Genomic DNA, 72,089 nt, shown 5'->3' on the forward strand with positions numbered 1-72,089 from the left:
CGTCGGATTGAGAAAGCTGTAGTTTGCGTTTTGTGATGTATAAATGAGCAATGCTGCGTCACAGTAAACCAGCGGTCGGGAACCTATGGCTCGCGAGCCATATATGGCTCTTCCGGTGACGGCATATGGCTCCCAGACAATTTTGAGTTGAAAAAAATAAAATAAAAAAATCAGTTTGGAACTGATTTTAAAATACTTGTGATATTGCTTAATAATACTGTGTCATTTTAAAGTAAACAGAAATTAGTTTTGAAGATAAAATTTCTCGGGTCACGGGGCCTCAACGCCTGCATGAAGCTCAACCTCACCACGTACGAACCAGACTACAAGGTCATCAGCAAAACCATGCAGCACAAGAAGTCGCATTAAAAGTAAGACATATTTAATTTATTACACGTTAAAAATACTGTAAGGCTCTCAATGCAATACATTTAGAAATATTTGCCTTTTATGGCTCTCCCAGTCAAAAAGGTTCCCCGACCCCTGCAGTAACGGCACTTCACGTACATACTAAATGGCATGAAAACGTTATGGTCTATCAACGTACGGGTGTTCTGGGCCAATGTCTGCCAGCAGCATTTGTCTAATGTAGGCATGTATGTTGAACTTCTTTCGCACCGTACGTACCCAACCGCGTTGAGCAGGCAACCCCTGGAGCGTTTCGACTTCTCTGAGTCTCATCAGCAGGTTGCGGGCCTGTTGAGTTGCCTGATGATTTAGGAAAGGCCAGTCCATCAACACTGTGGGCAGTATAGCAAAGATGGTGTAAAAAATATGCGCTGTCGTGAAGGAATGTGGATAATAGATCATAGTCCGTGGAGCGACCTAAATCAAATAAAATGTAGTTTTCAAAAACCCATCGGCCTACTGCACCAATGTTTAAAACCTTCTCAGCAACAACATTAATGCACATTCTGCTGATGCTCGTGGAACCATTGGCAATGTTAAATTTTAATTGTATAGTTATTATTCTATTCTCCACTGCAAAACAGCATTCGAACTTGACCTGGGCCTTCCCTAAGTCAACTCAGCCTCCAATGAGTCTCTTCACGTGGTGGTGTGGGCTTCACCAGCACTGATCATTTAAAGGCGCCCAGCCATACGTGGTGGTGGTGGCTGCCACTCCTCCTCGTGTGTCTTATAATCTGACATTTAAAATGTGCTCGCCAACACCACATATTTCAGCAGCAATCCCAGGCGTAACGTCGCATCGGTGTGCATGCGTTGTGCCAAGTGTCCCTACTATCTGTATGGGAATTCCGTGAAATTCGTATTTAATAACGTACAGGGCATTGGCAATCTATCGATGCATGGATAAAGGACTCCCCGCGCTCTGTCGTTCGTGGGTGGCTATTTCACCACTCGGCTCAGTACCCACTGATGGACAGGACAAGATTCTCACTCGCCACTGAGGTTAGCCGTGGACGAAAATCGAATTCAGTTCGCAGAATGCAAGGCTCAGTTTGGCGACCACCGTACCTAACCACCAAGAGACGTGTAACCGTCTACGGATAATGTATTAACCGATTAACATCCATTCTTGTTATCCCTAGGCCAATGGCACGAACGTGACGGATCAAACATACTGCCAGTGAGAGGGACGTTACGATGGAGACTGGAATTGACTGACTATTCAATCGAATCGTGACTCGGTTTGGTTACGAACAATCTGGTCCGGGAACGGCTGAATGGTGACTCATTACTCGGCTTACTCTTGACAGTGCGGAGTAAAGGTACTCAGAGGCGTAGCTAGGGGGGGGGGCAGGGGGGTACACGTGTCCCCGGGCGCCAAGGTAAAGGGGCGCCAAAATGAGGCTTACAACGTCACATTATAACTTATTGCGGCGGACGCGGCAGCCTGAAACTACTGCACACATCTACACCTCAACCTAAAAGTTTATATATCCCGCCACACACAGCCTACTACCTCGCCTGGTCTACGTAACGTCGTGGGTTCGATCCCGACCCTGACGCCTGGTGTATATTTGGAGTTGGCGTGTTCTCCCCGTGGTCGCGTGGATTTTTTTATCCGGGTGCTCCGATTTTCTCCTCCACATTTAGAAACGTGTCTAGAGTGTTTGGCTGCAATACATTTCCACGTGGTAAGCCACTTCGTTGAGCTATCATTTGTGGACAGGTCGCTTCTGAAAAAGACATGTATATAGCTCGGTCGATCCTTAACTGGTAGAACAAAAAATGTTTTATAGTATTTTCATTTAAAGCTTTCGGGACTACAGGGATTCATATTCTTGGCTCTTTCGGTAAAGTCACGTAGAAGGGAAACAATAAAATAAAAATATATATAGAACATAAAAATATGTTATTGTTCAAATATAAAAATATAAAAATATTTTATTGTTTTATATTTTTATTAATTAATTGTTTCCCTTCTACGTGACTTTACCGATAGCACCAAGAATCTGTGTTATAGTAGTATGCTATTTTTTTGTAACAATAATCATTAGTAAGGGCATTAATGATATTCGTCAGCTCGCGGATTGCAAACAATGGAGTCTCTTTACTTCTGGGGTTATCAGCGCGATGATCTCTCTGCTCAGATCATTGCAAGCTTTGAACCTCGCGACATGAGTTCGATTCACCGGCCGCGGCTAGCGTGAGTCAGCGAGTGATGCCTGAAGCGGTAGCAGCTCGTTTTCTCCCCTCACCGTCACGAAATCCGCACTGAACTGGCACAAGTGTCTACATTAATTTCAAAATGTACCGTACACATACTCCAATCAAACGAAGCAGACGCGTCCATCAACAAGTAATTCCATTTTATTGGACGAAAAAAATACCGTGGGCGCGAGTATTTTATTTTGCACGCAAATATCAGCAAAAAATATATACAATCACTTAGTTAATGCATTTGCATTATCAATACGGAATCGTTTAGAAACCAAACCATGTGCTCTGCCAAGTAGCTTTCAGCAGTGAGACGTATACACACACATACTGGGCCCTTTGAAAATCAAGTGTCTCCGTATTTATCATCAGCATCAGCCAAGTAGTCCATCTTGATATATACACATATATATACATATAGATAATGCCATTGAAGGTGGTAGCTATGCACGCCTATAATCCAGCAATATGAAGATATGGTTGGAGGATCACGAAAAGATGGAGACGTCCACTTGGAGGACAGCGAGGCACCCATATGGTGGGCAGTGTGGTAAGTAGGTCGCCGCTGGCTTATCTGTTGGGTGATGTTTGCAACACCGTTCTTTGTCATGCTACAGTACTAATCTGGTCTCGCGTCCGATACCAAAGGACACAAACAATCGGCAAATAACGGAAAACTAACAAGTCTCCCACAGCAGGCTCCTCTCGACAAAATGAGACTTGAGTTATCGGTGTCGCCGAGTCCTGTAAACGAGCAAATGTTCGCGGTGGCCCAGAAGTTGACACGCGCATCACAACGACACGTGCTGCCCGCTTGGAATGCCCCGGGCGGCCGAGGACACGTGATGGGGACTCAGGTATCCCATGTAGGCGCAGTCAAAGTGCTGCCCCGAGCTGAGGAAGCCCTGCTGCCCAGGCGACAGGAAGCCCTGCTGCCCGGGCGAGTTGAGATAAGGCTGTTGGCCGGCCTGGAGGAAGGGCAGCGGTGCGGCCGCCTGCCAGGGGTACGGCTCTGCCCTCCGAGCTCCGTGCAGGGGCGACGGTCTGCCCGCCGACTCGGGCACTCCTCCTCCGCCGCCCATGCCGGATCCCGCGCCCCCGCACGTCCCCGGACCGGCGAAGGCGGGCAGCTCGGGGCAGCGGGCCGAAGGTTGCCCTGGCGCCAGCGGGTGGCCCGCGGGGCAGGAGCGGCGAGCCTTGGCCTGGAGGAAGGCGAGGACGCGGAGGTAGCGCGAGTCCTTCATCTCGAGGCGCTCGATCGCCGTGAGGTAGTGCACCAGGTTCTTGAGGCACTCCTGGTAGCCGGCCTGGTAGTAGTTGGAGAATTCGCGCAGGAGATCGGCAGCTGCGTGGGGGGGGGGGGGGGGCGAAACGAGGGGAAACACGGTTTTATGTCATGGTCATCCTCATGGTGAACTTCTTTCGCGCGCCGTACGTAGACAACCGTGCCAATCGGAGGTCGCTGGTTGAAAAGGAAACCCCTGGTATGAATTGTCTCTTACCTGATAACAAAAGTCACCTATCGTAGTCCGTCCAGAATTATCAACATCACAATTGAACCCCAGGTCCAGGGCCATCCGGAGGGGGGTGTGGGGCCCCCCAAAGCGCGAGGCCCGGGTCAGTCACCCCAATTCTTTGTACCCTAGGGACGGCTCTGCCAAGGTCTCGCTATGAAAAAATGGCCTGCTGGTCTAGATCGCCTTTTATTTGATGTTTACAGCCACGTGACTTAGATATCTGCTGTTGTCGGTCTATTCATCGTAATCATCATGATTTCATCTTAAGTCTCCCTTTAAAAACAAGCTCATTTGTTTCTAACCAGATTTTGTCGTGTATTCTATCTCTATATAACCGCCACCAGTTCCATCAGCATTATCATCGACAGCTATGATGAGACTGGCCCCACCGATTTAAATCGGTGCTTTGCCTCGTGCGATCTCGCCTCTGACGCCTAGGAAACACAAACATTAATCTTCAGACCCGAGTTTATCCTTTCTTCCGTATTAACGTCGGCAAATAATGTCGTGTGTGTTTACTTTTGTCGCACTTATGAATGAGACACCCTTCAGCTCACTTCACACTCCACCGTGCCTCCACAGCTCCTTCCCAGCTCAACGCGAACGACGAAGATGTGTCTTCTTGGTTCTTTCGGTAAAGTCAGATAATTCTCACGACGTTTCAGCCACAACGCAAGCAGGCGTCCTCAGGTGGAGAACAGGTCTGTCGGGGAGACAGAGACTCTGTCTGTGGCCTGTTCTCGACCTGTTCTCCACCGTCTTCTCGACAGACCTGTTCTCCACCTGAGGACGGCTGCTTGCGTTGTGGCCGAAACGTCGTGAGAATTATTTTATTATGTTTTATCTTTATTATTTTATTATTTCCATTCTACGTGACTTTACTGAAAGAACCAAGAAGATGAATCCCTGCAGTCACGAAAGCTTTAAATCGAAATTTAACTCTGTGGCCTTTCGAGCAAACGTGCTATGAAGAAGGGTCATTGTACGAAACGTCGCCTATTATATAATTTGGCCCACGGCGTTATTGACGAATGCGCCGAGTGCCCCCGTGGGTGAATGGGCCATGTGTTGCCTGCACAGAGCACGTCGCATTTGCCTGCAGCCTCCCGTCACGCTGCCGCTCCCGACCTCCACCCGGGGTCAAAAGGTCAATTCTCTACAATGTGCCATGAACAGCGTAGCGTTATAGAGCGGCGAGAGCAAAGAGTGCTCACAATTGGAAATAATTAGGTAATTACGTTACCATCCCGTGTAATAACGTTACCGCATTGTAAGTTAGCGCTTGAACACGATCCTCTCGTGTCGGTAGTAATTAGCCTATGGTACCTACGAACAATTCCTCGGAATGTGTACAGCAGGGGAGCATAGAAGTATAGTACAACAATGCTTTTCGCTACACTGCCCTCTGATGCTCACCACAGCCTATGTCTACACTGTTATGCGTCGTGGTTATCCATTCAATCGCTATCCAGGCTGAGATCTGCTTAGATTTCGAGATATGGCCAGATCTGGAGCATTCTGGGTGGTGTTGTAATGAATGGGCTTATCTGCCAGGCAAGGGTGCTGTCTGCTGGCAATGCACGTTAAAGACCCAGTGAATTTTCGCGGGTGTCGTGTTCTAGTTGACCAATACCACTGACCCATTCCTACACGTGTTCATATGACAATCCTCCACGATCAAATGTGGAATAACATGACGGGATTCTAGAGAGGAATTTCCTTGGCTGGGTCAGGAAATTGACCGTGTTCAATTTGATATGCATGATAGCAGTAACAATTCATCGATTCATAATAGAGGTTTTTGGGTTAGATCGGGTAAATATAAATGTGTCGTTAAATCCGCCACCACCCGACACAGCCAATTACGTGTTAAACTAATTAATCGATCATCAACGGAGTTCACTGGGATCGTGAATCTGTGTGAAACACGTGGTATCGTGAAGCACGTGGTATCGTGAAGCACGTGGTATCGTGGAGATGACTGTCGAGACACACCAGATTACACGTGTGCGCTTCCTGGATTTCCTTTACTTAAACAATCATCGAATTCGTTCAACCCGAAACGAAAAATAATAATAAAAAGACGAATTCATCACTTGGTATACGCTTTGTTTATACTTACTTTTAAAGGGTTTTTTGTTCAACTCCTTTAAGAAAAAAAAATGTATCGCAACTTTGTTTTTTGAGATCCGAATATTAATTGTATGCAATTAAGAAACACACGTGACCCTTCCAGCCACTGGAGGCGCTGCCATACGTACACAACAATATTCAAGGGGCAATAACAAATAAGTATAACCCGTAAAAACAAAGTTTTTCACTATAAATCCTTTATATGCGTGGCGGCTAGAGTCCTCTCGTCCTCTGGCTTGAGATGGCTGCCACCTATGGGTCAGATGATTGTCTGCCAGTATTAAGCAATTGGTAATTAAATATTTAATTTGTTTCCCCTAAACAGTGTAAAATTTAGGATTTTTTTTTCACGAACATTAATTGTCTCGCACAACAAGTCTGTGTGCAAAATGTCAGCTCGATTGGATCACGGGAAGTGGGTTAAAAAACGACCGAAAGATTTGCACGGTCGTAAGCAAGCAAGCAAGCACGCAAGCAAGTGAACTTAATATAAAGGATTTAAAAATAACAAAAATATGATCCTGAATCGAAATCATGACCGGGAATCGTGACCATTGATCGAATCGCGGGCGGGGGGGTGGGGGGGGGGTCGTGGTCGATGCGGTGGGTGGTTAGTGAATGCATGCAGAGTTCCAACAGTAACAGGATCTGTATCAGTTCCCCAGTCAATCTCATCAGCAAGGATTCTGCTGGGAAGGGGATGCATTGGGGGGCGGGAGGGTGCGGGGAGTTAGGGGGGGTAGCGTAGTGGTTAGGGCGCTGCGCTACGAACCCAGCGACACGAGTTCGATTTCCGTACATGGCTAACCCGATTGTCTGAAACGGTCAATAGGCCTCCCCTAGGTTGACTCAGCCTCGAATGAGTAACACGGTGTGATGTGTAAACATCGCGACTGGGGAGACGAAGTCGGGACGGGCGTGGCGGTGACCACCCCACCCCCCCCGTGTGCCGTGCCGGCCTTCATCGGTGCTACTCGCTAACAGCACTTGCCCCGACAGTCTGTTGAGGCTATATGGGACCGGGGATAGGGTCTTTGTCTTTGTGTGAGAGGGAGGAGGAGGGGGGAGGAGGAGGGGGGGGGAGGAGGAGGGGGGAGGAGGAGGGGGGAGGAGGAAGAGGGGGGAGGAGGAAGATGGGGGAGGAGGAGGAGGGGGGAGGAGGGGGGAGGAGGAGGAGGAGGAGGAGGGGGGAGGAGGAAGAGGGGGGAGGAGGAGGGAGGAGGAGGAAGATGGGGGGAGGAGGAGTAAGAGGGGGAAGGAGGAGGAGGAGGAGGAGGAGGGGGGAGGAGGAGGGGAGAGATGGAAGAGGGGGGAAGAGGGAGGAGGAGGAGGAGGAGGAGGGGGAGGAGGAGGAGGGGGGAGGAGGAAGAGGGGGGAGGAGGAAGAGGGGGAAGGAGGAAGAGGGGGGGAGGAGGAGGGAGGAGGAGGAAGATGGGGGGAGGAGGAGTAAGAGGGGGAAGGAGGAGGAGGAGGAGGAGGGGGGAGGAGGAGGGAGGAGGAGGAAGATGGGGGGAGGAGGAAGAGGGGGAAGGAGGAAGAGGGGGGGAGGAGGAGGGAGGAGGAGGAGGAGGGGGGAGGAGGAGGGGGGAGGAGGAAGAGGGGGGAGGAGGAAGAGGGGGAGGAGGAAGAGGGGGGAGGAGGAAGAGGGGGGAGGAGGAGGGGGGGGAGGAGGAAGAGGGGGGAGGAGGAGGAAGAGGGGAGAGATGGAAGAGGGGGGAGGAGGAGGAGGAGGGGGGAGGAGGAGGAGGGGGGGGGAGGAGGAGGGGGGGGCTTACTCTTCTCTTTGCCGCGCAGGAGATCGGACGAGTGCAGAGCCCGCAGGTACTGGACGGTCATCTCCAAGATCTCCGCCTTCTCCAGCTTCCCGCTGCTCTGCGCGCCACAAAAACACACACAAAGATCCCCCGTGTAGCCTTAACAGACTGGAGGGGCAAGTGCTCTTAGCGAGCACCTATGATGGCCGGCGCGGCACACGAGGGGGTGGGTGGCCAGCACCACTCCCGGCCGCCTTTGTCTCCACAGTGGCGATGTTTACACACCGCACCAGGTACTCATTTGAGGCTGAGTCGACCTAGGGGAGGCCCGGGACCGGTTTTGATAATCGTCACCGGTGTTGGCCGTGAGCGGGAGTCGAACCCGGGTTACCAGGTTCGTAGTGCAGCGCGCTATCCGCTACACTACCCCTCCCCACGACACACACACACATACAGACACACACACAGACACACATACACATACAGACACACACACAGACACACATACAGACACACACACACACAGACACACACACAGACACACACACAGACACACACACAGACACACATACACATACAGACGCACGGCCAGGATGACGCTCATCCTTCATCATCCTCCTCCCTCCCTCTCTCCTGCTCGAGCGCAGTGGTTTCTCTCAAACTGATTTGCCCCCGCGGACTCACTCAGCCGATGCAAACATTTGCGCGGACCACCCAGCTCCCCCAACCCCTGGTGACAAAACGCAATCACTTATCTCTCTAAAAATAACCAATGACTGTATACAAAATGATTTATATTATCGGAACATAAAACGAAATTAACGCAGCTGTACGTTTTTCTTTAGGGGGTGCATTTCGATCTTAGGGTCAGGGAACTTTAACCAGGGCACTTTATCGAACTTCATTTTTTGCACATTCAATATCACGAGCAAAATATTAATTCATGTCCGAAACAAAAGGCGTAATAAACGTTGCCATGATTTGTCCGCATCAACCTTGCGCGTCCATCACAGCCGCGCGAACCACCGAGGGAGGGAGGGGAGGGGAAGAAGGAAGGGAGGGGAGGGCGGGAGGGAGGGGAGGGAGGGGAGGGAGGGGAGGGAGGGGAGGGAGGGGAGGGAGGGGAGGGAGGGAGGACCGTCGGACACTTTTGCGCAGCATCAACGCACTTCGCGTCCTCGTCCACGTCTCAGAAAGCCAATGGTCCAGGGGGACATCTACACGAGTGGCTCTCCAACGTTTCCGCTCTAATTTGTCGCCACGCGTGGGGCGGTGCGGCCGGCTGGGAGAGACGGCGAGAATCGTTGCGGGGGGAGGGCGGTGGTGGGTTGTGGGTTGTGGGCCTGCGGGTGGCGCGTTCATTTCGTGCAGCGAAAGCGTTGAGAGTCAAAAAGAAAAACCCGAAACCGTTGCAAGCGCTTCGCGGTTCTAATCCAGAGGCCGCACTGATCATCACTGATGATCATCGCTGATCATCACCGATGATCATCGCCGATCATCACCGATGATCATCGCTGATCATCACCGATGATCATCGCTGATCATCACCGATTATCATCACTGATCATCACCGATTATCATCACTGATTATCACTGATTATAATCAATGATTATCATCACTGATCATCACTGATTATCATCACTGATTAATTACCATTATTGATTATCACTGAGACTCGTGGGCAGCGTTCACTGCGCGTGAATGAGATGTCCAGCGGGTGCGCGTGTTGCGGGAGTTATCGGCAGGGGGACCCTCCTGCCACCATGGGGCTCGTACACGTGCGGTCCACACGATTATTGCTGCGGGTGTAATCAATCAGCTTAACCATCATACTACTCACGCGCCGTCCGGTTCGCAGTGGCGTCATTCGCAAGAGTCGGTCATCGCTGTGCCGGCGTCAGGGTCCAAATTGCCAACATTCTAAAATAAGCCGCGAATGACTCAGTTGAGATAGAGACGTAGCAATCATCGCCCCGACCGGCAGAGTAAATGCCCATTCGCTTGTTGTGCGTTAGATCGTTGTCCATCCCCCGCACCTCCGATTAGCACGGTTGAGCTGCGTACGGTGCGATAGAAGTTCAACATGCCGTACATAATCGCAGACCATGTGCCGAGTGACATTGAGAGCTGCCACTCGGGGTGCAAATTCATCGCAAACAAATCGGTCTCATCGTTACCATCGCTGCTAACGCCATAGTCAAGCCGCATTCCCAAGGACTCAAGCCAGTTTGGAGTGTGACATGTCTCCCACATTAGCAAGCACTGGATTGACGTCCCTGCTGAAGAAAGAGAAAAGGCCGTGGGTTGCCTTCAGCGCATTAAGTGCCGCTAACCGCTCGCGTTGCGGGTGTGCCATGGATGTTGGGGTTATAATCGGACCACCGAGGGCCTTCATCCAGCAGCGGATAGGCTATGCCTGCGTAAAACTATCCAGTGTCGCATTATGATCCCTCGACGGAGCAGTGGATCCGTGAGATTGATCGTAAACGTGAAAGCAAGGTGGTTCGTCTTGTCAGCAGTCCACGCACTGCTGCCAACGAGACTCAGAAAGCAAAAACCCCATCGCGACATTTGTTGGATGAACAAATTGTCCGAAACACAATGCACGACACACAGCAGATGCCAGTGAATTTCTCTGAAGTCCTTTCGAATATCTGTCGACCGCATACGCGTCTTGGCACACGTGCATTTGTGAGCCATTGTTTAATGTTGTTGTGAGCCGTGGCTCCGAATCGAACTCAGGGGCGCCGGGTACATAGCGCAGAATAGCCCCCCCGTCACCCCCCCCCCCCCATTAGCGTGATCAATGAGACAATTGCCCCACGAGCGAATTGTCTCATTGCAATCATTGCGCATTTAAATACATACTCGATAAACGCATGGAGGTGTAATGAAACCTATTGAATAATTGACCGTTTAATTAATCGGGCAATTAATTAGTCCCCATTTTCGCTCGTCAATTGTTAATTTGCGCTGAGATTCAGCGCGCTCTGGAGGAAAGGGTTGGCGGGTCACGGAGATATTTGTGAAACGCCCAAACCCGGTAGAGAGCCAGGGCAGCAAGTGAGTTCGTGAACCCGTGTGTGCGGACCTTGTCGTGTGTTTACAGTGCCGGATGAAGCTAGTGTGGGGCCTGTAGTATATGTTATAAAGGGGGCCTAAATAAATAAATATGATTAAAACACGTACATTTTTTACCTGCATAGTAAAATAATTGTATTTTTTCATTTGCTATACAGCCAGATAATACGACAAATCGCTAACCTTAAACACCCAGTCGTTCATAAAAGTTGAAGGCGGTATAGTACTATAGTAATAGAGCAAGTGCAGAATCACTGAACCAGAATTGATAGCTTGAAAGCATTTAGCGCGGGGCCATTGCAAGTGCGGGGCCTGTAGCATCTTCTACTTTTGCTACCGATATAATCCGACACTGCGTGTGTATTAAACATTTATAAGCAAGCAATGTCCTGATTCATAACATATACGGTACGTGTAGATCCACCGCTCTGTGCGCCTTGCTATCCAATATTTACCAGCAGCGTTTGTTTTAACGGGCAAGCGCTGACACTCGACCTTTTGAAATCCTTTATATTAAGTTCACTTGCTTGCTTGCTTACGACCTTGCAAATTTTTCGGTCGTTTTTTAACCCACTTCCCGTGATCCAATCGAGCTGACATTTTGCACACAGACTCGTTGTGCGTGACAATGTATTTTCGTGAAAAGTTTTTCCCAAAATTTTACACCTTTTAGGATTTTTTTTTATATTTAATTACCAATTGCTTAATGGTGGCAGACAATCATCTGACCCATTGGTGGCAGCCATCTCAAGCCAGAGGACGAGAGGACTCTAGCCGCCCGTTCCAAAGACCAATGTGGGCTGGGTTGTGGCCCATTGAACACGCATATAAAGGATTTATAGTGAAAAACTTTGTTTTTACGGGTTAATTTTTTGAGACTCATCAGCGGCGTTTATTGCGCGCCGTCGATCGAGGGCACTCCCCGAACGCCGCGGGGCCCATCCCAGCGCAGCAACGCGTCCTTCCTTGCGGACTTGCGTGCGGAAAACGGAAAATGCATTCGGTTTTTTTTGTGCGCTCGCGAGGTTCCATTCCCGTTCTCTGCCACGGTGTCTCAAGCCCTTGCGAGGCGACACTCAACGCCCCGCGCGAGCGCCGTTGACCGGAGGCGTTTTTCGAAGGCCCCCCCACCACACCCCTACCCCAACCTCGCCAGAAATTCAAACATCCCATGCATGGCCGCAGGGAACTCACCCGGGCCAACGGAGCATGTGAGATTCGCTGCAGCTCGTCCTGATAAACGTACGGATTACTCGTTGGTTCTTTGGGTAAAGTAACGTAGAAAGAAAATAAATTAAATAATAGAGTACGACGTTTCGATTGCAACACAAGCAACCGTCATCAGGTAGAACTCAATTTGAGAGAGAGACAAAACACAGACACGGAGACACATAGACAGACACACAAGCAGAGAGAGAGACAACACAACATCTTCTTTCTACGTGACTTTACCGAAAGAACCAGAGTAATTCCTGCGGTCACGAAAGCTTCAAACGTACGGATGTTTAACTTCTTTTGCACCGTGCGCAGACAACCTTGCCAATGGAAGGTGCTAAACGATCTAATATATAGCGGGTAGACCTCTCACCAGATCCCCCATGGAATACACCCCCCATGCTACCCCCAGGATTCTCCGCCAGTCCTCGGAAGCGAAAGCACGCAGCGTTGAGTCTGGACCCTTGCATGCTGCCCGCTCGCTCTAGGCCGCTGCGTTGCTGGTCAGTAGAGGGCAGTGCAGCCGATGTCTGCCGACGTTCTGCGCGATTTCCACGGTCCAAAGTCGGGGATAACGCCGAGCGAGCAGCGTGGTGGACTTTGATCAATCAACCCACCGCGGAGGCCATCGCCTGTAACTACGACGGATCGTTGCAGATGCTGCGGCTCAAACGGCTGCCACGCGGACAATCAGGAGGAATTCGCTTTCCACAGCGGGAGCCTTCGACGCCGTGCGCGGGACAGAGCTCGCACGCACGACACCGGCGTCGACGTCTGTCTGCGTTACAAACACGGGGGAGCGTTTGCCCGACGAAATGAATCACGGATCGTACGTGTTCTTAACGTCATCATTATCGGCCGCGATCAATCGGCTGCTGGATGAAGACCTCCCGTCAAGCCGAAAGGGCCCGATGCGATTACGCGCGTCCCACATGTCGCGTGGCAACCGCGAGTTATTGGCATTGATTGCAATTAAGCCAAAAATAAACACCGCTTCCATATTTTACCGCTCGATATTTTCCGGAACGCTGCCAAGGCCGGCTTGGAGTAGCGTCTGTCTCCGCAAGGCACCACTGCCGTGTAGAGAAAAAGGTACGCATCTCCGTAATAATGATCCTAGATTATTGTACGGTACCATATACAGTATACTTCCTGTGCAATCCTGTGAACAGGTTTATTTATCTTCTTGGTTCTTTCGGTAAAGTCACGTAGAAGGGAAGTAATAAAATAATAAAAATAAAACATGATAAAATAATTCTCACGACGTTTCGGCCACAACGCAAGCAGCCGTCCTCAGGTGAAGACTAGGTCTGTCGGGGAGACAGCGTCTGAATAAAACACGCTGTCTCCCCGACAGACCTGGTCTTCACCTGAGGACGGCTGCTTGCGTTGTGGCCGAACTGTCGTGAGAATTATTTTATTATGTTTTATTTTTATTATTTTATTACTTCCATTCTACGTGACTTTACCCAAAGAACCAAGAAGATGAATCCCTGCAGTCACGAAAGCTTTAAATCGAAATTTAGGTTTATTTATGAAAAATATTCTGACAAGGCTATATGGACGTGTCGTATCAACGCAGTGTCCGGTCAACGCAGTGGAGCCGATTGTCCCTCGACGCCCCCCCCCTGCTGTTCACCCGGCCCCGCCCCTCACCTGCTTGGCGAGAGCCATGGGGACGGTGTTCCCCAACTCGTTGAGGCAGTGGTTGATCCGGTCCCGACGTCGCTTCTCGATCACTTTGTGCGACACGGTCCCACCCTGGAACGGGAGATGGAGAGAGAGGACACGAGGCGTGTGTGTTTGTGTGTCTGTGTGTCTGTGTGTGTGTCTGTGTGTGTGTGTATGTGTGTCTGTGTGTGTGTCTGTGTCTGTGTGTCCCGTTGTGGGGAGCGGTGGTGTAGCGGTTCGCGCTACGCTGCTGTGCTACGAACCTGGCGACCCGGGTTCGATTCCCGCTCACGGCAAACAACCGGTGACGATTATCTGAACCTGTCCTGGGCCTCCCCTAGGTCGACTCGGCCTCATATGAGCACCTGGTGCGGCGTGTAAACATCGCCACTGGGGAGACAAAGGCGGCCGAGCGTGGTTCTGGCCACCCATCCCCTAATAGGTGCTCGTTGACAGCATTTTCCCCACCAGTTTATTAAGGTTATACGGAGGGTTTAGGGGAGGAAGTCTTTGTTTTGTAGACTGTATATACAATGCATTGTCTCTCTCGATTTCAAAATCAAGGTGTTATTATGGCCAAATCCACTGGTGCCAATCGCCTACGCGTGCCACCTCCCGTACCAACGCAGCTGCTGCGCGTGCACTTAAGCCGAACTTCTTTAGCGCCGTACGTGGCCAACCGTGCGAATCGGAGGTGCGGGCATTCAACTCCCGACATCCACAGCGAAGAGCACCCCACCGCCGTCTGATCTAAGGGCTTCTTCCCCTCGGTCCCCAAAGAATCGCGGAGTTCATCTCTCTGTGTGTGTGTTTTTTAAGATATCGTCATCAGCAGCCGCGGTCTATCATCCACTGCTAGACGGAGGCCTCCCCAAACTCGTCGCCAGCCACGTGACAATTCGTCCATGGCACCTGCACGCGCGCTGATTTATTTGGATATAAACCGCGCTCCACTGAATATGCTCCGGATTTCGCTGGTGGACCGAGGGAGTTGGTGCCCCACGAATAGACGCAGCCGTGGCGAGGGAGGGGGGGGGGGTTCGTGGGTTTGTTCCGGACGCGCAATTATCTTCCACGTGCGTCAACTCGGCATGAGATGGACCCGGCCAGAAATGTAAGCCCCGGGCTGGGTACGTAAATGTCACGTACGCGCAATCAACGCCGCGTGTGCACGTACAAGCGTTTTGCTCAAACCACTGCTGGAAGAAGGCCTGATCTGCGCCGTACAAGTCGAGTTGACCATACTTCACCACCCTGGTCCCCCCGGGTTTGTGACGGCGGGAAGCAAAGACGCGCGCGTGTGTGTGTGAGCATAGAAGCGTGAGCATCGAAGTTCAGTGCTACGATAGATGTATTCTGCTAACAACGCACCTGCCCTACAGCCCATACAATCTGCTATGCATGGCGGTCACCCATCCAAGCACTAGTCAGGCTCAACCCGGCTTAGCTTCGAATACGCATGGGGGGGAGGGGTGGGATTCCCGCGGAGCTGGCCATAGGCAATTAATAGGCTGTAGGGTCCAGATTCAGATAATTAGCCAAACGACTTACACCGAGAATTCCACATTGTTGATCGAGGAGGCAACTGCGTGAAATGGTAACGCGTGAATCGCAAACACGTGAATGTGTGTGTGTGTATGGTGTGTGTATGTTGAACTTATTTCGCACCGTACGTAGCGCAATATAGCGTGTATCGCAGTTTCCTAGGTCTTCTTATATGTATACAGTATACAAAGCGAACGCCTGACACGCAGGTCGCCCATATGAAGTATAATCGACGGGGGGGGAACGGTCACTAATCTGGTGAGCAAAAAGATAAGCGAGCAGTGTTTGTGCGGCATTGCCTCGACAAGAATACTCATTCGACAATACGCGATGTCGCTTACAAGAATGGATTTTGTTTTTACCCAGGAGGGTGTCGCGCAGTATCATGATTATTATTATTATTTTCATCTTTGTTTTTTTTTTGTTCACGAGGTATCTTGCATTGGCGATGTTTGGCCAAAATTCCCACTCCTGAGTTAATATTTTGCTCGCGGGAGGCAATTGGAGTTGCCCGCAGTAAAACCGATCGCGAGCACGAAGTGATGACAAAACGCTGAGCGCGGAGGGATTTCAGAATTCACCGCCGTCCTACCGCACCGCCGTTTCGAAAGCTCAAGCCCACAACACCGGGGCAGTATCCCGATCCAGGCTTTGATTTTGATTGAACACCGCCCTGGCTTGCTAGACGGATCAGAGCGTTCAGGACGCTTTGCTGGAAGTCAACGAATACCGGTGCCACACGCACAAAATCTCTGCCCATATCAACGAAACTATTTCTCTTTACCAGGTAAGGTCCACTGAGCTATCTGGATGATACATAAACGAAGTGGCTCATCACGTGGATATTTATTGTGTGCCAGATACTCTAAACGGACGTTAATTTTAAATGCGGAGGAAAAAAACCGGAGGACCGGGAGAAAAATCTACGCGACCACGGGAGAGAGAGAGAGACATGCAAACTCCAAATATACAACATGCGGTTTGGGTTTGGATTGAGCCCACGACATCCTGTATACCAAGCGATGTAGTTAACATTTCGCCACCGTGACGCCACAGGAGTGCAGCAACCCTAACAACCTGCAGCAAGAGCAACAGCAACAAAAACAAGGGAAATCAAAATCTGCTGGTGGTGGTGGTGGTGCGTGGTGGTGGTAGTGTGTGGTGGTGGTGCGTAGTGGTGGTGGTGGTGTTGCGTGGTGGTGATGGTGGTGCGTGGTGGTGGTGCGTTTTGGTGGTGGCGGTGGTGTTGGTGGTGGCAGTGGTGGTGTTGGTGGTACGTGGTGCGTGTTGGTGGTGGCGGTGGTGTTGGTGGTGGCGGTGGTGTTGGTGGTGCGTGCTGGCGGTGGTGGTGGTACGTGGTGCGTGGCAGTGGTGTTGGTGGTGCGTGGTGGTGATGGTCCGTGTTGGGTGGTGGTGCGTGGTGGTGTTGGTGGTGCTGGTGGTGCGTGTGCACTTGCGGCACGTGGGTTGCGGTGGTGGCGGGAGGGATGTAGGGAGGGAGGGAGTGGGGGGCAAAGGCTCTCACCCCGCACTCGTGGCGCGCGTGAGCGCTGAGCCTCATCGCCACACCGCGAGAGTCGTCCTCTCGCCTCTTTACCTTGCGCAGTTTTTTGCTGCCCGACATGACGGTCCCTCCTCGTGGCCTGGAGGAGACGAGGGGTTGTGGGGGGGGGGTCGACCGTGGCTCGGCAAGGGTCCCCGTCTCTCGGAGTGGCGACACCTCGCCCACGGGGATGGCCTCTTATTTATAACGGGGCCGCCTCGGCATTGCCCCGAGTCCGGCCTCACCCCCAAATCATGTCAAGGATTACGTCTCCTGAATGGCCATGTTTATGCATCGGAGGTGTTGTTTTGGGAAGAGGGGGGTGGGTGGTTGAGAGCGGGGGGGGGGGGGGGTGTCGAGGGAGGCGTTGGTGCGCTCACGTGGGGACCATTGGTATGCTAATGTGGAACAGGGCGCGAAATGTGAACCGCACACGCGCAGTGCGGGGGGGCACGGAGCGAAGTTCCTCACCACCCCCCCCCCTCTTCGCCCCCCCCGGATGATTCTCCCTTTCCCCGAGAGCACCCGAACCCAACCCCACGCCGCTGCCCGCCTCGTTCACCGCTTTCTTAACCAACCGTCCACCGCGCCCCATTGGCGCGTGAGGATCGACCCCCAGTGAGCTCCGGCCTTGCCCCGTCTCACGCTTCCCTGCTCCCCCCCCCCTTCATCCACCCCCCCCCCCCCCACGCAACCCCCCCCCCCCCCACTAGCGTTGTTAGGGTGATTGCCGGCCGCGCGGGCTGCGATGGCGGGGTGCTGCGTGAGCTGAGCGCGCCCGTTTGTTCCCGAGGGCCCCGCTGACCCGTCGGGATCGGCACGGTGGCGAGGCGGGAGCGTAGAGGAGAAGGAGGAGGAGGTGGTGGTGGTGGTGGGGTGGATGGGGAGGAGGGAGAGGAGAGAGGAAGGGGGGGGGGGTGACCCGCCTTTGTCTCTCCCAGCCATTATTTATCGGAGACCGGGCAGGTGTGGAGCAAGCCTGGCACACGAGCGGGCCCGCTCCCCGTCGCCCCCAGCCGCCTTTGGCACTCGCGCGGGCGAGGCTCCGCCAGCGAGGCCACCGGCTCAATTTTGCGCCTATTATTCTAGAAGAAATGTCCATTGAAAGCGCTGAATGGCTTGGTACACTGAAATTTTAATCATGGGGCGATGGGCTGGGGCAGATAAAATGAAGAAAAAAAAAGGGAGCGGGGGGGCCAAACCCAGCTGGTGGGGGCGGCATTAACGCTGCGTCACCTGCGGAAGAGGGAACGCGGAGCCCTCGAGTCTTTCAGCGCACGCGAGACCCGGGGCCTCGCCTCGCGCCAATAGAAAACGCCACGCTGCTGCAAGGCTAGAGTTTGATGAGAGAGTTAAACAGAAAGAAAAGATAAATCGGCCCTTCTTCTCAATACGACTCGCTTTAAGCCTCTCTTTGGAAAGTTTAAGCGTTTTGGTCACAGCCCTCCGCTTTAAATTGCGCAAAAGGGGCGCACAGGAGCCTGGTTATTACACTGATCCAAAACGATTTTCAAACTTTTGTTTTAGAGTCCAGGGGGCTTAAATCCAATTTTTATAAACGTCCCTCAACTTCTCCGCACATTAGGCAAGCCCGTGGCTGAGCGTTGCTTTGTTTAGTTAGATGAGAAGAGGCGAACCGCGCCGTGCCGCGCGGCGAGACGACTCCATTTTTACGCAATAACTTCTCGCCGTGCCCGTTCGGTTAAACACGCGATCGCCACCGTTTCTACGTGCAAATTATCGAACATTCGCAAACCGGGAACCTTTATGCTCGAGTGATTCCTGCGTACTAGGTTTTTTTTGTTTGTTTCGTCTTGTTACAAACGAAATCGCGCGTGTTTTATCCTCGCAATCGCAGCGGCTCGATGTCACCAAAAACCACCACGTGGCTTCAGTCGCGCCGCTCAGCGCTCCCGCGGAGTCCCGTCACGCGCCTTCCTCTGCACCGTATGGCTCCCGGGCGGCTGTGGCCGGGCGAGCAGATGGCCCCAGCGTGCCTTCAGACAAGACGCGGGGGCCTCCCCCCCCTGTTCAAGCCCCTGATCCACCGTTGGAAACCGTCGCGCTGGAGCGCAGCGCGCAACCACGGCATGCGGCAGGCGGGCGGGCGGGCGGCGTCTGCCCGCGTGGCGCAAAGGCTGATCCGCCGTTGACTCGTTCACTCAGCCCGGGAGGCCTCCATCCATCTCCCCGTGAGAGAGCGTAGCTCCAAATTAAGTTAGAGCGCAGCCGGGCGCACGGGATAGAGGAGGCGAACTCAGGTTCACTGTGAGCCGCGGCTCTGGGGTTCCCGTTGTGCGCGTGCGTCCGTGCCGTGTCCACGCACGCGACTCTGATAAATATTGATTTGATCGGTTGCGCGCATCGCTGTCCGATGGGAACGTTTTCCTCGAATGGCCCGGTTCCCCGTGATTTTTCGTAACAAAAAATGACAAAACATCGTCCGTGTAAGAATTGCCCAGATCATTTGAACGCGTCTGAATTTAAATACCGTGTGCATGTGAGGATGAATGGGTAGAGCGGTGGTGCAGCGGTTAGCGCGCTGCTCTGTGAACAACCGATCCTGGCCTCTCCCCTGAATTGACCAGCGAGGTGAAGTATGGTCCCATGCCCGACGTAACCCAGGTGCCGTGGTCGCGTGTGGGGGCTTCACCCATCGTTTGCTTGATTGTGGCAGGGAATTAATGTCTTTATTACGACAGTTAACGCGCGCAGTCCGTTAGTTTAGAAACCCAGGGTCGTGAACTTTGTACGCGTTTTGTTTTCCGATTCTCAGCGATGAGCACGACAATGACTTCAGAAATGGCACGACTCAACGTTAAATATCCACACAGTATATATATACTGTATATAGATGCCCTTGAGTGTAAACGACGTGGAAATGTTTCGTCGAAATTAAACGGAATGAACTCTGCGAGCGGGCCAGGAGGCATACCAAGGTGTGCGGGTGACGATGACGTGAAGCGGCGCTCCTGCTGCGTCGCGCATGCCGCCTGGCTGTTCATCGCGAGGCGGTTAACGAGCGCCAACTACAGCCGGCTGGAATCACCCTTCCCCGCAACTGTTGCACTACTAGGTGGACACATTGTACATCAGTGCGTAGGCAGTGCACTGCTTAGCACGCTCGAGCTGCGATCCGCCGGTCGCGAGTTCGATCTCTCGGCGGGGCAGTTGAAACAATGCGAAGGTTCCTGACGTGTGCGCTCCCCCCCCACCACACCCCAACTTTGTTCACACAGGTCAGGGGTGGGCAACCTGCGGCTCCGAGGGGCGCATGCGGCTGTTTAAGGACCGCTGCTTTCGTGGCGTTTTTTTTATTAAGGGACCACCACCGTCTCGTATTCACCACTGAGTGCATTGTTGAAATATTCAGTTTTTTGTCACCGAATTCCAATTTTTTAAAAATGTTTCTTCTTGTTAGTTGGGTTGCCGAGCCCTGACCCAGGAGTATACACGGGTACACCAGTTAGTGGCGTGTGTTGGGGTAGAGGGTGGGTACAGACACCTCTTCCAAAACGTTCAGCCGGCGTGGAAGAGTCGACCCCATGTGCAGCGGTTGACTGCCTGAGATGACCAACAAAGATCACCCATGGAGGCCTCAACAGGCTGTTGGGGCAAGTCTTGTTAGTGAGCACCTATAAAGGCCAGCACCATGCCCGGCCGCCTTTGTCTTCCTTAGTGACAATGTTTACGCACCGTACCAGGTACTCATTTGAGGCTGAGTTAACTTAGGGGAAGCTCAGGACCGGCTCAAATAATCGTCAATGGCGTTGGTGGCCGTGAGCGGGAATCGAACTCGCGTCGCCAGGTTCGTAGCGCAGCGCTAACCGCTCGACACGACCGCTCGCCACGCTGAGATGACACACGCGCACAAACAAAGACAAAGATTCCCCGTATTAGCCTGAACAGACTGTTGGGGAAAGTGCTGTTAGCCAGCACCTATGACGGCGGGCACGGCACACGAGGGGGTGGGTGACCAACACCACGCACGGCCGCCTTTGTCTCCCCAGTGGCAATATTTTACACACCGCCTCAGGTACTCACTTGAGGCTGAGTCGACCTAAGGGGAGGCTCATGACCGGTTCAGATAATCGTCACTCGTGTTGACTGTGAGCGGGAATCGAACTCGGGTCGCCAGGTTCATAGCGCAGCGCAGCGCTAACCGCTCTACAACTACTGCTCCGCACACTCGCACAAACGGACACACGCACACACACAGGCACACACACACGCAGGCACGCACACACACACGCAGGCACACGCACGCACACACACACGGAGGCACGCGCATACACACGCAGGCACACGCACGCACACACACACGCACGCACACACACACGCACGCACACACACACGCACGCACACACACACGCACGCACACACACACGCAGGCACACGCACGCACACACACACGCACGCACACACACACGCACGCACACACACACGCAAGCACACACGCACACACGCACGCACACACACACACGCGCACACACACACGCACACACGCACGCACACACACACACACACACACGCACACACACGCACACACACACGCACACACACACACAGACACACGCACGCACCGCGACCTGCTGCAGTCGCCAGACTCTCGAGGCGGGCTCCGTGGCGCTCTGGAGGAGAGATTTGCGACTCCACGCGGGGCCGCGGCAGCTGCTGGAGCGGCACGTGAGCGCGGCGCGCGCGCACGTGAGCGAGCGAGCGAGCGCCCCTCGCACGCAACCCCCGCATCCACGACCTCGTCGCTCGTGCAACACCCCTCTATTTGTCAGCCTTATTTATTTATTTACGTTTCGCTTTTGTGTGCGTGTCGTGTGTGCGCATGGTTCTCTCTCTGTGTGTCGTGTGTGCGCATGCATGGATGTGTGCGCGCGCGCGTGCTGTGCGTGCGCGCGCGCGTGCTGTGCATGCGCCGAGCGGATGGGCGCGCGTGAACGCGCACGTGCGCGCGTGAACGTGCGTCCGAAGCGTGGACCCTGAGCGAGCATCAGCATCACCATCGTCATCAACAGCGACACGATTCTCATCGTGATTATCAGCCACCCTTTTCATCATCACGCTCGTATGTTATCGTCTTACTCGTTGTGTTTTATCCGTGTTCTCGCATGCCCACTCATCAATGGATTTGAACCAAGCATCCCAATAGTGAGTGTTATACAACTCATCGCCAACCCACTTGCTGTACTACTTAGCACATCCCAGCCACCTTCGCGGCCAAACAAGCGAATTTTTTTTGAGTTGTGCAAATCCGTGCGTAATCCGCCAGGCCACCACGCCTGGCTCAACGAGACCATCGTCTCTATAATCTCTCACCTGGTTATAAAGTTATTCACGATGTGATGCTTTACCCAGAAAAGCCTCGCTAAGTCTGATTTTTTTTAAATTCAGAAGGGTCCCTGCTACATTGGGGGGCGGGGGTGCGTTTGAACGATTCCGTGAGCGAGTGGTTGACTTCGTGGAGGAGGAAACCAGAGCCTCGAGAGAGAAGACTCCGCAGCGTGCGAGGGGGTGACACTCATTGCCTCACTCTCCCTCGCTGACAACAACTGGCAAGCCGTCGGTGGTCACCCATCCAAGCACCAACCAGATTCATCCCTGGATAACTTTCAAGATCTGACGAGATAGGACCAATTTAGATCTACGTGTGTGTGTGTATATATGCAGGGTGCTTCAAAATGTATTTGTACACTTCGGAGAATTTGCTACAACACCACAATGAATGTGCCTCCGGGCTCTGCAGACCACGTGGAGACGATTTCAGGCACGCGTTGACAATGATGGCGAACAAGTGGCAGACTCTTTGACTTTTTAAAGCTATTAACATTACATTTGTTATCACGTCGCAGTGTCTTATTATCCGTTCTTTTTCCATTAAAAACGATCGTCCCATGTATGTGTTAAAATTGTTTTGAAGCACCCAGTATATGTCTTTGTAGTGCACGCTTTGCTACGAACCCGGCTACCCGAGGTCGATCCCCGCTCACAGCCAATTCCAGTGACGATTATCTGAACCGGTCATCGGCCTCCCCTAGGTCGACTCAACCTCAAGTGAGTACCTGGTGCGGTATGTAAACATCGCCATTCGGAAGACAAAGGCGGCCGGGCGTGGTGCTGGCCACCCACCCCCTCGTGTTCCGTCCCGGCCTTCGCTAACAGCACTTGCCCCAACAGTCTGTTAAGGCTATACGGGGGATATTTATCTTTGTCTCTTCACCTAACGAACCTCGATGCACGTGACCGAGTGACCCCCCCCCACCACCCCCTACTCATCCACGCCCTGCCTCCTGTGAGCACTGCAGCTCATTAACAAATCAAGGACCACGAGCCGACGTGGTTAGCTGGTTGGATGAGCTAATTAGCCCTCTCTAGCTCAATGCATTACATACAACCGTGGGGTTTTCAGTGCACAATTAACGACTGGTGACAATTAGCAAGGACCAACCGTGACTTCAGCCCCCTCCCCCACGAGTCCCGCATCTGCTCCAATCCATAGCGTGCATAGGCAAATGCCAGCTGAATGTTTATATCAGGAGTTGGTGGGCCACGTGCGTAAGTCACCCAGACCCCCTTTGGCTGTATGTGGAGAGGGCCAGGAGCTGTATGTATGTTGGAATTCTTTCGCACCCTACCTAGCCAAACGTGATAACACTGGTCAACACACTTTTTCTGGCATAAGGTATTCCAACGGGTTTAAGGTAGTTTTGGGGTGCTGATTCCACATCTGGCATCAGTTTTTGTCTATCACATCAGGTTTTTGAGGTATCAAATATTGCATTTTCAATAAAAACTGCAGAAGAAAAATATTAAATAAATGTGGATATCTACATAAAATGATATTATAAACACACTATCCTAAAAATAAAGCACCATATTTTAACACTAAAGCAACAACTTGCAATCATAAGTGACAGAGTTAATTTCGGGTAAAATCAATGAAAATGGGGTATGCCGATAGCATAAAATGAGATGTGATAGAACAAATCTGAGATCAGATTTGGAATCTGCACCCTGAAATTAGTCGAAAACAGCTGCAAAAGTCCAGGCCAGAAAAAAATGTTTTTTTTTTGTTGACCAGTGTAATCGGAGGTGATGGATGTAGAGCAAAGCGGGCACGTGAATCCGCCTGTGCAGACTTTTGTTATCTCCTCGAATGGGTGGTGGGCTTTCTCGGGGTGATCCACTTCCCCCCACGTGGAGCCAACAAAAAAATCATTCACGGAATCGGTCAAATGAGCCAATGCACCACGATTTCGAATTAAACAAAAAGACTTGGGACTCAGTGAGTCTTTTCCTTTTCTCAATATAATCCTGGACGAAGGTCCCCTCCATACCGTGGCAGTCATGGGGGTTGTTTGACCATACTTCACCACAACGGTCAGTGTGAGTTTGTTGACGAGTTGTAAAGGCGAGGAGCTGTTCAGGAGCTGTTCCATGGGTAAATAAAACTCTTTGTTCTCACAAAGTGGAATGGTCCAAATTAACAAATTCAGGGCCATCCTGAAACTTTACTCAAACGTCGAGGCTTGGCAAGGCTTTCGGGGATTACATGAAGATGTTCGTAAGTTTCAAGCGTCTTATTATTGCATTGACAGCGACGTCTGCCTGGTCTGTCTGGTTCCCCATGCCTGCCCTTACCGCATACGCGTATCGTTTCAGCCACCCCCTCCCTCCCATGCCCCCCAATGGTTTGGGAAACACAATCCAGACTCGGCCAGGCTGAATTTTAATGACACATTGTATAACCACCGTGAGGCAGAGGAGAATACACCTTCAGTGGAGTCAGACAGGACCGCTCCATTCACGGGGCTGGCAAACGGGATTATGAGTCGAGAGGCCCACGGATATACTGTACGCTTCAAAAAAAATACTTAACATTGTTATGCAATTTATTTGCGTGCGCGTGTCTGTGTGTCTGTGTCTTGTCTGTGCGGGGCCCGCCAACACCAGTGACGATTATCTGAACTTGTAATTGGCCTCCCCGAGGTCGACTCAGCCTCAAACGAGTACCTGGTGTGGTGTGTGAACATCACCACTGGGGAGACAAAGGCGGCCGGGCGTGGTGTTGGCCTCCCCCTCGTCTGCCTTGCCGGTCTTCATAGGTGCTCGCTAACAGCACTTGCCCCCAATAGTCTGTGCAGGCTACACGGGGGATCTTTGTCATTGTAAGGGGCTGGCTGCATTCCATGTCTGCTCTGGTGTTCCAGGTGGTGCAGGTAACTAACTCCAGCCCTGCAGAATGCCGAATATTGAACTGACGTTGACAAAAATCGCACGGAATGCGCCCGATCTCCTACGATTAAAGTAGCGCTGAGCCCAGATAGCGCTTGGATTGGCGACCAGAACGCACGTACTATGGGTTGCGGGTTCAAGGTGTGGACATGGACGTGGGGAGTTTGACAAATGCCACTGCTTTCCTCTAAGTACGCCTACGGAGGTCCATCCTCCACACCTCCTCCACACCTTTTACTCAACGCGTGCTGAAAAGCGGCACGTACGCACCTACGTACGTTGAACTTCTTTCGCACCCTACGTATCCAACCGTGCTAATATCGGAGGTGCGGCTCGATGGATCATCGTCAAGGAACCCCCCCTCCTCACCACACACACACACGGACTCGCGGGGAATAGGGTGGGGGGGTAACCACATGAGAACAAAGAGCTGGAAAATAAGGGGCCTCATTAATCCCCTGGATTAACAAAAAGGTCCGTGCGTGTACCGTGCGCACACAGCGATGGGAAGGAGAATTGACCACCGTGGCTATTCACTCACCAACCACCCCACCACCCACCCCCTCCCCCTCGACTGACTGACAGCTGCACTTTGTGGCGAAGATGAGTGCGGGCCGCGCGCCAGCCACACAGATCACCGCAACTCAATACAGGGGGGGGGCGGGGGGCCGCCCGATCTTCCTCTTCCATGCCACAACCTTTGTCATCTTGCACCACCACGCTCATTAGGACACCCAAAACCCGTGCCCCGTTGTCTTTGAAAATCTCTCGGAGTGCGCAAGACGCCCCGGGCTGGGAGGGCGACAACTATGTGCCGCTCATCCGTAAACAGCACTCGGGAGAGGAGTTTATCTCGTCGCTGACGAGTTGACCGCGTTCAAGAGAGAGAGAACTTCTCGCAGAATCTGCGCTCCGGTCAGCACGGCGGTGGAGAGAGAGAGAGAGACGAGAGCGAGGAGAGACAGAGAGAAAGAGGCTCTTTCATGTAGGCGAGCGTCGCGAGAAGATGTGGCGTGCGTGGCATGAGGGTTCAGGCGGACGACGCTCAAGGAGACACCACATGGAGGAGGCTGTGGGCATCTCCGTGGCGATGCTGGCGCTGATCGTGGCTCACGGCGCGCTGGGCTGCAGCCCGCAAAGAGCAGGTGGGGTACCCACCACTGCCACCGCCACCGCTACCATCACCACCACCACCGCTGCACGCCACCACAATATCATCAACTGCATTGGCCTCCTCGTGCGTAATAAGGCGAGAGGGGGGAGGGGGCTCATCCTTCCAGCTGTTGGTGATGCTGTGAGCAGCTCGCTAACAGCACTTGCTCCAAAAGTCTGTTTACTGCTATACGGGGGAGGTAGGGGGGGGGGGTCTTTGTGGGCAGCGGTAGTATAGTGTTGAGCGCACTGCGCTACGAACCCAGCGACCCGAGTTCCATTCCAGTTCGCGTCCAATAACCAATTGCGAATATTTGAACCGGTCCTGGCCCTCCGCTAGAACGACTTAGCCTTAAATTAGGAGCTGGTGCGGTGTGTAAACATTAGACAAAGGCGGCCGAGGGAGGTGTCGATTAAGAAAGGACCGTACACATTGCATGACGCCAGTAACATCATCAGCAGCAGCAGCCATGATCAATCCACCGCTGGATGAAAGCCTCCCCAAACCATCGCCACGTCCTGCGCTACGATACAATCCAGTCGAATAATTTACAAATTCCTGATTTCATCGCTCCATCTCCGCAGTTCGCGGTGGAGGGGTTCAGTCGCCGGCGTGCGTTGAGCGAATTCCTGTTACCACGCGCGCACTTTGATGCCCACTGCCCTCATCACGGCCCGCACAAAATAATGCAGGGGGGGGGAGGAGGTTCCCCGGCGTAAATGATCGCAATGTGAATTGAGACGATTTCCTTTGAATGCGTTCGCTCATTTGGGGGCTTCTCGCTGAGAGCCCCAAGGCGAAGTCCCCTCTCCCCCCCCTCCCCCCCCCCGCGTGAGAGGGTCGCTGCGTGCCCGTGCGTCAATTGCGCGCGCACCCAACCATCAGCATGGACGCAAACCCCGTTCTGGGGTTGCCACCTGCTCCGTAATGAACATTTATGTACAGATGTGTGTGTGTATGTGTGTGTGTACGTGTGTGTGTGTATGTGTGTGTATGTGTGTGTAGGTGTGTGTATGTGTGTGTATGTGTGTACGTGTGTGTGTATGTGTGTGTAGGTGTGTGTATGTGTGTGTATGTGTGTATGTGTGTGCACGTGTGTATATGTGTGTGTATGTGTGTGTACGTGTGTGTGTATGTGTGTATGTATGTGTGTATGTATGTGTGTGTGTATGTGCACATGGCCTGGCACAAGCGTCGTGGTGACGTCACCGCCACTTAGTGGCGAATGGCGGTTGTTGTTGTTGTATGTGTGTACGTGTGTATGTGTGTGTGTATGTGTGTATGTGTGTGTATGTGTATGCGTGTGTACGTGTGTGTACCTGTGTACGTGTGTGTACGCCGTGCCGGCCCTCATAGATGCTCGCTAACAGCACTTGCCCCAACAGTCTGTTACAGGCTACACGGGGGATCTTTGTCTTGTGTGCTTTAACAAACCCCCCTTTTGTCAATCCACTGCTGAATGAAGGAGCTGACGTACGCCGTGCAGGTCGTGGGGATTGTTTGAAGCATACTTCACCACGATGGTTGTCTTGTGGGTGGTTGGTGAAAACGTGGATGTGCATGCACGTGAGCGAGTGTGCGGATGCGGGGAGCGGTGGCGTAGTGGTTAGCGCTACGCTGCGCGACGAACCCCGGCCACCCGAGTTCGATTCCCGCTCACGGCCACCAACACCGGTGACGATTATCTGAACTGGTGTTGGGCTTCCCCTAGGTCGTAGTCGTGTCTCTGAACAATAGGTCGCCAGCCTGTTTCTTCATTAATACAAAAACAACCCATATAGGTTGCTTGTTGGATAATCGTGGGCATTGACTATGCAGTACATTTGTATCTGCCTATGTCCAAATAATGAATCGGTCATTCCCCTAATTTCATCATAGCTCGAAATCCAAACTAACCAGGTGGGGCGTGCAGAGTGAATGGATGGGCGAACAAGAGATTAAAAACTAATTTCATTAGAACTGCTTTTTGTGTTTAGTTTATTTGTTATCCCTCCCCCCGCACCTCCAATTAGCACAGTCGGCTACGTACGGTGCGGATGAAGTTCAACATACATACAGGACATACAATTAAGCAGGCCGCCGTGCGCTATAGCGGGCGGTACCAGAAACATCCTTCCTTGTCCTGTATTTCTATGCGCACAAAGACAAAGATCACCCACATAGCCTGTAACATATTGTTGGGGCAAGTGTTGTTCGCGAGTAGCACCTATGAAGGCCGGCACGGCACACGAGGGGGTGGGTGGCCAACACCACGCCCGGCCGCCTTTGTCTCCCCCAGTGGCGATGTTTACACATCGTTTACACATCGCCACTGGCTCCTCATTTGAGGCCGAGTCGACCTCGGGGAGGCCCAGGACCGCTTTGGGTAATCGTCACCGGTGTTGGTGGCCGTGAGCGGGGAACCGAACTCGGGCCGCCAGGTTCGTAGCGCTAACCGCTGCGCCACCGCTCCGTGTTACCCAAGACTCCAGCGGGCCTCGTGTTTGTTGTGGTTAAGTTAATGAAATGGACACGCGCGCCTGCAGGCGCGGCTACACTGGAACACGCGTTCACGAGATAACGCGAGGTGTCAGAGGGGGTGGAGGTGGGGAGGGGGGTGGACTTGGGGGATGGGGGGTGCTCATTCACACACACACACGCTCACCCAGTCATCTCGATGCCGACCGAAACTGAATTTCTGGTTTCGGCCGAAAACGAAACCAGACCGAAAGTTAAAAATTGACTTTCGGCCGAAACTGAAAGTATGCCGAAAGAGGCCATTTGCCAACTTTTGGCGCCGAAACCGAATTTCGATCGGCGTCAACAGTCATCCACACACTCCTTCACAAATTCAGCCTGTAACAAACTGTCGTGGCAAGTGCTGTTAGCGAGCACCTATGAAGGCCCGCACGGCACACGAGGGGGGGGGGGGGGGTCAGGACCATGCCCGGCCGCCTTTGTCTCCCCAGTGACGATGTTCACACACCGCACAAGGTATTCATTTGAGGCCGAGTCGACCTAGGGGAGGCCCAGCACCGGTTCAGATAAGCGTCACCGATGTTGGCCGTGAACGGGAATCGAACTGGGGTCGCCGTGGATCGCGCTCACCGCTACACACGCGCACACTCTCACCTCCTTGGAGATCATCCACTTACACACACGCTTCATCACCCACTCACCCTGTCACTCAACTCACTCAGTCCCTCGGCCACTCACTCACTCACTCAATTCTATCCTGGTTACTCATTCTCACTCACTCACTCACGCATTCACCCACCATCTAACCCACTCGCCCATTCAGTCTCTCACCCACTCACTCACTCACGCATTCACCCACCATCTAACCCACTCGCCCATTCATTCTCTCACCCACTCACTCACGCCTTCACCCGCTCACCCTCTCATCCACTCACTCGCAATCTCACCCTTTCAGCCGCTCGGCCCCCGTCACTCACCCAATCACCCTGTCGCTCACTCACCCTGTCACCCACTCACCTCGTGTCTGACCCTTTAACCTACTCGCGCGGTGACTCGGAGCGGTGGATGCGGGTGGGGTCAGTGGAAAGAGCCACACGCCGTGGCGCTTGGCTGCTCTGATCATCACTAATTCACCCCTCCGTCTTGGGTGTAAAGCCTCCAACGCGGCGTTTTTTCCAGTGTCGGGGATTTGTTGGTCGTGTTTTATTCAACCCCCCCCCCCCCCTCTGCTGCTGTCGATCCCTCCCGGCGTTGAACACCGGTAACGTGGCTCGCGACACGACTTCGACGGAGGATGGAGGTGCTGCGGCGTTAGCTTGGAGTGCGCAGGCGATGCAACTGCACCGGGTCCCGCGGGCTGAAGTGACTCTGAAGGCGCTGTAATTTAAGAGGGACTAACCTCCCCCCCCCAATTGTATTAATAGTACCAGGACCTCTGCCAACCACGGACGCCACTTGTATGTATGTATTGTGGTGAACTTCTTTCGCGCCGTACGTAGCCAACCGTGCTAATCGGATGTGCAAACAACCCCCACTTTACGGAGTCAGAGGACGCCTCGGTTTTACAGAGTCAACGGGCTGGGGAATGGGTAGCAGGCGTTCTCTCGGCTTTAGCGTCATACTCCTTGGTGATTGAATATCGGACTTAGTGTTAGAGTTCACCGCCCTTCAAAACATCAAGATGCAAACTTGTTTAGGTATAAGTTTAAACAAATATATAGTCATCAACTGTTCCGAAATGTTGGACGACCCGAAATTGATGAGTTTTGTACTCTTTATATTTTAGTCGATTATCGTCATAGATGCTGTGCAAATCTTAAGTTTAGCCGCCCTTCCCGAACATCATTAAAATGGTATAATGTACCCATGAATTAGCTGTGTAAAACGTTATATATGGGTTTCTAAAGATATATATATATATACAGGTGGGAATTCGTGGATGTAGGGTGTGTGGGCATTCAGTCAGAAAATGTACCAGGCAGGTAAATGCCACCCTATATTAACGATCTCTAATTGTAGGTACATATGGTACGGTACTATATACACAGCATCATGTATTCGGAAGTTTAGGGATTCCAGTGGGCCAAAAAGTCTAATCTTTAATTCAGTTTTGTTCTCACGTTTAGGTAATGAAGCTAATACAAATATAAATGTGCGCTGGTATAGTCGCGTTTTTTAAAATTATAATAATCGGGTTTATTGGTCAATTATACGAAGCGTTTGTACCGTGAGTCATCACACTTTGTAGTTGATTATGCACCGCAACTGATGACGCGCGCCCTCTACTGGCCACAGGCAGGATCAGGTCCATGTCAAGAGTGTTCCCATCAAGAGTTACGTTTCAGAGAAAATTCATTCACATCTTAAGCCTGTGGACAAGTCTTCCGGAAAGAGCACGCGCTCATCTGGTTTCGTAATCAGATCTGAGGCTGGAGGGCTGAATGGGTGAGTTAAGGGGGGTTGAGTGGGTGACCACCGTGTCTTTTCCAGGTGTTATGGGCTGCGTCGCTGCTACTATTTCAGCAGCATCGGTGCAGTGAAATCCATTGTTTGTGCTCTACTTACACGTTTATAATTATACGGCTGCCACTCACCTGATCGGCGCGGTGAAATACGGTGAAACAACCCCCAATGTCTGCACGAGTACAACAGTGGTTTGTCAAAAGGGCTGTTGCTGTTTCTTGTGCAGCAAAATAAACCATTCTGTTTGGCGTCTGAAATTAGTTTAAAGGGTGTCTCTGGTGTAGGCCAATCCATTTCGAAGACAACGCGTACATATACTGTCAGAGCATGAGAATAGGTTTCCCCCATTTTTTCTGGCAACAAAACAGGTGTTAAGATGTTAAAACACCAAACTGAAACCTTTTACAAGGAATCATCTCTGCGTTAACGACAATACTTGTGGTCAGAATGCAAACAAAAAAACGTACTCTGATAACATATGCATTGTCTTTTAAACTGATAGGTCCACACCAGAGACAGCTTTCTTTTGAGCCTCGTCTCAAAACGGTGTTAGACCAGAGGACGCCAATCTCAAGAGACAGTGTGTCAAGTCGCCATTTCACATGTACACTGGGTTTGAAACTGCTTCTAGATTTGAAGCTTTCGTGACTGCAAGGATTCATATTCTTAGGTTTTTACGGTAAAGTCACGTAGGTAAAAAATAAAAATTAATAAAAGTAAAATTAAAATAAAATAAAAATCACGACGTTTCGGAGGCAACACACGCTTCCGTCTTCAGGTGGAACCGTCACAGCACGATAGCTGTATCAAGTGAGACAAATTCCAAGAAACCAGTCCTTGTATATATAGTGGTTGAGGGTGGGAGGAGCCAAGGTAGGCCCTGAATTATTTTTTGTGAGGTTCGGTGCAGCTGAAGCACGCTGTTATTTTACGTTTATTAATTAATTTATTATTCATTTGAATGTTTTTACCTACGTGACTTTACCGAAAAAACCTAAGAATTTGAAACTGTCAATTTCGATTTAAAGCTTTCGTGACTGCAGGGATTCATCTTCTTGGTTCTTTCGGTAAAGTCGTCACGTAGAAGGGACGTAATAAAATAATAAAAATAAAATATAATAAAATAAATCTCACGACGTTTCGGCCACAACGCAAGCAGCCGTCCTCAGGTGAAGACCAGGTCTGTCGGGGAGACAGCGTCTGAGGACGGCTGCTTGTGTTGTGGCCGAAACGTCGTGAGAATTATTTTATTATGTTTTATTTTTATTATTTTATTACTTCCCTTCTACGTGACTTTACCGAAAGAACCAAGAAGATGAATTTGAAACTGCTCCCTACCTCCCCCCACCCCCTGCCCAACCTCCCCACGTGGCAGACTACGTGTGGGTGTCGTGCTTCCCGAACACCATCACGGCGACCGTGCTCGAGTGCCCCTTCGGCTGGACGCTCGAGACGCTGCTGCTGGGCGGAGTTTGCGTCAACGGGGTCAGCAACCAGGGCTTCTACAAGTTCGTCATCCCCGACCTCACTCCCAGCGACTTCAGCTACTGCGGCACCCAGACGCAGGTCCACGCCCGCCCGCCCGCTCGCTCGCTCGGCACACTCCGCTCACTGGTCAGGGCCAGTAGCCTGACTTAGCGTGGGGGGGGGGGCAGGGGGGTGGCTTGATCCCCCCCCCCCGCTGCCCGCCCCTCCCCCTTGCCCCCCCCCCTTGGGGCCAGAGCTACGAGTTGGGGGGCCCCCCTTGAGAACCACAGTGAGATATCTTTCCAACAACAGTGTAAAATAACAACTTGTACTCTTTGGTTCTTTCGGTAAAGTCACGTAGGTAGAAAAATTAAATAAAACAAAAAATAATAGATCACAACGTTTCGATCGCAACACAAGCGGTCGTCCTCAGGCGGAAATAGATCATCCAGCAGTGGGACTGCTGAACCGGCGAGTTGCGATCGAAACTTCGTGATGTATTATTTATTGTTTTATTTTATTTTTCTACCTACGTGACTTTACCGAAAGAACCAAAGAGTATAGATTCATGCAGTCACGAAAGCTTCAAATTAATAAAGAACAACTTGTGTAAAAGAGCAATAAATTATTTTGATCAAAATGATTTAATTTAAGTTCCACGTTTTTATTGTTACTTAAATAGAGGAGTAAAGTAATATTGCAAAGAGGTACGAAATGCAGTCGTAGTGGCTGCATTTTTGCGAAGACAAGGCACCCCTACAGCGTTAAATGTTCGAGACCGTGAGCATGACGATGTGATCAGGCAAGAGGAGGCGGCGATATACAATAGCCTGGGTACGACCGTGCGAGACAAATAAAATATTGGGGGGGGCACAACCAGACCGATTTCCGCACCTTCTGAGCTGATAATGTAGTAACTACGTTTCTGGTCAGGGCAGAAACTAATTGCCAGCCGAGGAACGCTGGGAATCTATTGGTGTGATAGGGTAAAGGAACTTGGAAGTGCAGCTTAGAATGTGGCAAGAAAGCGTTGCAGGCCAAAGGTGTTTGTTGATGGGTGGTGCGTCAATGGAGGATGGAGGAGGGCAGGTTACATCGACAGGTGTTTATTGGCGTGGTACTCCAGAGGTCAGTGACTGAGAGGGGTGGCCTAACCCAGGGAACGTAAACTAAAATGACAAAATAGGCATTATTTTCTAATTGGGTAAAACAAACTCAATATTTCAAGAGCCGCGACGCACGTGTCTACGAGACAGTGGTCCTTCATCAACAACGTCACGAAGCAGCCGCACGCGGCCCCTGGCCTCACCTAAGCTCACGTCACACGGTGGGAAACGTTGAAACCCAGGTGTCGACTGAGCGATCTGGCAGAAGGAAGGGAAGGATGACCACCGCGCCCTTCTGCCATTCGTTCCAATTCATTTCGCTCCGTGTTGTCTCACGAGGAGTGCTCGTGTGCTCCCCGCTCAGCTGGTGAACCAGCACGGCACGCCGACCTACGTCTTCACGAACTGGATCACGTCCAGAGACCAGGGTGCTGGCGTGCGCTTCCAGCCCGTCAACTACACGTTCAGCTGCAGCTACAAGGCTCGCTACACCATGGAGACGGCCGCCTTCGACCAGAGGCAAGGAATGCCCCACGTCCGGGCTCATGGCTGGTCACGCCGCCGCTGCGCTGGTTACGCCGCGGTGGCGAGATGTTCACTTTTCTAAAGGGGCCTCCGGTTTTTCCCTCCACATTTAGAATCGACGCGCGTTTGAGAGTATTTGGCTGCGATACGTTTCCACGTGATAAGCCATTTCGTTGAGCTATCATTTGTGGCGAGGTCGATTTTGAAAAAGAGCTATAGTGCTCAGTGGGCCTCACCTGGTAAAATACGAAAAAAAAGTTAGTATGTCCATGCTGTGCTCTCTGAGACGAGAATGCGAATGTGTAGAAATGTTTTCAAATAATAATGAACACTCCTTTGTCATAATTGTTTTTTTACCCTTCTATCTGGCAACAAAACTGACACCTTTTTTTACAAGGAGTCATGTTTACATAGACCACAATACCTGCAGTCATAATGAAAACAAAAAACATACCTCTGATAATGTGCACTGTCCTTGAAGTTGATTGGTCCACACCCGAGACAGCTTTCCTTAGAGCCTAGTCTCACATGGGTTGGACCAGATGACGCCTTTTGGCATCATCCTTGTAAAAAGGGTGTCAGTTTTGTTGCCAGATAGAAGGGTAAAAAACCAATTATCATATTTTTACTGGCAAATGAGGTTCCAATGGTGTAAACTCCTTTGTCAGGCTGTCGCTGGTTGAAAGCCCTCCTCGTGCCGCGTCGGTCGTGGGCGATTCTTTGACCATTCTCCGCCACACCAGTCAGTGCTGGTTGATGAAGGAGAGCGAGGGGATTGGGACTGGCTCAGATATGACTCTACACCGATGTGAGCTGCGAAAACCAATTCAGGTTCGCGGGATATTGTAGCGCAGTGTTGCGGACCACTGCGCCACCAATCCACCTGGACAGTGTAAAGCGTAATGTAGGTGTTTCAATGACGATGATGAGGCTGAGGTCAGAGCCTCAGTAGATTTAGCACAGTGGGGCCAACTCTTGCTGGCACGTTGGAGGATCAGTGTGTGACATTGACACGTGGACTCAGAAACACTACGTTCAGTTGTCTGCATGGACCCAGAAAGACATTTTATTTCAGTTGATGTTTCATTTTTCATTGCCTGTTAACTCTAACCATTGGTGCAGGTTGGTTGTATTCATGTTGAACTTCTTTCGCACCGTATGTAGCCAACCGTGCTAATATGAGGTGCGGGGGAGGACAACAAACTGAACACAAAAAGCAGTTCTACAGAAATTAGTTTTCAATCTCGATGATTTAAAAGTACATAGCTCCACCAGCTTCCTAATATCTGAAGGAAGAGCGTTCCAGACGGCCGCGGAAATGCATCTGAAAATGCACAATTCAGTGACCGTCTCTGTTCAATGGTTCGCAGCCAAAAGCCGCTGTGAGGATGACCGGTGTTCGCGTGATGGTTCATGCTCCTTGACGATCGGCGAGCACTTTGTGTGTAATGAGTGGGATCTCATGATTTACTCGTTCGGCTACCGGACGCTAATGCAGCTCAGTTGACACCGGCCCTGGAACAAGGAATGAAATGGGGGGGCCCTCTGTTCAATTCCATTGAGCTTAAGGATATGGGCCCTTCTGGCCCGTGGTCCACGGCGCAGTTGCACCGCCTGCGCACTTTGATGAGCCATGCCACCGACTGTAACCCACGCTCACACTGCCACGCGATCCTCTGTCGTTTGCAGCGTTGCCACAATATTCGTCAAGAACGGCAGCTGGGGATCCTTTGAGAGTCAGCTGTCTATGAACATCTTTTCTGTGAGTGTCTGCACGTGCACACGCACTCTGGCAGCCTTTATGGTATCGGGGTGCCACAGTGGCGATAAGTTGCCTCCCTCGCCTGGTATACGGGAGGTCGTGGGTTCAACCCCGACCTTGACGCCTGCATATTTGGAGTTTGCGTGTTCTCCCCGTGATCGCGTGGATTTTTCAGCGCGAATTACAGTTTTCCCCTCCACATTTAGAATCGACATCACGCGTTTAGAGTATGTCGCTGCTATATATTTCCACACGACGATAAGCCCACTTCATAGAGCTGTCCTTTGTGGCCAGGTCGCTTTCCGATAAAGAACTATGAAGCTCATTGGGCCTTACCTGGTAAAATATTCATACAAATTTAGAGGCCCCAAAAAAATAGACATTCTCCAAAAAGCGTGATATGGGCCCTATAATGGGACGTTGGGCCAGTACATCTGTCCACTGTGATAATGGGATTCCACTGCAAATGTATTATTCAGGCAATTGAACAAGTCACTGCCACATACCAATTGCTTCCGATATTTGTCTTACCATAAAGTCTGCCACACCACACGTTCATACTGCGCTCGTACAAAACAATGGATTGTTTCACGTAGAATATTCACAAACTACTTCGTCGTTGTGTGTGCTGAGCTTCTTAAACGTGCAGCGGGTTAAAACGCCGTGAAGTTTAAAGTCACTCTCTAGTTAGAACCTCGATTATCTGATTGCAAACTTAGATTTCTTGTCGGTGTACGAGACGCGTGCACTCCACGTGGTCCCTGCTGTGTGTTTACGAATTTCTGCACCGCGGAGTGAACAGCGTCGCTCACATTTCGTTTATTTTTCTCTTCTTTCCTTCTTTTTTTCCACTCTCTTTTTCCTTAAGGGTCCTACGGATAACGGACGCGTTCGGATAATCGAGGTTCGGAAAACTTTGACGCTATGACCGCGAATTTTGAGGCCAATGCATGAGGCTGCGGTGGCTATCGTGTTTTGTGGTTCCCTGCATCGTTTTGATTGTTGGGTTAATGAAGCCCCTTTAATTTAAAAATGGAAATTGATTGTCATTTTGTAAGGGCACTGACGATAATGAATCGAGGTGTGCTGTCAATTGAGTCGCTCATTTGCATGGTTTGCGTGTGTACCGCATTTCAAACAATGACGTGACCGTTTTTCTTTAACACCGTAAGGTAAAACGCTTGAAACGTTACAGTAGAAATACGATCGCATTCCTATATCCTAAAGAAACGGCCCTTTAACAGCGTTTAGCTCACCAGCATGTCAGTTCACCAGCGTTCACCAGCATTGGTTCAAGCAAGCTTGACTCTGCTGATGATCCACTCGGAGTTGCTTGCACTGAATCAATGCTGCTGAAGTCATTCGCTCCCAGAAGGCCGTGTGGCTCGATGGGCTGTGTACATAATACTTTTATTTTTAGTGTCACGTGGAGAAACGAGACGTATGGAGGAGGCGCGTTGTCCGCTTATCTCCTTTCTAACGTATTTATTACGTTCGTACACTCCGTAAGATAGCCCCAGTAGCGTATTTTCACGAGTGTGTCATTTCCATCAAAAAATAACACAGCCACGTTAATGGAAAAGTCTCGTGGCACGAGAATGAAGGCTCCGGTTTACGTGCGTGTCTGCGTGTGTGTGCGCGTGTGTGCGTGTGTGTGCGTGTGTATATGTGTGCGTGCGTGTGTTGTTTGCGGTGTGAGGTGGTGCGTGGCGTGTGTCGATTGTGTGTGTTTGCGTGCGGCGTGCGTGTGTGCGTGCGTGCGTGCGTGTGTGCGTGTGTGTGCGTGCGTGTGCGTGCGTGTGTGTGTGTGCGTGCGTGTGCGCGTGTGTGTGCGCGTGCGTGTGTGTGCGCGTGTGTGCGTGCGTGCGTGCGCAGAACTCCAAGTTCTCGGTGCTGAAGCCGGCTCCGTTCATCGTCGACGCCTCGGACATCGGCTCCATCGTCTTCATCGGCATCGAAGCCAAGGGGCTGAGCCGCCGGTGCGGGAAACCCTCGCTAGCCCGAGGCAGCAGCCTCCTCCTCCTCGCACGGCCAAGCCGAGCCTATTGCCTTCTCCCGGTCGCTCTGCTGAGATGTGGCTCCCCCACCCCCTCCCCACCCGTCCCCACCGAGGCCACAGATGAACGCACGCACAGGGAGGGAAGGTTGCCTCCTGTGTTGAATACCAACGCGTGAGAGGAGCCCCTACGCCGATTCGCCAACAGGGGGGGGGGGGAGCGGTGGTGATGGTTGGCCTCTGTGTCTTGGCACTACCGTGGCAAGGGCGGGGTGAGGCGAGGTGGTGCGGCCAGGGGCTCCTGATAGGGGTGTACCGTGGCCGACTGCGTCGCTGCAATGCGGCGTTCATCGTTGCAAGGATCGCGTGGCCACGGGCGGTCTTTGGGTGGCCTTTAGTGTGGCCCCGCACAATGCACGAAGAGTGAAAACGCCCCCCTCCCCCCCCCCCGCCGTCATCATTGTGCCGTCATGCCCAATAATTGTTTAAAATGTGCGGCGGACCTCGCACACTGACGATGTCTTGTCGGCTCACCTTGGATAACGAGTGAAGGACGCTGCCGGGATGAGCTCAAAGCGAACAGTGGCTGCTGGTGGCTTTAAACAATATCGGTGGTGGGGGGGGGGGGGGGGGGTGCAGGCAGCCGCAACACCAATGGGGTGGGAGGGGGGGGGCTTCCTCCAACTTCTCTCTTTATTTTTCTGTCTCTCTTGGTTCTCCGCGTCGATGTTGACTTTTGTGTCTCTTCCGCTGCCCCGTACATTGTCGTCATCAATAGTTGCATCGTCGGCACCCCTGGTCAGCCACTACGATCGTCCCCCTCCACCGCCCCCCTTAGTCCCGAGACTAGTTCCTCCGTGGTCCTGACAACGGGATGTGTCTTTGGCAGATTCAAGATCGTGATCTCAAAGTGCTGGGCCACCCCTTCCACCAACAGCAACGGCAGCATGAGCCTGTCGCTCATCCACGCAGAGTGAGTCGATGCCAACCGCTCGTCTCAGTCGCAAGCTTCGTCCTCACCACTTGGGGCGTCTTCAAGCGGCTCTCTGCCACGTTGGTGCACGGGGCGACGACGGTGGCGAGATGTTAACTACCTCTCCTCGTGTACAGGAGGTCGCGGGGTCGATCCCTTGACCCTGACGCACGTGTATTTGGAGCTTGCGGTGTCTCTTTCCACGTGGTCGTGTGAATTGTTCTCCTGGTCCTCCGGTTTTTTTCCCCGCCGCGTTTAGAAAGGTGCGTTTAGGTTATTTGGCTTCTTCTATAAATTCCCACGTGTGTGATATCGGCCACTTCGATGAGCTGCCACGTGTGGCCTGGTCGGCCTCTGTAAAATAGTTCATAGCTCAGTGGGCTTTACCTGGCTTAATACAATAGTTTAGTGTCGTTCAAAAAACATGTGCGTTGAGAGGTTCATATTCTTGGTTCTTTCGGTAAAGTCACATAGAAGGGAAATAATAAAATAATATACATATAAAACAATCAAAATTATTACGACGTTTCGACTGCAACACAAGCAATCATCATCAGGTGTGAAATCCACAGCCCATCGAAGTAGCCTCTTGCTGTGGATTTCACACCTGATGATAATTGCTTGTTATATTTATATTATTTTATTATTTCCCTTCTACGTGACTTTACCGAAAGAACCAAGAATATGAATCCCTGCAGTCATGAAAGCTTTAAATCGTTGAGAGGTTATTTATGAATGTTTTATTCGTCACGAATGTTTCACTAATTTAAAAGAACTCCATCATCATTTGTTCGGGGGCACGTGTTTACGTGTCAGAGTTGCGTAACTTCACGTGAAAAAAAACACGGTTATTCTAGGCGGCTCTTAAAAAAAAACCCGCGCACCCCGTAAACCACAAGTCTTGCCCTGCGCACAGATGTCCCAGCGACAACACCGTGGTGATCTTCGAGAACGGACACTCGCAGAAGTCGACGTTCCAGTTCAGCTCGTTCCGCTTCCGCGACGTGAGCGGCACGTCACGCGTGTGGCTGCACTGCGAAGTGCGCCTCTGCGACAGCCACCGCACCGCGTGCTCCAAGGCAAGGCCCACCGGCGACACGAGAGGGCCTCATCACAGCCCCACGGCCACGTGGCCAACGACATCTCCTGCTCCACTCCCGACTGCCGCGCGCCAACCGCTGTCACGGCAACCGCTGTCACGCCAACCGCTGTCACGCCAACCAGTGTCACATCAACCGCTGTCACATCAACCAGTGTCACGTCAACCAGTGTCACGTCAACCGCTGTCACGTCAACCGCTGTCACGCCAACCAGTGTCACGTCAACCAGTGTCACGTCAACCGCTGTCACGTCAACCGCTGTTACGTCAACCGCTGTCACGCCAATCGCTGTCACGCCAACCAGTGTCACGCCAACCGCTGTCACGCCAACCGCTGTCACACCAACCGCTGTCACGCCAACCAGTGTCACGCCAACCAGTGTCACGCCAACCGCTGTCACGCCAACCGCTGTCACGCCAACCGCTGTCACGCCAACCAGTGTCACGCCAACCGCTGTCACGCCAACCGCTGTCACACCAACCGCTGTCACGCCAACCGCTGTCACGCCAACCGCTGTCATGCCAACCGCTGTCACGCCAACCAGTGACACGTCAACGCCTGTTGCGCCAACCGCCGCGTGCCAACCCCCGTCGTTCATACCACTGTAGCGTCAACCGGTGTCACGCCGACCTCTGTCGCTCCGACCGCTGTCGCGTCAACCGCTTGGGACCTGACCAGTGCCAAGCCAACCGCTGTCCCTGTCACGCCAACCATCGTTGGCCGCAGACCGAGCCAATCTGTGAACGCGCGCAATTTTGTTCATTTCGACAATGTCCAAAAGCGAGAGGGCGTGAGGTCAACGATTTGCGGAGCAGGTGGCAGACTGACCCGGCCGTCACGGTTCAGTCCAACACGTGCAAAAACTTACACTTCCTCGTTTTAGATTTCGTTATTTACTTTCCTTATATTATATATTTTGGCAACACTTCCCCTCTCAAAGAATGCTTTCACATGCCGCCTCTGGGGGATAAGTAGAAATTCTACTGCTTGCGGTGGAAAACAATTTTATATCTTAACCTGCGGTCACTGAATCCGCCTTGACTGCAAATCTACGCGCAGTCGTAAATCACAAAGGTTTTTTTTTGCACTCTTTTTCGACAGTAATTATTATGTTTTAACTTCTTGGCGGTCGCAGTGCTCGGTCGGGCTCGTGCGCCGCTATGTATAAACGTGGCCACCGCAGATAGTCGACCGGCGTGTCTCGCGTCGCTGGGTAAAGTGTGGGTCCTCCCATCCCATCCAAACGGTTTGGCTGAGCGTGGAAGAGTAGGCCAAATATACCGTCTAAGAGCAAGGGGTGGCCAAGAGCCAAAAAGTACCCTTGAGTTCTGTAAAGAGCCAAGTATATATGGAGTGTCGGATTAAGCTAGTGTGGGGCCTGTAGCATTTGTTATAAAGGTGCTCTAAATATAAAAAACACGTAAATATTAAAACACACATTTTTAACTTGCATAGAAAAAAGAAAAGTAATTACATTGTTTCATTTGCTATACATCCAGATAATACGACAAATCGCTAACCTTAAACACCGAGTCGTTCATAAACGTTGAAGGCAGTATAGTACTATAGTAATAGAGCAAGTGCAGAATCACTGAACCGGAATTGATAGCTTGAAAGCATTAGCGCGGGACCCTTGAAAGTGCGGGGCCCGTCGTATATGTAGCTACTTTTGCTACTAGGATAATCCGGCACTGTATATATGTATATGAGTAGATGTATTTTAACAGTTTTCAGCACAGCACAGGAGACATTCGTTATTCTCTGCTACTGTGATCGTGCGTTCTACGTGACGTCCCTTCGATAGAGCCGCATGTGGTAGATTAAGAAGCCGCATGCGGCTCGCGAGATGCCAGTTGGCCACCACTGTGTCTCTCTAGAGCTGCCCCTCGTGGAGGATCTTCTGCCAGAAGTGGCGTGGCCGAGAAATTGCAGGGCTGCAGCTTTATCTTTGTTACACACTGCGCACAATACCTCGCTGGTCTTGTCAAAGAGCAGCAACCATCACGCGAGCTCCGGTCATCCTCGCAGCAGCGGCTTTGGCCTGGTCATGGCCTGGTCATCGAACAAAGACGGTCACTCCATCGCAGCACTTTCAGATGCGCTTCTGCGGTCGTCTGGAACGCTCTTCTTTCCGATATTATGAAGCCACTTTAAAATAATCTAGATTGCAAACTTATTCCTTTAGAACTTCGTTTTTTGTTTAGTTTGGTGTCCTTCCCCCGCACCTCCGATTAGCGTGGCTGGCTACGTGCGGTGCGAATGACGTTCAACATGCATACATGCATAAAGTTTGCTCGGAAGATCGTTTTCGATTGGGAAAAACCGTCAGCCGAGGCTGCAGCCTCCAAATCTGTGTTCCATGCATCTGCTGAGGTCCGATTGACCCGCGGTCGTCTCTCTCTCTCTGCACCGCAGAGTTCATGCTCCTCTCGGCAAATGAGGATTGAAACCGCGGAGGACAACATGGGCACACTCACGCAGGAGTTCCAACTTAAACGTAAGTTGCACCCTCCACACGCAATAAGACAACAACAACAACCTTCACAAAAAAACCCTCTTAGCTTACGCAGGCTGTTTGGGAAAGAACCGTTTAGCGGCACGGCACACGCAGGCCAAGTGTGGCAATCTTTATTTACCCAGTGCCGATGTTTTTTTTTACACCGCACCAAGTACTCATTTTAAGGCCGAGTCGAGCTGTAGAATTCGCCTAGACCCGTGCAAATAGTTGTCACCGATGCTCTCCGTGGCCAGGAATTCAACTCCGGTTGCCAGGGTTGGTAGCGCAGTATCTCTAACCGTCACATTACCGCTCCCCGCAAACTAAAGACACGGAACTGCCAAGGGGGGTGAGGTGGGAGGGTGCAATGCCCCCCTATTCCTGACCCCTTCCCAACCATGTAATAATAATACTTTCATTTTACATATAGCGACATTCATGTCCAGCCTTTACAGAGTGTTGCCTCGTGTTCTCATGGACAACACCAGGGCCATTGTTGACACACAGGGAGGCCTTGAGTAACATCAGAATATTGTTATTCTTAGGTTTTTTCGGTAAAGTCACGTAGGTAAAAAATTAAAATTAATAAAAGTAAATAAAATTAAAAATAAATAAAAATCACGACGTTTCGGAGGCAACACAAGCTTCCGTCTTCAGGTGGAAGACGGAAGCTGGAAGACGGAAGCTTGTGTTGCCTCCGAAACGTCGTGATTTTTTATTTTAGTTTTATTTTACTTTTATTAATTTAAATTTTTTACCTACGTGACTTTACCGAAAAAAACCTAAGAATATGAATCCTTGCAGTCACGAAAGCTTCAAATCTAGAATCAGAATATTGACTTAGACTGGAGGAATCCGATGAGCTATGAAGTTCTTGCCTACAGATGTCCAGTATGGGCGTGTAGGCGGGTTAAATGTCCGGCTGCTCTCCTGAGCTCAGAGCTGCTACTGACCCCATCACCTTCGGCTGGCTACATACGGTGCTAAGGAAGTTCAAAATACATAATACACACATCACACCAATTTGTCATTTTAGGCTGAGTGGACTTTGCAGAGATTTTAGCAAAGTGCAGGCCCTGATCGCCCCCGAAGGCTTCAGTGAGGTGTTCCTGGAGATGTAAAGGGCAATATTAATATGATTATTATGATTCCCACAATTCACAAAGTACGTTGACAGAGGTCACGCGTAAGCAGACGAGTTGAGAGTGCATTCTTTGTACTCTCAACTCGTAGTACATTCTTTCCTCCTCTCCATCCGCTTCAGACAAAAAAAAGCTGCCTTGACGTTTTGACGAACGCACGCAGACGTTTCAGAATAAGCGAATATACCAAATAATATTTTTTGCGTATATCCATTCCAGAGGTCGCAACCGGGTACTCGATACCCGTACCCTACCCGATACCCGGCTACCCGTACCCGGCCGGGCACGGGTACCCGTTTGCGACCCTGGTGCGGCCGGGTACGGGTACGGGTAAGGAATCAAAACCCGTTTGCGACCTCTGATCCATTCTGATCAACTACTGATGTTGATGGCCACCCTCTTCCTGTTTGTGCAGAAAACAAGGCGGGAGCGTGTACCTGCGGTCCCAACGGTGAGCTTTGGTTAATAACTATTTAATATATTATCCTATTTGATAAAAAAAATGTCCTTCCACATCGATAAGCGATGTGCATCTTCCAGAAGTATTCTCTATTGCTCTGAAGTAATCTCACATTTTTTAAATTCAAAAATATATATTTTAATGATGCTTTCGTAATCGGATTTCTGTACAGAGCCGTAGAGCATAGCATATGGCTGCCGCCTGATGATGCCGGTTGTAATTACTGGCGAAACGTCGTACTCAGATTGTAAATGTTGTGGATTTACTCTCCAACACGCCGGTGTGCTGTACGAGTAACGAATTGGCACGTTCTGTTTACGTGAGAAACCTTACTAATTGGCTGTGTCGGGTGGTGGTGGGTTTCACGACACATCTATATTTATGCGATCCAACCCAAACAAAACCTGTATTGTAGAACTTAGCATGTTTCAAATATCGCGCCACACTGGATCGATTGGCCAATGAGTGCTATCAGTGTTTATTGTAATGCAACCTGGGATCCTTTTCATGAACAGCAAATATATATCAGCAACATGTCAGGTATTAGATTAGGTTTCCCCTTTTTTTCTGGCAACAAAACAGGTTTTAAGATGTTAAAACATCAAACTGAAACCTTTTACAAGGAACCATGTCTGCGTTAACCACAATACTTGTGGTCCGAATGCAAACAAAAAACACTGATAATATATGCATTGTCTTTGAAACTGATTAGTCCACACCAGAGACAGCTATCAAGCTGACCAATCAGTTTCAAAGACAATATTATCAGTATGTTTTTTGTTTGCATTCTAGCCGCAAGCATTGTGGTTAATGCAGACATGATTCCTTGTAAAAAGGTTTCAGTTTGGTGTTTTTACATCTTAACACCTGTTTTGTTGCCAAAAAAAAAGGGGAAACCATATTCTCATATTTTGGTACTGGCAAAGGAGGTCACATGATGTCAAGTATTGTATTAAACATTTTACACAAAAAAAATCGTACCACAAATTACAATCCCGTCAACCTCACATAGCGGATATATTTACAGAGTGTGGCAAAGCCCGTGGCTCAACAGGAAAGCGAGTGCGTCATGAACTGGGCACGCTGAGTTCGATTGCTGGCCACGACTAACGTCCAGTGACAATCTGCACCGGTCCAGGGCCTATTATCGCCTTCACCAAGCCTCTCAGACAAACGTTGATGAGGTCCCGTAAAACGACTCCCGTTCACCGACGCATTGTGGGTTGTACTTTTTTTTAACACATTCCTGCGGAGGGAGCTGGTAGGAACGTTGGGTTGCTCGGTCAATGGCCAGGGTCAACGGCGGCGTGGTGTATTCCGCAAATATGTCCGACTGTGAGGGCGGGCACAAGCCGGCGTGAGTAGGTGAAACGTTGAGTTTTATAAGGGCACCACGGGGTGACCAGCCCGTCCCCACCCAGCCCCTCCCCTCCCACCCCCCACCCAGCCCCACCCTCCCCACCCAGCCCCTCCCCACCCTCCCCTCCCCACCCAGCCCCTCCCTTCCCACCCAGCCCCTCCCTGCACGACGGACGGACGGACGGACACAATAATCCCCTGTGGGCTGGTGTAACCAGGATATTCCTACCAGTAAAAATCAATCTCAGTGGAGCGATAAAGGAGTCACTATGTAAGCCGTCGACACGACACGTACGAGTGACGAGTGAAAGTCGATCACTGTGCGAAACCCTCGGTTGGGGATTGACATCGTGGCCGGGTGTTTGATGTCCGCAGCTCTCGCCGCAGGTGTCCATTTGTTCCTTCTGCTGCCGATTGTCTTCGGAGAGGGCATTCCGTGACGACGACGACGACGGCGGTGGTGGTGGTGGGAGCTGCTGGAGGTTGTTGGTGGTGGTGATGGTGGTTGTGAGTTGGTTGTGTCGTTGACAGCGCGACAAAACGACGGCGAATTTAAGGCTTCTTCCAGGAGGAGGCGCACAAATTCCATTGCACGTTGGCCCCCGCCACCACCATCACCACGATCGTGATGTTTTGTTCCATGACTGCGAGGAGGTATTTATTTTCCATTACACCGTAGTCAGCTTTTGATTATACAGGAAAATATGGGGGGGGGGGAGGGGAATGATAGCCCAGATAGCAGAAAAAAAAGCCCGCAGATAACACGCTAATGCTAATTTGCTATTAAACAGATATTTATTGCTTACGAGATTTGAGGTGAATATTTAGACGTGCAATTTGTGTTTTACAGCTTCCTTGAAACACTGCAATCAGTCACTGAGTTACAAGTCTGGAGTTGCTACTGATAGAACCACTGGCAAAGCATGCTCCTTTGTAGAGTTTCCCACCCTTTATCGCGAGCACAGTCAATCAGCAACCCGGATAATCCACCCCACGGACCTTGCCTAAGATGACGGCCTCCAGACATTCAATATCTGCATTTCCCATATCCCCTCCCTTGGATGCTGCTAATCCTGCATAATGCACTTACACAAGTAGTACTAATCACATACCTGCATTTCCCATGGGTATGCTGGATTCCTCTTGATATGCAAATTCTTTTGTCAAGGCGCCCCTTTCCCCCCCCTTCCAACCCAGCTTATATATATGCTCCAAGCACGTGTGCTGTTTCATTCAGACGCTGTCGCCTCGACAGACCTGGTTTCACCTGAGGATGGCTACTTGCGTTGTGGCCGAAACGTCGTGAGAATTATTTTATTATGTTTTATTTGTATTATTTTATTACTTCCCTTCTACGTGACTTTACCGAAAGAACCAAGAAGATTCAATAAGCTCTCTTGCAAGCAGGGTTTGTCACACATAGTATGGACAGGAGACGTTTCCCAGCCCGATATTTACTCTTTTTTTTTAAATACACTAATAACAATGATTAATAATAATAATTTCGTACATTTAGTTAATTGCGCCATTCTTATAGCGCAGGGGTGTCGCGAAGGTGCTGTTCACACTGCACGAATTATAAACATTCAGAGGCCACGTGGCAATTGTGTCATCCCAATCGAGTAATTTGTGTATGTGGGGGGGGCGAGGGGGTTTCCAAATTTCGCAAAGTATGAACCCATGACGCCGGCACACAAATGGCCTGCACGTTTTAATTATAACGCCAGAGTGGGGGGTCTCTAACATTCTAGGCATTGCAGACGACGCGCACGCACGCACGCACGCGTGTGTGTTTCACGGTCCACGCAACCGCAGCAATAACCAGGGCGGACCGACGGATTCGAAACTTTTACAACGAGATGGCAGGCAAGCGCCGCCGTGAGGTGACTTCGAAGTACAACGCTTTTGCGGGTGACATTTGTCCGTCAATCAAGAGGCCGAAAGTTGGCAAATGGCCTCTTTCGGCATACTTTGGGTTTCAGACGAAAGTATATAGTTTCGGTTTCGGCCGAAACTGATATTGACTTTCGGTCGTCACTCGTCAACCGAAGGTCTATTTTTTAGAATATAACGCTAGTGCTACGTCTATCACTCTGCCTATCGGCCGGTCAGTCGGCGCTAGGCAATCCTATGCGATAGGCTGCAAACACACAGACACGTCAGCAGCAGCAGTAGCTTGGGAGCGAGGTTACAGCCGCAACCATGGTCTGATAATTAGAGGCCGACCGAAATTCAGTTTCGGCGAAAAAAAGTTGGCAAATGGTCTCTCCCGGCATAGTTTCTGTTTCAGCCGAAGCCAAAAAGTTTACTTTGAGTTTACTTTCGGTTTCGGCCGAAAGTTAATTTTTAACTTTCGGTTTCGGCCGAAAGTAAATTTTTTACTTTCGTTCTGGTTTCGATTTCGGCCGAAACCACAAATTCAGTTTCGGTCGGCCTCTACCGTCAACATCATCATCATCATCGGCCGTTGTCAATGTTTCTGCTGCTCTTCGTCCACGTCTTTTTTAAATCCCTACTTGCAGCAGAAGAGACCTTGAAAGTCAGTTCACAATCGAAGCAAGAATTACAATGTTGGTTACGACTACCGAACGCTCTTTAGCTCTGTGTCATCACTACCATTGCCACATTAACATTGCCACATAGGCCATGGCATTGACACTCCAGGACTCGACTTTCCAAAATGAAGTAACAACGTTTTAAGTGCGCCCTTTACAGCACATGGGTAATTCATGCCAAAGGTTACCAGCTGGACTGCCATTGTTAAAAAAAAGATGTGCTTCTTTCACAACTGACCAATGGCAGCAGACATGCATACGTAGAGCCGTTCATCAATCCACTGCTGGATGAGGGCCTCCCCACGCCCTGCGGGTCGCAGGGGTTATTTGACCATACTTCACCACGCGGGTCAGTGCGGGTTCGTGACGGTGGGGACCAGTGTTGTAGGGAGCATAGAAATACAGCACAACAGCAGATTGTGCTGCTTGTGCTGCCCATCACATAGCCCCGTAACCAGCTATGCATTGCGCTCACCCATCCGCACACTATTCAGGCTCAAGCCTGCTTACAAAGTGCTTGCCACAAACGAACCACAATACCGCACTGATCTCGTCACGGAGCATAAAACCATAAGCCATCGAACAAAGATGGATCACTGCATCGCGTGCTTTCAGATGCGCTTCTGCGGCCGTCTGGAACGCTCTTCCTTCCGATATTAGGAAGCCACTGGAGCTATGCGCTTTTAAATCTCGATGGAAAACTCTTTTCTTTAGAACTGCTCTTTGTCTTCAGTTTGTGTTCCTTCCCCCGCACCTCCGATTGGCACGGTTGGCTGTGTACGGTGCGAAATAAGTCCCAGCGGCTTTTGACCAGCCGTCGAACAAAGACGGTCACTGCATCGCGCTTCTGCGGCCGTCTGGAACGCTCTCCCTTCAAATATTAGGAAGCCACTGGAACTATCCACTTTTAAAGTTCGATTGAAAACTCATTTGTTTAGAACTGCTTTTTGTGTTCAGTTTGTTGCCCCGCCCGCCCGCCCGCACCTCCGATTAGCGCGGTTGGTTACGTACGGTGCGAAAGAAGTTCAACATACGGTACACAGAACATCAGTCGAAACAGGCAATAGATAGAACACATCGCTGCCACTCCACACACACGACTGCCACTGCCCCCGTTTTGGTCCACAGTGGCTCTGATGGCCTCTACCTAAAACCAAAAGGCTGCCTCTGGTCAAAGTTAATGGCAAACAGGGTTTATGAGTTGATAACATGCAATGAAATGCACCCAAAGGTTGCAAAGCGTTGACTAACCGTGACCCAATAGAACCCGTTGTGTCTCAACACAAGTACTGTATTGTGCAACGTTAAGTGACTAACAATATTTGTTTTATTGTTTCGCAGTTTATTTTATTATGGTGGTGGGGGGGGGGGGGCAACCCACCCCCCTCCCCACTTGGCAGCCCTCAATGGTTTATTTTTATTTCAATCCTACGTGAAGCAAAACGATGGGCTGTATTCAAGTGGTGGGCTGATTTTTTTAAAATGCTGTGGCTCATTGCCAAAGGGCCAGGGTGCACGAGCAGTGGATTTGCATAATAATTGCCCTTTTTTTTCGTTTTCATATTTTTCTGTGTTCCTCCCTCCCCCCCGTGTTATCGTAGTTATGCTTTTGATGTCAGTCGTGAGACGGGGAAATGTATTCAGAACTCTTGCACAGCAGTGTTGCAATCACTCTTTTGTAGGAGAGCGACACCCGTAGACGTGGACGTTACGGAACTACTTCTGAGGTCCAATCACGTGGCCTCTGGACCACACAGTAAAGGGGTCAGCACTTTCTCTCTCTCTCGCCCTGCTACGGAGAGTTAATGTTCTTTGAATTGACAGTCAAACTAATTTGTTTCATTCTTCAGGCTGAAATTAAGCAGATACCCAAATGCGATCATTGTTTTTGTGCAGCCATTGGTCACCATGCTGGCGACCACTTCATACACTTGAGGACCATTAGTCTAATAATAGCGTTTTCCCCCTTTTTTCTGGCAACAAAACTGGAACCTTTTAACAAGGATTCATGTTTGCATTAACCACAATACCTGCAGTCAAATGCAAACAAAAGACACGCGATGATAATATGTGCATTGTCCTTGAAACTGATTGGTCCACACCAAGGGACGGCTTTCTTTTGAGCCTCGACCCAATTGGTGTTCGACCAGAGGACGCCAAAAGGCGTACAGCTCAAAGACAATGCAATATCAAAGTAATGAGGGCTCGGGGTGAGCATCTACATAATCTACATCAGACCATTAGTCTATGAATTATTTTTTATTTAACCAGGTATGGCTCACTGAGCTAGACAGCTCTTCTTCGGCAGCGACCTCGCCACAAATGATAGCTCAACGAAGTGGCTTATCGCGTGGAAATTAATAGCAGCCAAACACTCTAAACACGTTTCGAATTGTGGAGGGAAATACCGGAGGACTCGGAAAAAAATCCACGCGACCACGGGGAGAGAGACACGCAAACTCCAAATATACATCAGCAGGCGTCAGGGTCGGGATCGAACTCACGACCTCCCGTATACTTGGCGAGGTAGTTAACATCTCACCGACTACTACCAGGATTCGAACCCAGGATTTTAACCCAAGATCCTTTATTGTACTGCATGTCTCTCTAATTTGTCTTTAGTTTCAGTGTTTATTTCGGTAGCAGTTTGTACTTACATACTCATTAACATCTAGACGCTGGCAGTGTTACTTTACCTGCACTTACGCTGCAAATAATCATGAAAACAGTAATACTGCTATGAACTTTGATTTAAAGCTTTCGTGACTGCAGGGATTCATATTCTTGGTTCTTTCGGTAAAGTCACGTAGAAGGGAAATAATAAAATAAAAATGATATAAAACAAAAAAATTCTTACGACGTTTCGACTGCAACACAAGCAATCATCATCAGGTGTTAAATCCACAGCAAGAAAATGTTCTTGCTGTGTATTGCTTGTGTTGCAGTCGAAACGTCGTGAGAATTGTATTGTTTAAGATTGTTATTATTTTATTATTTCCCTTCTACGTGACTTTACCGAAAGAACCAAGAAGATGAATCCCTGCAGTAACGAAAGCTTTAAATCGAAATATAATTTTTAATTTGTTTAATCTTTTATCTATCTACGTGACTTTACCGAAAGAACCAAGAAGATGAATCCCTGCTATGAACGTCAACATTAATAGCAAAGCTCCGTCTTCAGTTGCCCGCAAATTTGACGAGCATCAGTGATTGCACACAGTGCTATGGGTGTGCAGTGTTGTGGAGCACACCATCGCTCTATTTAAGACCGACACAGGAGGACTTCTTCACAATTCTGGCTAATCGCCTGATGAAGCTGGTTGTAATCACCAGCGAAACGTTGGACTCGAATTGTGGGTTTACTCTCCGAAGTTGTACCTTATTGGCACGTTTTGTTTACGTGACAAACCTTACCAATTGGCTGTGTCGGGTGGTGGCGGGTGAAACAACACATTTATATTTACGCCATCTAACCAAAAACAAACTTTATTATGGATAATATTGGTCGTGAAAGCCTCCTACTACTACGCGTTAAACTGACCATGCAATCTGCAAGCTCAGCTTGTGTTGCTCTAAACTCGCCCTCTCCTGGCGACGAGCACAGGCAGCGGTGTTTGTGTGTATATCTGTAGAATATAGAAAACGTTTCTACGTGGTCAAATGAGTGTGTATAGACTGTAGACTTGTGTTACGTGGTTAAGTGTGCGTGTGTATGCATGGATTATCGACTGCGGGGAGTGGTAGTGGAGCGTGTTAGCGCACTGCGCCAGGGATTTGATCCCCGTTCACGGCTACCACCAGTGACGACTATCTAAACCGGTCCTGGGCCTCCCACAGGTTGACTCAGCCTCAAATCAGTACCTGGTGCGGTGTGTAAAGATCGTCACTGAGGAGATAAAGGCGGCCGTGCGTGGTGCTGGCCATGCAACCAATCTTGTGCCGTGCCGGCCTTCAAAGGTGCTTGCTAACTGCGCTTGCCCCAACAGTCTGCTAAGGCTACACGGGGGATCTTTGTCCATAGACTGTGGTACCATGTGTGTATCTGTTATAGATTGGTGGCTGTAACGCATCAAAATATACAACAACAAAATAGGGGCTCCTGCAGAGATAATCTTGTCAAGGGCTATTTCTGGAAATCCCCCTTTATTTTTTAGTCCAAACAGTCTGGGTTTGTCGATGCAATATTAACTTGACGCTGTCGCGCAAAGCCAGCCGCTGCGATGCTGTTCTATATCGATCCGTTGGTGCTAGTTTCTTTTTTATTAAAATGTGCTCTCGGATCACCGTTCGAGAAAGAGTCTGGCTTTTTTTTAATTCACGGTCGGATTGACAGCAGTGGTTGAGCGAAGTAAGGCTTCATATTCTTAGGTTTTTTTGGTAAAGTCACATAGGTAAAATTTTTTAATTAATAAAAGTAAAATAAAAATAACGACGTTTCGGAGGCAACACAAGCTTCCGTCTTCAGGTGGAACCGTCACAGCACGCTTGCTGTATCAAGTAGCAAGCGTGCTGTGACGGTTCCACCTGAAGACGGAAGTTTGTGTTGCCTCCGAAACGTGATTTTTATTTTATTTTTATTTAACTTTTATTAATTTAAATAAAAAAAATTTACCTACGTGACTTTACCGAAAAAACCTAAGAATATGAATCCTTGCAGTCACGAAAGCTTCAAATCTAGAACGAAGTGAGGCTGTTGGTATTCCCGTGGAATACATTTCATGGGGAGAAGTTCGTGGTGGAATTACAAGGAATTAGGAGGGCGTCGTGTCCCGTCGGTGATGGAGAGCTCATCGCACTGTGCTGTGAACCCATCACCTGAGTTCGAGTCCTGGCCACGACTCAACTCGTGTCTGTGTGTGTGTTGAACTTACTAATCGGAGGTGCGTGGGAAGGACATCGGTGATGAACGAGATCTGCAGCGCTCCGGCACACCCCTTTCCCCGATCTGCGCTGACCAGCGTGGTGAAGTATAGTCAAGCAGTAGATTTGAAGCTTTCGTGACTGCAAGGATTCATACTCTTAGTTCTTTCGGTAAAGTCACCATGTAGGTAAAAAATGAAATAAAAATTAATAAAAATAAAACAATAAAATCACGACGTTTCGGAGGCAACACAAGTCTCCGTCATCAGGTGGGACCGTCACAGCCAAATTTGCTGCATCAAGTGAGGCAAGGATTCAAGATGCAAGCCCTTAAATACAAGTTGCATCTTGAATCCTTGCCTCACTTGATGCAGCAAATCTGGCTGTGACGGTCCCACCTGATGACGGATACTTGTGTTGCCTCCGAAACGTCGTGACTTTATTGTTTTATTTTTTATAAATTTTAATTTCATTTTTTACCTACGTGACTTTACCGAAAGAACTAAGAGTATAGTCAAGCAACCTACATGACTGATCGTCAACGGCATGGGGGCGGCCTTCATTCAGCAGTGGCTTAACACAGAGCTGAATATTAACAAAAAACAACTATATCAGTAACTTTCCTTCACTTCCATCCAGTGGATTCACGCCGGTTGGCTACGTACGGTGCAAAAGAAGTTCAGCATGCATCTACAACTCAACCTCTGCAGAGCCGTAATCACCTTCCTACATCGTCTGCGGTCGGGCAAGGCGGGGGGGGGGGTGGCACAGAAGTAACAGTTGGAACCTTTACTTTAGAGAGTTTAGTAATCGCTTCTGGTGACATAATTCACAGAAAAGCACAACAATAATAATACGGAGCTCGACTATGGACCATCAACACAGTTTTACGGCATCACGGTTAATGAATAACCTTCCACGCCGACTCTGCCATGTTCATGAGGCCGTCGTACCAAAGTGCATTTTTGTGCCATCAAATCATTGTAGATGTTGCTGTTTGTGTGCTTAGTGGCACCCAAGATGGAAACATATCGTAAATGTTCTTAAATTAATAGGTGTCTTACCTATCTTCCAGTCTGCCGAAAATACATCCAGCTTTAGCTGCTTAATATTTCAAACAAACATCGATTTGAAATGTACTATACCGCTGTACAGTCGCGTGACTAAGTTACTCAACATAAGCACGAATACATTGCGATTCAAATAAGCCAACGCATTTCTCTTTCCCCTTCACGGAAACCCCCATTGTGTGTAACTGATCATCGATCTCACGATGATCTTCATAGGAGCCAGGTGTCTCCGTGTCACGGGGCGAAATGTAACCTCGTCTCCTGGCACCAAGAATGGACAACATCTGATCTCATGCAGAGCAGCGCAGGCGAGCATCACTCCTCGCTACCCTTGCCGTGATGTGACTTCTAGGGTGCCGGATTATCATAGTAGCAAAAGTAGCTGCATATGCTATGGGCCCCGCACTTTCAAGGGCCCCGCGCTAAATGCTCTCAAGCTGTCAATTCCGGTTCAGTGATTCTGCACTTGCTCTATTGCTACAGTACTATACCGCCTTCAACTTTTATGAACGGACTGGGTGTTTACGGTTCGCGATTTGTCGTATTATCTGGCTGTATAGCAAATAAACAAATACAATTACTTTACTATGCAAGTTAAAAATATACGTGTTTAATTTTTGTTTTAATTAGGGCCCCTTTATAACATATGCTGCAGGCCCCGCACTAGTTTCATCCTTCACTGGACCTGTAACATTATTGCTCCTAACTACTACCTGCGATTGGTTAAGGATCCATCACTAAGATGTCTTTGTCCCCCGTCCTGCTTTTGCCAGGATCCTTCCTCTTTGTTGAGCGAGCAAATACTTGGCTTGAGTCGAGATGAAATCAGCTCCTCGCGCGCAGGAGCTGCAGGTGGATGTTTTCTTTTTGCATCCTTACGACTTAAGAGAGACGGTGGCAGTTTTGGGGCAGCCTTCATCCAGCAGTGAATCCTCTGTGCCTGGCCATAACCTGTAGCTATTCCGGCCGGACCAGTTCCCCAAACCAGCCCAAACCTGCCTCCATCTCCGCAGCGTAAACAGGGAGCTCACACATTTGTGCTTCTCTCGGAATGTGTCTCTCATTCATCGTAGTATTCTCTGTTTTAAAAGAATTCCAAACGTTGCCCTTAATTCACGTGATATTTCAACGGTGAATTGCTCACTGGATGTGCTGCTATAGGCTCTCTGAATTAGGAAAAACCCAGGATGTTTGGCCCGAAGCGATGGCAGGAAGGGGCTTCTAAAGCCTGCAGAAGTTGCCATCCTCACGACTGAGCTCGCCCATGCCCCGTCACCTCCGATGAGTACGGTGCGAAAGAAGTTCAACACACGTCCATTTCAACGTGAATGCAAGCAAGGTACCGCTGCTGCACAAGCTCTTGATCAGTGGCGGATTTACGCGCGTGCAGCAGCAGGCAGCAACGAGTGAGTGCGAGACATTTGTTGATTGTTAAACTTCCAGTGGGAGTTTTGGGGGGGGAGGGAGGGAGGATACCCACATGACGCCTTGAAACCTACGGACGGATCTGAGTCCGATACTCGGTCCTACGACTACCGCTAACATCGGTGGCGAGCGATATCAGAGTCAGTTCCCGTGGCCCTCCTGCCGTCGCCAGCCCGCCACGAACTAGGCGTGATGAAGTAAGGTCGAAACGACCTCCTCCCACCCATGACTGACGCAGCTTGGGGAAGGCCTTCATCCAGTAGCGGATTGACAAAAGCGCTGAAAATCTCGTGGCAACCTTGTTGTTGTTATTATTGTTGTTGTTGCTACTACCCTCCACCAGGAGTGGGGAAGCCGACCGTTTAATTCAAGGGGTGCACATGGCACGTCACGTGGGGTACAGGGTCAGAGCCCCCCCCCGCTGGGTTATTCTGTGCACAAGGTCAGCCCCCCCCCCCCCACCGGGCGCCCCCCCACGTGCCCCCCACTCCCTGCCAGGGCTACGTTGACTGCACAGGCCTCCCCCCGCCACCCCCGCCCCCCAGGTGCCCCCCACTCCTCCCCCCCCAGGAGCCCCCCCCAGGAGCCCCCCCCCCCCCCCACAATGTGCACCCCTCTCCCCACTCCTCACCAGGTGCCCCCCACTCTTCGCCAGGTGCCCCCCACTCCCCGCCAGGGCTATGTTGACTGCACAAAGCAACCCCCCTTCCCCACCTACTTAGTGCGGGTCTGGCTTCGCCTCTGCAATTCCGTAACACGGCAGCGATACATTCACTTCGCTTTCACTGGCAGCTCGTCCGTCGGACACTGCGTTCCTCACCTGCTCTCGACAAATGCCTGGACACCTGCCGAGCGTGGCGACGGTCATGTCAATGTCGATGTTAACAATGTTGACGCGTTCCTGGTTCTTTCGGTAAAAGTCACGTAGAAGGGAAATAATAAAATTAAAAAAATAAAATTCTCACGACGTTTCGGCCACAACGCAAGCAGCCGTCCTCGGGTGAAGAACAGGTCTGTCAGAAAGACCGTCCGGACGGACACCTGAGGACGGCTGCTTGCGTTGTGGCCGAAACGTCGTGAGAATTGTATTTTATTATGTTTTATTTTTATTATTTTATTATTTCCCTTCTACGTGACTTTACCGAAAGAACCAGGAAAATGAACCCCTGCAGTCACGAAAGCTTTAAATCGAAATTTAATGTTGACGTGACAAAAGTGCCTATACTCTACGGTGCCGTGTTCAGATTTTCAAAACTGTTCACGTGCGGCAGTGCTCCGGAGTTTGAACTGCTACCTCCGACGATAAATCAGTACGTCCTTCTCTTTATTTTCTCTTCAGCATTCTGAAGAGGGAAAAAAAGGTACTTTTCCCAAAAATTCTCGCCTACGACTGTACATGAACACTGTATAGATTTGTTTTTCTTACGACCGTGCTGGTGGAAGTGATGGCGCAGGAGTTAGTTCGACTCAGCCTAAAATGAGTACCTGGTGAACATCAGTACTGGAGAGACAAAGGCGGTCGAGCATGGTGCTGGCCACCCACCCCCTCTGTATGCCGGACAGCCTTCATAGCTGCTACTCGTTAACAGCACTTGCCACAACAGTCTGTCAAGGCTATGGAGCGCGGGGTCTTTGTCATTGCAGAAGTTAGCTGACTGCACGACGTACCCACCAAGATGAGATCGATCAAGGCCGTAGCCATGGAGTCAACATTGGGGGGGACCAAATTTTCCAGCGGGTCTGGGGATCCCCCCCCCCCCCCAGAAAAAAATATATCTAAATTTGAAAACTCATTTCCTGCCATTTTCCTGCCTAAAATATAAAAAAAAATTCACTAACACATAGGATGGACTTCTTATAGATTTTTTTACAATAATGTCTAATAGTGTATTGTACTACATTGCTCTGTTTTTTCTTTTTTGCTTTTCTTGTTTCATTGTATGTAATGGCAGAGACTAGGGATTCATAAAGTACAACCATAACCACAATCATATAAACAGAAATCTATTTTATAGCAATATATTGGGGGGGGGGGGACATTTTGAGCATATTTTAATATTGGAGGGGATGTGCCCCCCCCCCTAATATATGTTATAATCACTGCCTTGAGATCAATGAAAAGGTCGCCTGCCACATGAGCCACAATACCTCGCTGATCTCTTCCAGGAGCATAAAACCATAAGCCATCGAACAAAGACGGATCACTGCATTGCGCGCTTTCAGATGCGCTTATGCGGCCGTCTGGAACGCTCTCCCTTCCGATATTAGGAATCCACTGGAGCTATGCACTTTTAAATCTCGATTGAAAACTCTTTTCTTTAGAACTGCTCTTTGTCTTCAGTTTGTGTTCCTTCCCCCGCACCTCCGATTGGCACGGTTGGCTGTGTACGGTGCGAAATAAGTCCAACACAAATACATACGTAGAATTCCTCTCCATGGCTAACGTCGGCTGCGAGTGATCCAGTCCTCCTCCTCTTCCCTCTCTCCACCAGCCCATCTTGACCAGCGCGATGGACCAAACAAACCCACACGACCGAATTTGCGAAAGGGGAGGCCTTCATCCAGCAGTGGATTGACAAAGGGCTGTACGTTATGATATTTGTGAATATAATATAGTACGGTACAAGTGTGCCCTGATAAGGTAATGAGTGAACCCCAGTAAGGAGAGAGGAAAGTAAAAAGGCCTTCCCTGTCTTGAGTTGGTTTTCAACCAAGAAAGTTAATTGAGAAGAGGGCTTTCCCGAGCCTGCAGTTGTGCACTTCAAGACCTACAAGCTTAGCGCCCTGCCAAAGACGGCAAGAGTCTGTTGGCGAGTCAAGTTAAATAACGTACTGGCTGGATGCAAAATTTCGGTGGGCCACTGGTGTTCGAAATATTTAAGCTTCTGCAGACTCCGCTATAGGCTCAAAAAAATGGAAAAATATAACAAGTCAGAATTGTGATACAAAAGTGTCAAGGTAGCTAAGGCACATGAATCTCATTGCAGGCAAAGTAATACATTTACTGGAAGTAGGGCCTTTTCTATTGATACCCCCAGGGTCTGGAATGCTATCGCCAATAAACTTCAACTTGGATCACTACCTGTGAGATCTTCACTCAAAACTGCTCGAGAGGAGTTGTACACCCCTAGCTGCTACTGCTATTCAGAATGGCCTGAAATCAAATGTATCTACATCATTAGACTTCCTTTGTATCGTTCCGTTTGACCGCTGCAAAGTATGATCTTGAGTTTTTATTATAGTGTGCTGTTCTTTAAAGGTGCATTGAAATTTTTTATACTGCTACGGATACTCCTGCTGTTATGGAGTGTCTCATGCAGCCAGCTATGGCTGCAAAGTTTGGTCGTACATGTTATGTATATCGTTTATTGTTAAATTTGAATCACAGTTCCTATGATCACTGTTATATTGTTTTCATAGATTTATTTTGGTGATTTTGAAAACGTTTTGGTTTAGCCATGTTTGTTTGTTGTAGTACAGAGTCCGCCTGATAACTTTAATCTAAATTGTCTTGTGGTTGTTATTGTTTTACTTGCATCCCACTGGGATTTTTGCACACAGCGTTGATATACGGTGCTTTTTCTGGAAGACTGCTGTTTTTTCCTGGATTTTTCTGTTGCGTGTAGTCACTTTAAGATGTTTTTTTTTCATGTTTTTGTTTTTTGCAGTTGCACCCGAGTCAAGAGCCGCATGGCTCACAGGGTTATAGCTAATACAATGAAACTGAAAACTGAAATTTACAGCCACTGTTAATCCACTGCTGCATGAAGGCGTTTCCATGACACGTTGATCATAGGTGGGGGGGGGGGGGGGTTGACTATACTTCACCACGTTCTTGAACACAGGTTGGTGATATTGGGGGGGCCCAGGACCGGTTAAGACGTCACTCGCCACTGACGCTAACTGCGTCCAGGAATCAAATTCAAGTCATCAAGTTCGTTCATAGAGCAGTGCGCTAATCACTACACCACCACTCCCCCTGTAATCGAATACCGTAACGTGCGTAATGTAATTCAGTAAAAAAAAGAAACATTTCGTAAGCAAATACTGTGACAGGACATGGGCTCAAAGGAATAAAAACAAGGGGAAATTGTCCCGTGCACGTCCACATTGTCCAGGCAATGGTGAAAAGCAGGGGGTCATAGGGTCAGCTTGACCACCAGCCGTTTGGGGTTCGTTCCCCAAACACGAGTCAAGGAAGCCGAGTGTCCCCTTGAAAACCAAAAAAACAACAAAATAACGCAAGGGGGTAGGTTTGCATGGCTCTGCTGTAATAAAGAGTCCAAGATGTTAAACAGCACATTGTTTGCATGCGTGCGAGATAAAGATGTACACAAATCACTCTTGGCGAATCACTCTTGGCTGGATTTGGGTACCAGTCAGTTCCAGCACGCTGGGTTCTTGGCTGGAGATCAGAAATGTCGTGGTTGAACAGCGGTCATAGGTGTGGTGGGAGGGCTGCGTTCAGTTTCGCTCTGGCGTACATCGACTCATCATTAGCACGGCGTGCTTGTTAACCTACGTCACGAAGTTTATATTATGCACAAACACACGGAGCGCCACGTGTGTGTGTGAGAGAGAGCACAAACAAATACAAATATCCCCCGTACAGCCTTAACAGAATGTCGGGGCAAGTGCCGTTGGCGAGCACCTATGAAGGCCAACACGGCACACGAGGGGGTGGGTGGCCAGCAGCCACGCACGGCCGCCTTTGTCTCCCCAGTGGCGATGTTTACACACAGCACCAGGTACTCATTTTAGGCTGAGTCGACCTAGGTAAGGCCCCGGTTCAGATAGTGGTCAGGGGTGTTGACCGTGAGCTAAGCACGGCGTCACCGCTCCACCCGAGTGGTGGCGAGAGAGAGACAGAGCATAAACAAACACACAGACATACCCATGGCAAAACAGGTGGTTGATGCTTCGTGTTTTTGTTTCTTCAAAAATAGCCGAGAAATGTGATGTTCTGGACACGATGTACCCTGGGAAATATTTGTATGGATATTAAGTAACGTTACATAACGTCACGTATGCGCTGGGGAGCCGTCGTATTAGAAAGCTATGCGATTTATATAACGTGAAATGATTTAGCTGATGATGCAAATGTACGTGGCAAATGCATTTGAGTATGTAAGGCAATTGTTTTTTTGCAGACCAGGATGAAACATTTTTTTAAATAGAGAGGCGGATGGGAACAGGTTGCTTTTGAAAATACTCAGCAAATACAGTAATGCCTCGATATACGAAGTAGATGCGTTCCTGGAGCTTCGTTCGTATATTGAAACTTCGTTTCCCAGCCTTTGTAACTTACCATTTCATACTGTAAACACTTAATAACTTACCATTCATATGGTAAAGGAAGCTAATTTATATTGAAAATAATATTACGTTTTATATTGTACAGTATATTAAAATAAAAAAATAAACAATGAAAGAAACTCGTAAAGAAACGTTATTCTTATGTAAATAGTACCTTACATCTCGGATGTATTATTTATGTATGTGTGTTCATGTCAGTGTACGTATTTATTGTTTTGATTTTTTTGGCTTTCTGTGTAAAATAATGGCAACAAAACCAATACAAAGTTCGTTCGACCGAAACTGATTTTATCAAATATACACGAACACGTATGAAGCTATTACTGCATTGAAAGTCGCATACCAATCAATTTGTAATAAAAGGACTCGAACACTTCTTGCTGACTCCGTGTCCTTTATTTGGGGTTCGCGTTCTCCTTCCCACACGGCACTCCTCCTGAGACTCTCTCCCTGGCAGCCCCACATCTGCCTTCGCTCCCGTAGCCTTCCACGCTCCTGCAGCTCCGCTGCAGGCTCTTGGTACAGCCCTCTGGCTGCTCCCCCAGCAGCTCCATCTCTGCTCCCTGTTCCTCCGTGCGTGGCGATCTCGCCACCTCCCAATGTCAGCCCTTCGTGGCCTCTGTGGCTATCTCGCCACTTCCTACCTCAATCCTCCACTCTCTCTTCCACCCCGCTGGCTGGCGCCGTCATGAGCCCCTCAGCCACCAGGCTGAGGCACGGCGACCACCCAACGTGTTCACCACCCTTCACTCCCCCGACTGACCCAGATAGCTTCCTGTCTCCCCGCTATAACTTCTCCCCCACGTCACCCTGACTCCTCCCTCTCGGATCGTCATATCCGCCCCGCCCATTTACGCCCGCATTACAAATTTACCGAAAGATAAAAAAAACAGTGTTCAATGGAGATGGAGTTTCGAGGAAAGCTCGTGTGTATGTAAGTAAGTATTGTCCTTCCCCCATACGTATATGTTGAACTTCTTTTGCACCATACGTAGCCAACCCGCGCTCAACGGAGGTGCGGGGCGGGGGAAGGACAACAAACTAGAAACAAAAAGTAATATTAAAAAAAAACTTTCTTTTTTAAAACACGCCTTTATGAAATGTAGTAGTAATGGAAGAACTCCACGACTCCAGAAAGTGGCCCCGAAGCTTGCCATAACGTCAGGGACCGTGACCAATTACAGCCAACGTCAGTTGAGCGTGGACAATTAGACCCAAGCCGAAACATAACATATACAAAAGATGGTAGAATTTTGTATTTATTTTATTTTTTATGATAGAATATAGTATTGTCATCAGTATGACATAAGTATACCAAGTTTGCAGTCGATACCACATTGGGAAGTGGGTTAAAATTGAGTTACAAGATTTGACGATACGACAACAACAACAGAGAGTGAGATAATAGAAAGCGTGTAAAAATATTGTTTAAAAATATGTATTTTTATGATAGAATATAGTATTGTCATCAGTGTGACATAAGTATACCAAGTTTGCAGTCGATACCACATTGGGAAGTGGGTTAAAATTAAGTTACAAGATTTAAGGATACAACAACAACAGACAAAGTGAGTTAAATGAAAGCGTGTAAGAAAGCAGTTCTAGAGAAATATGTTTTCGATCTAAGATTTAACAGCGCACAGCTCCTGCCGTGTTCTAAGCTGCGCGTGCTTTCAATAATCACCACACAGCGGCTGCATATCCTTTTCTAAACGCAACATCATGAAAGTGAATGCAACATTTTACTGATATTACATTCTCGACACACTGATTCACGACGATTAGCGTGCAATCGATGGAACGATAACATTTCAACGGGGGGGGGGGTGCCTTGAGTCATGGTGGTGTCGAAACACTTCCAGATTAAATTTCAATTTTGGACGCTATCCTGCGGCGTGATCTGTGTGCGCCACTAATTTGAAAACAATGTGGATGGGTCTGTAGGCTTTGAAACCCATGCAAGTGCATTTACCAAAGGGCAACCTTTAACCAAAGGATATCGAACGACGTTTTTCTCCGTGGGCGTTGCGTGGAAACGTGGGTGTTGCACCAGTGGTGTTGTGAAACAATGCATCGATTCATCAACTCATATCGATACTTCAGCTCGCGGGATAGGCGTGTGAATCAGCACGTTTTGATTCCAATAGCAACTGGGAACGTTTTGTCAATCTACTGCTGGCTTAATGGACATCTTGCGCCGAAGGTATGCAATCCCGGTGTTTCATGTGCAAGTTTGTGGTTGCGGACGCGACGCATTCACGGAGCTTTTGGAGTGTGTTACACATTCACGTTTAGTTGTGTATGCTGCATGTGTGTGTGCCCCCCCTTTGTTAATAACAATAGGAATGCACTTTGTTTATCCAGGGAAGAATCCTCTCTCAGGAGCAACACTCTCTTCTTTTAAGGAGGGGGGCCCCGCGTTGGAATGTGTCGGCGAATTCCAGTTGGCGAGTTGTTCTTCGTGCGATCTGAAGCTCACAGCGGGAGTACTGCCGTACAACACGCACTGCGATAACATCACTCAAATCGTAGGCAGCTGCCAGTGGACACACTGCAATAAACAGGGCTGAGTGAGTTGATTTACCACCGCTAAACAACAACAACTACAACGTGAGGATACTTTACAAGGCGGTGCGGCAACTGAAGATTGTAAAAAGCCGAGAGTCTTCAGGGATACAATTGCCTGTGACGGGTGCGGATGATCAAACGAGCCCAGAGGGCGTGACTCAGTAACCCCGGCAGCTCTTGAAGACGCTGTCTTTCCGACAGACCTGTTCTTCACCTGAGGACGGCTGCTTGCGTTGTGGCCGAAACGTCGTGAGAATTGTATTTTATTATGTTTTATTTGTATTATTTTATTATTTCCCTTCTACGTGACTTTACCGAAAGAACCAAGAAGATGAATCCCTGCAGTCACAAACGTTTTAAATCGAAATATATTTTTTATTTATTTAATCTTTTATCTATCTACGTGACTTTACCGAAAGAACCAAGAAGATGAATCCCTGCAGTCACGAAAGCTTTAAATCGAAATTTACTTAGTTACTTTTTTTTTTATCAAGGACCCACCGTCTTAATTTCACCACACAGTGCATTGCGTCTCTTGAAACATTGAGGGTGGGGGGGGGTTACCGAATTCTAAAACAAAAAGGGCTCCCCTTGTTGTTTTGCTGGCCGACCCGTGAGCCTAGGGGGATGTGGGATAAAAACCGTGAATGCCCGACAGCCAAAGTAAAAGGCTCATTCAGAAGGTGAATCAAACTCCCGTGTATTCCTCTCGAAGCGTCACTTGACAATCCTGGACAATACTTGCAAACGACGATCACGTTCCATCTCAAGGGATTTTCCGGGTAAAAAAAAAAATCTTAACAAGTAAAAGCATCTTCTTGGTTCTTTCGGTAAAGTCACGTAGAATGGAAATAATAAAATAATAAAAATAAAAAATAATAAAATAAAGTAATATAATAAAATATTATTTGTTATTTTTATTATTTTATTATTTCCATTCTCCGTGACTTTACCGAAAGAACCAAGAAGATGAATCCCTGCAGTCACGAAAGCTTTAAATCGAAGTAAAAGCAACAAAGGTTATGGGGCTAGAAAAGTGGAAGCTTGTTTGGGGGGGGATCCCCTGCTGTGGTCGTCCATTAACCTTGAGCGCATGGACATCTCTGTACGCAAAGGTGCGTGACAGGTGCCTAAGGTGGTGAGAGTGCGTACAGTCAGCTGCTTGATGCCATTAGTCACCTGTGCTGGCCCCTGTGATGCACGGTGCGCAGATGTGGATGTTGTGACTCACGCAGAGATGAGGCACGCACCTTAGGGCCAACAACCCTCGCCTTGCTTACCTATTGTGAGACATTTGTATCTAATTGTTGAACTATTAATCACCCTCATGTCGGTCGCAGTTTGCCAAGTAGGTTTGCAACATTTGTGGAAGGGTTTGTGGAGTATAGCGGTTAGCGCGCTACGCTAAGAAACTGGCGACCTGGGTTCGATTCCTGCTCACGGCCAACACCAGTGACGATTATCTAACCGGGTCTTGGACCTCCCCTAGGTCGACTCAGCCTCAAATGAGTACCTGGTGCAGTGTGTAAACATCGCCACTGGGAAGAGACAAAGGCGACCGGGCGTGGTGCTGGCCACCCACCCCCTCGTGTGCCGTGGCGGTCTTCATAGGTGCTTGCTAACAGCACTTGCCTCAACAGTCTGTTAAGGCTATACGGGGGATCTTTTTTGATCTGTGTGGGTTTTCACCTGGTACTCCTGTTTTCCTGGCACCCAAGGAAATACTCAGAGAGAGAATCGGTTGAACGTTCCACGCAGAAGCCTCTGAACAAGATTTGGACGAAGTGAAAGTTTCGTGGGCAAATCAACAAATTGATTATCGTCGGTGAGGTGACCAGGTGGTGGCTTAGAGATCGGGGCGTTCAACTGCTACCGTTCAGATCCTGGGTTCAAATCTGGGGAGACACCTTGCATTACCCATAATAAAGGTTTGTTGGGTTCAAATCGCGTAAATATAAATGCGTCTTTAAATCCTCCCCGCCAACACCCGACACAGCCAATTGGTAAGGTTTGTCACGGAAACAAAACATGGCAATTGGTTACTAGTTCAGCACACCGGTGTGTTGGAGAGTAAACCCGCAACAGTCACAATTCGAGTTCGACGTTTCAGTGGTGATGACAACAACCAGCTTCATCAGGCGATTGCCAGAATTGTGGATAATTCCTCCTGTTTCGTTCTTAAATAGAGGGGGTTAAGGTGATGTCATCGCTGTGAGCCTCCTGGGTAGGAAGACCACAGCGGGGTTAATGTAGGCATGTAAATTACAATGGATCATGTTAATCTGAGAAAATTCCGTACTTGTTATTCCACCGGGTTCTCGATGGTCTCAGCCTGGACACCAATGACTGCACCCCCCTTCCCCCCATCATCATCATTCAATTTTGAATTTGCACTTGATTTGACTAAATTCCAGCTCTACGAATTATTTGACCGTCAAGCGAAAAAAAAGCCCACTATTCTCAGAGGCAGAGCCAGTAGGAACATGCGTGTCTCTCCTTTGTAATCGAGCATAATGCACTTGAAAGGGATCCGAGATAGTGATCTGTAGTATCTGCTTCAGTGGGCCACTTGCGCATGCAAAGCGTTGTACTGCTCCCGCGATGCTTGGGCTCACGAGATGATGTCGATAGCACAATCGGGGTCAAATTACATTTGGGAGCTGTGTTTAAAAAAAAAAACGTTGCGACGAAGGACCATTTTTTTGTGAAAACCAAGATCTGTGTGTTGAGCTTTCACCCATAATGTGTCTGTCTTTCTCTCTCCCTGTCCTCACATACGATGATCTGATCCTCATTTTCCACCTGCACTGCAGTTTATTTAGCCAGTTAAACGTTCTTATATGTTCAACCTCACGGATTACTATTTAATAGAATAATGTAGTTAGTTGTAATTACTGGCTAAACGTCGTACTCAGATTGTAAATGTTGTGGCTTGGCTCTCCAACACACCGGTGTGCTGTACTAGTGACGAATTGGCACGTTCTGTTTACGTGACAACCCTTACTAGTTGGCTGTGTCGGGTGGTGGCGGGTTTTAACGACACGTTTATATATATTTACGCGATCTAACCCCCCCCAAAAAAAATCTGTATTATGGATATTGGTAGCGAAAGCCTACGTGTTAAACTGAATAGTGTAGTGTGTATATATATAACTCGTATTAATAACTCTTCATTTCTCATTCTATTTCAGGAGTTGTATTAACGACCAAACCGCACTGACCAGTGTGGTTGAAGTACGGTTCAACATCCCCCATGAATGATTGGACATGGGGGAGAAGCTTTCAGCCAGCAGCGAATTTGAAAAAGGTTTAAAAAAATAAACCTTTAATGTTAGATTTGAATGTTCACTGTTCACGCTTTCACGTGTTTGCTCATTCTATTTGGTCACTTTAACCGTCTCCCGGTTGTCTTGTAACCTGCCCAACCCACTCACCCGAACTTGACTCGATTTCGAAAAGGAGTGTTTATTTATAACCACGCGAGAACACTTTTTAATTGAAAAGTCTCTCTATCTTGTAGTTTAAACATGTAATACCAAGTGACGCTATTCAAATTATATTCGTTGCTATCCGCCCCCCCCCCTCTCATTACGATAAAATGCACTCTATCTAGAGTGACATTTTGGAACCTAAGTAAAACTCAGCTATTTATGTTATGGAATTTGAAAACAAACCATTTAACTAAAAGCATTTTGGGTAATGTAATAAAAAAAAAGTTCGGTTTTGTTTATAGGCCTTTGTCAATCCATTGCCGGCTGAAGGCTTCCTCGTTGCCACGTCGGTTCGATGGCCTTTGTTAAACCCATAGTCCCACCACCATGGCTGATGACGATGATGTCCAAGGATAAACAAGTGGCAGTGGCCTGGGTTCGGACGGCGACGTGAAAGTCCAGTTCCGCTCGGGGCAAGGGAAAGAAACACCAACAAAAGCACGCCGGCTTGAAAACCGGTTCGGTCGGAATAAATGCTCAAAACAAAACTTGAAACGCTGAAATGGGGGAATTCAAAAGAGGCATTATTCAAATCCACAGACGACTGCAACACAATCGACGACTTTATAGTTGTCTGTATTTTTCTGTTTCGTCAATGTTAGTCGAATGTGCTGACATGGGGGTTCTTGCATCACCCGCAACGTTTGGTAAAAAAAGGAAGACTCGTTTATATTTTTAGAACGGGTGTTTGTGAATTGTTTTTTTGACAGCTGGCGGTGTTCGAACGAATTGCGTCAGATTGGGCCGGCGCGGCCCCCATTCGAATCTGAGACATCTTGAGCAATCCTAAACATCTGGAACAACCGGAATAAGCATCCCTCCACGAGAGGGTTTTAACGACGCTAAACTCCATCTCGCCTGATGCTACCGCATCGCACAAGACATGTGTCCGGGAAATGGCTTCAGTTACCGCTTGGCTACCAGACGGTTGCATAACGTCGAGATTTGCAAGCAATGTACCATTCGTATTGTGGAATGATGTACACATATATATGGCGAGAAACGCCATCACAGCAGAAACATGAATGCAGGCTGGAAACAAATCATGTAGATGTTGCCACACACAGTATGGCACACGTGCACACGATTGCAAGGCGGAGACAGACATTTGGCGTGTGCAATCTACTCCCACGTGTTTATTTACATAAATGAAATGGGCGACGGAAATTGTGTCGGCGTTAGTGTTTTTATTCGTATAATTATTTAACTTAATTACATGTACATAATACAGTTACGTCGTGACCTCCCTGCCTGTTCCTCGCCGAAGACCAGTCTCGAAGAAGAGACACAGACGAACAATTTCGTAACGTTAGCGTGGCACTCTAATGTGAGTTTATATTGACAAAGAAACAATATTTACCGAGTTCACTGCTGAGCTGACCTAATGATATCGGGGGTGGGGGCGGGACGGGGAGGGGGGTTGGACACCAATGTTGCTCGCCCTCTCACACCCCACGCTGAACACCCACGGGCCACCACACACACACGTGTGACACTGCCTTAGTCGACTACACAGCAATAAAGTGTCCTTCACTCATTTCCAGAGGGCACTTTCGCCGATAGAGACATCGTCAGTGTGAGGGCCCCCACACAATTTGAAACCATTGGGGGTTTGACAGCAGCACGATGATGATGGTGATGGGGTGGGGGGGGGGTACATTAGGGGGCAGCTAGTAGCCCGTGGGCCTTGCAATGAAGAACGCTGCGCTCCACGAACAAAGTGACCGAGTAAAATCCGCAGACGATGTCGTGACTAAAATTCAACAGGCAGTCGTCATCGGTGCGCGATACAAGTCCAACAGACGTGCGTTGCATGCATGTGGACTAAGACGACGGCTGAAAAAACAATGACCCCAGTGAACTCTGTTACAGTCAAGGCGATAAGCCTCACCTCGGCGAGGTTGCGTGCGCCACGTGGACTTCGAACGCCGTGGACTCGCGGTCCATGGCCACGAATTAAAAAAAAAGAGGGCCGCTGAAATGTGGCCCTGATATTTCAAGCAAAACTGCCACTTGCCCTCCCCGCGAGCCCTTTGCGCGAACGGAATTCGGTTGAGTCGCTTCCACGATGCGCTCGCGCCGGGTGAAGTTATCAGTCTCGCGCCTAATCTTTTTAGCTGCTCTGCATTTATTTACCAAAAAAAACGTGGACGTTCTACAAAATAATTAATTCGAGTAGTTTGTGAAATTCTTTGCTGCAGGGTGAAGGTCTCCCTCGCACTGTGGGGGGGGAGGGGGTGTTGGCCATACTTCACCACGCTGGTCAATGTGGGTTGGTGAAGGGGGTTACTCGAGACCGGGCGCATCTGTCACACGCCACCGACGTTAGCTGTGTTTGGGAAGTTAATTCTGGTTACTGAATTCATATCGCAATCGTAATCTATTTTGCCCCTCCTCTACACTTCTGTTGGAATTTATAACAATGAGAGAGAATCATGAAACACAACAGGAGTGTGTGTGCGTCATCACACTCACTATCACGTGACTTGCAAGTTCAAAACAAAACTTATCAGATGAGTATACATACACTTAAATATAAAACCACTGCTGTAACATCGCATGCAAATTAACACAATGTCCTCATAGGCTTGCGATATTTGTGATGCCAACATCATATCTCGTTCGCTAGGTGTGCGTGCACACTGCACTATGAATGCCTGGTTGCGATTGCCGTGTTGCTCAGTGATGGAATGAAACGTTCACAGTGTAAAGGTAGAGACGGTGCAGTGAATGTGCTCCGTGTGCGAGCGCGTTGTGAGACTTTCACGTCAATGTTTCAACAAATCAGACCGTCCGATTCCTCGAAACACTGCATTGCATTGGTAAAGGAACAAAAACACAACAAAGACTCAGAACAGACTCTTTCAACTGCTTGGTGGCATTGCTGCCATGGGCCAGACTTCCCTATTTCCATCGTGCAATGCTGTTGATGTGAGACTTTGATGCAAGACTTCCTAGAGAACAGTCAGGGTTAGGCGATGCGTAGTACAGAATAAATAAATACAAATTCTACAAAAAAACATTCAAAACATCGTTTTTAATTTAATGAGAGCCGTACAAAAAATGTTTACAACCCCCGATAATGTCGTACAGCGTCGGTTCACATGAAGCTCAAAGATAAGTCGACTCAACTGTGAACACCATGCTCTCAAATAAGTGAATTCTCACCGCACGGCAAAAACAAGCATAAACAATTTCCACCGTGCTCAACTTACAAACCGGTGGGGTCTAAATGCCCCTTCCAAAACAAACAGTACATTGCGAATATTTACTTTGGAACCCAATTGATATATTTTGTGCATCTTCAAAATGAATCCAGAATCCCCATTAAAATAAAGGCAAGTGAAATTAAATACAAAAACACAACAAACTACATCTACAGTGTTTATTTAAGCTGCGATATTGTATAGTTCTTAAATACACTCGTTTGAGATAACCGGCAGTGCCGGGTGGAAAGATGATCTGAATATGTGAAACCGTGAATAAAACGAAAGCTATTCGTGCGACAGGGAGAGAGAGAGAGAGAGACAGAGAAAAGAGAAATAAAACAGCCCTTGTGGAATGTATCCCTGCCCAATTGCCTGTTTCACAGACAAAGGGGGAAAAAACTGCTCAGCGGCTGCAGATGCCTCAAGCCACGCATCGCGAATACACAGCCTACCAAAAAAAACCCCTCTCCAAACCGAGTGCTGCCACTCCTCTAATCCTCTTAGCACAACCCTGGGAACCCGACCAAACCAGCTCTGCTTGCTCCCTCGTCGCACAAAAAAACACACATTATTGGTTGCTGTAGGGCATGAGTTGAGAACCTCTGGCACGCGTGCCAAATTGAACTTGAATCGTAACAACAACGTGAAGCGTGGGCAGTGTGTCGCCTTTTGCCCGTTGCGACTGAGCGCGCAAGGATTTGCGAGCAAGATCGGGGCTGCTTCTGGCTCGCAAAGTTTTCGAGCCACAAGCATCCCCGATGGTCCTTGGTGCGCTCGCAAACAGAAAGGCGAGAACACCACTCATCTGGGTTTCAATAAATTGCCATTCAAATGTGTCCTTAACGTGCGGCGGCGTTTAAGGCGTCAATTAATTTATTAGGCGAGGGATTCCTCACTTGCAGCTGACTCAGATAGGCCCATCACTAAGCAAGCCAGTCAGCTTAGCCAGCCAGCCTAGCCAGACAGCCTAGCCAGACAGCCTAGCCAGACAGCCTAGCCAGCCAGCCTAGCCAGCCAGCCTAGCCAGACAGCCTAGCCAGCCAGCCCAGCCAGCCAGCCAGCCCAGCCAGCCAGTAGCCGGCCGTAGGGAAACAGAAAGCGATTTCATGCACGTTTGTCACTTGGCGCTGCCTGCCCCCCACCCTGGTCGCTTGACCTTTCTCGAAACGCGCCCGCGTGGATCTGCCGGGCCAAAGAGTCGTGAAATCGCTGGAACGTGGCCGCCCACTCCCTATTTTGAGATGGTAAATTGTGATGGATTAAGCTTTCCAATTACACGCACTTAGCGCCCGATTCCCGTTCAATTAGGTCGCGGGGTCGTGGACGGTAAGGTCAACGGGTGGCTTGCACTTTTGTGCAACATCAGTTTGTGTGCGTTGTTGTTGCACGCTAATGTCAATACAATTACAATGCAACTATGATTTCAGCCTCCGCAAGCTTTTCCCACGATTGTTGATGCTCTGAAAATCAGATTAAGCAAAATATATCTTTCTAATATGCGTTTTGTAGCACGAGTGCCCTAAATCTAAAATTGTTTGGCACTTGGGATGTGGTCAACACAACTTGGACAGGATTCATAAGTGGCCTGAGAATAACCCCTTCCTGCAAGAATATCTGCCGCGCACAAACTTGGGTCCCATTCGCTGAGTGAGAGCTCAGGTTTGAAGTCATCGCATCAGCAGGGTAGGTGATGAAGCAGAGGGTGCTATGAATTACTAGGTCTGAACAGGGCCAGCTTCTGCATTTGACCATTGCTACAACGCAACACGTGAGCTCCGGTAAATAAAATATAAACTGAAGATA

The 72,089-nt window shown here is 49.4% G+C and overlaps 2 protein-coding genes across 3 annotated transcripts; one reads left to right on the forward strand and one right to left on the reverse strand.

Moving 5' to 3' along the window:
- Positions 1-2,919: 2,919 nt before the first annotated feature.
- HELT (helt bHLH transcription factor) lies at positions 2,920-17,249 on the reverse strand. Of its 2 annotated transcripts, none has more exons than XM_061565103.1 (4): positions 17,140-17,249; positions 13,983-14,087; positions 8,051-8,147; positions 2,920-3,970 (listed from the first exon to the last, which is right to left on the reverse strand). In XM_061565103.1, exons 1-4 carry the CDS (start codon positions 17,164-17,166, stop codon positions 3,417-3,419), a joined length of 783 nt encoding a protein of 260 aa, XP_061421087.1. In that variant the 5' UTR covers positions 17,167-17,249; the 3' UTR covers positions 2,920-3,416. The 2 variants fall into 2 exon arrangements, with proteins under 2 accessions (XP_061421087.1, XP_061421086.1); XM_061565102.1 differs by having other exon boundaries at positions 17,068-17,181.
- An 8,883-nt stretch (positions 17,250-26,132) lies between these two features.
- TECTB (tectorin beta) lies at positions 26,133-49,276 on the forward strand. Its single transcript, XM_061565100.1, has 11 exons — positions 26,133-26,477; positions 32,781-32,971; positions 34,343-34,497; positions 36,193-36,265; positions 37,134-37,169; positions 38,141-38,244; positions 39,151-39,234; positions 40,151-40,313; positions 42,750-42,831; positions 44,389-44,424; positions 46,168-49,276. The coding sequence occupies exons 1-11, from the start codon at positions 26,339-26,341 to the stop codon at positions 46,230-46,232; spliced, it is 1,128 nt and encodes a 375-aa protein (XP_061421084.1). The 5' UTR covers positions 26,133-26,338; the 3' UTR covers positions 46,233-49,276.
- The last annotated feature ends 22,813 nt before the right edge of the window (positions 49,277-72,089 follow it).

This window comes from Lethenteron reissneri, chromosome 34 (genome assembly GCF_015708825.2).
Source record: "Lethenteron reissneri isolate LAM-NWPU_2019-01 chromosome 34, ASM1570882v1, whole genome shotgun sequence".
NCBI lineage: Eukaryota > Metazoa > Chordata > Hyperoartia > Petromyzontiformes > Petromyzontidae > Lethenteron > Lethenteron reissneri.

Bases quoted from the DNA above. Each gene is read 5' to 3' on its own strand.
- TECTB (XM_061565100.1), top strand. From the start codon at position 26,339: ATGTGGCGTGCGTGGCATGAGGGTTCAGGCGGACGACGCTCAAGGAGA. The intron at 36,266-37,133 runs GTGAGTGTCTGC...TTTTTCCTTAAG, and splicing joins TGTCTATGAACATCTTTTCT to GGTCCTACGGATAACGGACG. The intron at 37,170-38,140 runs GTTCGGAAAACT...GTGCGTGCGCAG, and splicing joins GACGCGTTCGGATAATCGAG to AACTCCAAGTTCTCGGTGCT.
- HELT (XM_061565102.1), bottom strand. From the start codon at position 17,166: ATGTCGGGCAGCAAAAAACTGCGCAAGGTAAAGAGGCGAGAGGACGAC. The intron at 8,148-13,982 runs GTGAGGGGCGGG...TGTGGCGCGCAG, and splicing joins CCATGGCTCTCGCCAAGCAG to AGCAGCGGGAAGCTGGAGAA. The intron at 3,971-8,050 runs GTAAGCCCCCCC...CCCCCCACGCAG, and splicing joins CCTGCGCGGCAAAGAGAAGA to CTGCCGATCTCCTGCGCGAA.